Raw genomic sequence first — 72089 nt, 5'->3', positions numbered from 1 at the left:
CAAGCATGTCAAATGAATCTGTCGATAAGCCGGCACACCCTTTGTGTAATAGGGCAAAGTGTACACAACACTGGCACGACCTGACACAAAGAGGTGTATCCTCAAGGAGTGCAAAGCCCAAATTAGCCCAAGTACATGTATGCAGACCATGGCATATCAACCATGCAACATCCAAGTAAAGAAGATCCTAGTCTCAGAAGACTCAAAACTCAATAGCATAAACCACCTACTCGATGTCTGTCAAACATCCAACGATGCTCCCAATGGAACAAAAGCCCTATGGATCAAGCCAAGAAGCTCAAGAAAGGCATATGAGAGCACCAGTGACAAAAGATCCAAGACCAGATACAATAAGACATCATGAGCATATAAGCTCTGTAGCCTTCAATTAGAGCATCCATAGGCATCAACTGTATCCCAAATACAACTGTGGCAAGCCAAGAAATATCCCAAGTAAGTTCCGGGAAGCCAGATGCAAGCCAAGACAAGGCACTAGTAGCAATCGGCTCCAAACAATATAACTAGCATCATGTAGTAGCGGCATAGGCCAAGCATGTCAAGATAGCCAGACATAGGTAACATACATGCCATATGTACATCCAAGATGGAGCATCAAATGCATTCCAAAGCCGAGATCAAGCTTAAATGAAGATCCGAAACCAAAGACAAGCTCGATGTTCGTACCCCAAAGGTCAATACTTCATTGCATATCCCAAAGACATAGCCCGAAACCAATAGGCATAACCAAATTGGAGGTAGCATAAATCCCAACCAACAACAAAGTGTCCACATCCAAATCAAGGCTCAATAACTCTCAAATAGCATATCCGGGCATAAAAAATGATGATCAAGCATCAATACATCCAACAGGACACCTGAATGTCAACAAAGAGCATTATGCATAAGCCATCCCTGATAAAACCTTACTGCCCAAACAATGTACAACAGTAAATCCCTGCGTAAATTGAGCTATGGAAGCTCAAACCAAGTCTCAAAGCATCTCAAAACATTGGATAAACATCCCCAAAGCATCTGGGCATCAAATATCAAGCCTCGGGAGCATCACATAAGCTAAGAGCATGACATTTTCTTGTTGTAAATCAACTCAGATCTGTTGCAAAAAATATTGTATCAAACTTTGGTAGATCTGACATCGCCATCGCGTTCGGAGCATGCTAAAACCCCAAGTTAGACTCTTACCTTGCCTAATTCGGGTTCCAAATACCCGAGATATGAGAAAAAAAATGGGATTTTTTAGCCGGATTTCGAAACAAGCTTAAAAAAACGTGAGCTGCTACTGTGGGGCCTGCTAGTTATGCTAAGGATAAGGGGGCAAATGGGGGCATAGAAGGTGCCCAATGAAACCAAGGAACACTTGCAAAGAGCCTATGAGGGCTAGGGAGAGGCGAGAGATGAAATCTTACCTCGGAGAAAAGAAAGCCATAGCTGGCATTGAAGCTCCAAGCTCTAGGTCTTCAATTCGGGTTGAAGTAATGTCGGGCCAAGCTCCATGATCAAGCTCTGATCCAAAGCTCTGATACCAGTTGAAGGTGAGAAGAATCGAAGCTTGCTTGGAAGTGAGCTATGGCGGAGAGCAAGAGCAAGAAGAGAGAGAGAGATACAAATGGGAACTCCAACAGTCACAACGTGTGATCGAGTCTTCCTTTATTCAAACTATCACTAATAGAATAAAGAATAAAGTGATGGTGACGGGCGCCTGCCAACTTCCAGTGTGCAGTGATGAGTACTGTCAGTATAGTAATACACGGGCGGTTAGGCAAAGGCGACTTTACCCCCAACACTAACATTATTTCCTCTAACTATCAAAGCATGAGAGGTGTGGGAAGCATCGACATTATTTCTATTAACCTCTTCATTCAAGAGTGCATCCTCTACATCCTGTAACTTTATCCCATCTATAGGCATGTTAACACATATAGCAATACAAAATGTATTCCATGATTCAAGCAGTGTAACCAAGAGGAAGAAAGGGGAAAGATTATCCTTGAATTCAATCCCTTGCGAAGACAAGTGGCTGAGAATGAAATGAAACTCATTGAAGTGGGCTAACATAGAAGTTCTCTCCTTCATGCGAATATCCATGAGTTGCTTTAGCCCACCAATACATCTGAGAAGTAGAGCTTTGCTTGTCATAGACATTGCAAATCTTATCCCATAAGTCTCATGCGGAATGCCCATCATCAGAGACAACATTGTAGAATATCTAATTAGAGAGGAACAAAATGATCATGGACTTATATAGCTCATCCAATTCAAAATCCTTTGCATCTATATGTTCGGGCTTGACACCCTCATGTTTCAAATGCTTAACCCACATTTTTTGCATTAAAATTTGCCAAACTTGGGCCTTCCAATAGTGATAGTTGGTGCCATTTAACTTGTCATAGCACTATCATTGGAATCACCAACCATACTGAGACTAAGAAAATGTACAAAAAGGAAAAAACAAGCTATTGTAATAACTTGCAAATCAATCCCAAAACCTCTGCTAGATCAAGCTGAAAACAAGGGATACTAACCAAGTAATGAGCTGTCTACAAACTAATGCAAAGAACTATCAAATGGAGCTGACTTCTCACATAAATGGTGCAGTAAACTGCAATTACAACATGCTATAAAATGAAGTACACCTGTAAGAAATCAATGCCAAAGAGGGGCAATCATTGATACAAGACAAACTGCAACTGCCACAGAATAGTTGCTACTTGGCAGTGGGTGAATATGTGGCTAGCACCAAGAACTATCAAAGGATCAATGTGTTAGACTGAGATACATCCCATATGCATAACCATCATGCATAGAGTAGGTCCTATAGGTAGCATAAGAGACTAATCAAAGGCACAACGGACTAAGCAATGTAATAGAAGCTCAACTATATAATCAACCCACTAAGCATCAACTGCATATATAAAGCATGAGGAGAGCATGTACATGTCACCAAGTCCTACAATCTCACTATAAGACCCTCAAGCTCAATTGTGTAACCAAATGCTCAATGTGACATCCAAGTGCCAAGCAATGGCTCCCATTGGAACAAAAGTTGAATGCCAAATGAGATAACAAATCTCCAAAAATCATGTGGAAGGCATCCTGACATCCAAGATCAAAGTAGCATATATCCAGTAGCATAAACCTCAGTATATGTACTCTTCAAGCTCGTAATAGAAATGGAATCATAAAACCACGGTGCCAATGCATCCAATGTGGCTCAAAATGGAGCCTCAAGGGTCAGTATAGACATGTCTAAGCCCATGCTTATGTGCCAAGTATGTACTTTAACATTTGTTTGACCCAAGAAGCATATAAACTTTCAATAAATAAAGCTTTCAAGTAAAATACTTGTTGTCTACTGTATATTCAACAAAGAACCTTGCTTTAAACTGAGCAAAGAAAGCTCAAACCTATCTAAGAAGAATCTCATGACATGTACCAAGCATCTCAACATTAATGCATAGGTGTATGAGCATCGAAGAATCTCACGACATATACCAAGCATCTCAACATTAATGCATAGGTGTATGAGCATCAATAAAGCTCAAACAATGAAGTAATGGCTACCCTTGTTTATATTACAGTAAACTGTCTTGAATGTATAGACAATGGCTAAGGTATGCACTTGTAAAGGAGGCTCCAATGGGTCCCAAACAATGTTTGGAGAGGTGCTAAACCTTTGTCAAATGTTGTAGGAGCTATAGGAGGTGCCAATGTTTGCTGGAGTGCCAAGAATAGGAGCTAAAAATCAAACACAATTCACACTGTTGATGTTACTACTGGCCTTGCTACTCGCAATGATTAATATTGTGCACTTACTGGGGCTCGAGCAATGGTCTTGAAGCTCTAAAACAAACCTTAAGTGGAGAGAGCAACTGAGGAAGAAACGTGAGCAAGATTCATATCTCAAGAAGAAGAGGGTTGAGCTGCCATGGAACCTTCAAGTTGAAGCTTTTCTTGGGCTAAATTAAACTAAAGGGAAAGACCTCCTCAATACCGGTGCAATGTCTCTCTCTGATACTAGCTGAAGGGAATGAGCCCTAAAGTGGAAGCACGGAGTGGAAGTAAGAGCTATGGTGGAAGGAGAGGGAGAGAGAGAGAGAGAGAGAAGATGTGGGAACTGAAATAGTCACAATGTGTGACTAGCCTTCCCTTTATTCAAATGTAACTAAAAGAATAAAGAATAAAGTGATAGTGATGGGCAGTGCCCACCACCTGCAGTATATAGTTGTTGTGTGTGTGTGTGTGTGTGTGTGTGTGTGTGTGTGTGTGTGTGTGTGTGTGTGTGTGTGTGTGTGTGTGTGTGTGTGTGTGTGTGTGTGTGTGTGTGTGTGTGTGTGTGTGTGTGTGTGTGTGTGTGTGTGTGTGTGTGTGTGTGTGTGTAACTAATACATAATGTGGGTGCTATCAATGTAATTAATACATGGGTGGCGAGGCACAACACCTTTGCCCCAACAAAAAGGAGATTGTTAAAGGAAGGAAATTGTTAAACCTTAATGTTAAGGGTTAAGGGGGGTTAGTTTAGTTTTTAAAAAACCTTATCATTTGCTATGGGTGGTGTTAATTAGTCATGTTGATTGCAATAGCACAAGAGTATGTCGATGTCACGTTCAATCTAGCCTAAAATGTACCAATGCAATATTCAATAAGATTTGTGGACTTCAAGCTTAGCCACCGATCTCCTTTTCTTATTCTCTTCTCCAACTCTCTCAAACATAGACACAAACCCTATGGTTTGGGAACAAGCATGCCCTATGCTAAGTAGCCCGGGATCTTGAGCTTCTTTGCTTCTTTGCAAGCAAGCCAACAATACCCACCAATTAGACCTTCAGATCAATCTTTCAATGGCTACAAACCTCTCATTCTTGACAATGGAAGCTTTCTAATTCAATCAAAATGATAATAGCCAAATGAAGATGATATATCTTGATACCTTTCTTGAATGTAGCCTCTTCACTCCAAGCTTTGGCCTTCTTGGACAACAACACCTTTATATCTTAAGTACTTGATCTTAATATGCAACAATGGATGCTCCCACACCTCACAGCCTCAAAGATGATGCTCAAGTACCATGTTATAAAACATGCTTGAGCAAGAATATAAGAATGAGCTATGTAGGTAGAAAAGAAGAAAAATAGGTGAAGGATCATAATGGCATGAAAGAGACTTGATTGGTTTGATAGTTGAGCAAGTACATTCTTCTATAGGTTTCCAACTTAGACATGCTCCCTTCTCTTTGCTTATGGGATACATCCATACATTGCATGTGTCTCTAGGATCATACATTCTAACAATAATACCACTTTAGTTCTTACTAATAACTGGTTTTCTTACTGAGTTTGCAAGCAATTGGTACTCCCTCTAATTCTCTCATATTTGTCTTGTTCTAGTTCTTCATGTGATGATTCTTATTGTATTACAGATTTGCACTAGGACATTGTAACACTAAGGTTGAGAAGTATTACACATTTGATTGTTTCCTCACAGGATAATTGTTCAATTTTATTTAAAATATCATGAAGCATGTAATTCTTTCTTATTTGTCTCCCATAACAAAATCATGAAAGTATGGAAGGAAGCAAAAGCTCAAAATTTTACACACATAAGAATGAGAGATTCTATTAATTTTTAATATTATATGCATAGGTTTTTCCATACATATAGCATCAACCCTTGGCCTCTCTCAAGTTCACTTGTCTCTCTTTTACATTGCTATAGCTCACTAGGTTTTGACTTAATGGATGGACTTCCCTTGTAGATCTACATGGCTTCTGGGTCTTTTCCATTCATGAATAGAAGTTAAAAATACATCTCTATGACCTTCAAAGATATTATAATTTGCATGAGAGTGAACCTGATTCTAACCTTTTTAAGGAAATACATTGATGCATCTGGGTTTGCCTCTTTCAAGTTGGTAGATCCTTCAATTGGCTCTTTTGGTATATCCTTCAAGAAAGGCCATGGGGATCATCACAATTAGATCTCATCTTTTGAGCTTTGTACAGTGGTTGATTAAGAAATCTCTAGGTCACTATCAATGTTATCTTTTGACTCTCATGATGACTTTGAAGAGTCGCTCATTATTTCCTCGGTCATCTAAAAGTTGTTGGCATTGATAGCATGGTGTTGTTCAGAACTAAATCCTAAGCATTCCATAATCATATCTAGGTGGCATCAAACCTTAATAGGCATAACCCTCCCAGCTAAAAGCTTGCTATCCAAATAGTGTGCATCTATCCAAGTCCAAGCATCAATGCTAAATATCAATACATTCAAGTGATATACCCAAATGGGATCAAACATTAATAGGCGTAACCCTCCTAGCTAAAAGCTTGCTATCCAAATAGTGTACATCAGTAAAACTTGCACAAACTGAGCTATTTGAGCTCAAATGAAGCCATTGAACCCATCAATACATTACCATAACATTCGAGCATCAATGCCAAACTCTAGATGTATCACAAGAGTAATGAGAAGCTCAATACATGCTATCTTGGAGTATTTACAATAGGCCTACACTATTCCAGAGTCAATGATTGAGATATTTCACTTCAATGAAGGCCCCAAATGTAACCAAGCAATGTCAGGAGGTGTCACAAGGTCAACCAAGTAGCCAAGATGCCCACAAGATGGAGGAGTGCTAGAGCAAAGCTGGAAAGTAGTGTTGGAAAATAGGTGCAAGAAGTGTGTTTGCTATTGCCCTTAATGTTGATGTCATTGTTTTCAATGTGGCACTTTGAGAGCTCCAAATAATCTCAATAAACCCTTGAAGTAGGCCTCAACAAACATGAACAAGTCAGAAAGAAGCGAGAGCACAATGTATACCTTCGAAAGAAGAGGGATGAACCTCCATGAAACCTTCAAGTTGAAACTTTTGTCATGGGCTGAAGGAATGCTCAATGAAGCTCCATGAATGATTGGCTTTGATACTAGTTCAAGGGTGAAGCCCGAGTGGAAACACGAGCAAGCAAAAGCAAGAGAGATGCAAGCTATGGTGGATGGAGAGAGAGAGAGAGAGAGAGAGAGAGAGAGAGAGAGAGAGAGAGAGAGAGAGAGAGAGAGAGAGAGAGAGAGAGAGAGAGAGAGAGAAGATGTGAGAAATCCAACAAAGACAATGTGTGACTGGCCTTCTTGTATTCAATAGTCATTAAAAGAATATATAATAAAGTGATAGTGATGGGCGCCTACCACCTACAATGAATAGGTGTGCAGTAACGATGTGTGTAGTAAATACATGGTGGCATAGGCATAGATTCTTTTACCCCCAACACAATGGAGGTGACTACAACTAATAAGACAATTGAAGATGAAGATAGAGACATGACAATAAGAGTGCAAAAGAACATATAAAAGGAAATTAAGACAAGGAAGAAGATAAACAAGGCATGACATATGCTATTTTCCTATAATTAATGAAGCTACATTGCAAAATAAGATTGAATTTAATGCACAACTAGGAGAGCTTCCTAATAATAGGTGGCATGAACAAACATAATAGATATTAGAGGATGAAGATCACAAAATATGTTTGGAGTCATGCACGCTAGAAACCAAACTAAGCCCAATATTAGAAAATCAAGGGTTCAACTAGGTGACAATATGGCCAATTATCAAACAAGGAAACAATCAAGAAACTCTGTAGTTTGGAGATGTACAACATAAATTGAAACACTAAAGCAATCAAATTATAATAAGGGAACCAAATTTTCGATCTTAGATAAGCTCACATCATCACAACTCAAAGCACGACTAGATGGTATTTCCACAATGAAGGTAGCTAGAAAAGAGGGCAAACGAGTTGTGTATAGAGGTGAGAAAGCCATCATACAAAAGTTCAAAATAGACTAAACATTAGCTACTTTAGGATCATTACCTTATATAGTAACCCTCATAGCCTCAATAGTTCATGTTTATTCATGCCAATGGCATCTCCAAGTGGATTATATATGAAGCATGAGTAAATCATTTTGTCCCATGTGCCTTTGCCACGTTATATAGAGCTTACACACACATGCACCTCTCTCTCTCTCTCTCTCTCTCTCTCTCTCTCTCTCTCTCTCTCTCTCTCTCTCTCTCTCTCTCTCTCTCTCAACTCCTCAATCTTCGAAATTAGCATCGTTTCTAGTCACTCTTCAAGTAGTCCTACAATTCGAGTCACTCTTCAAGTAGTCATACAGCTCGAGTCACTCTTCAAATATCCAGCATTTTCAATATCTCTCCAAGGAATCAAGTGCACACATTTTGCATTTTTTGCAACCCCCACCTATCGTCTTCTTTTTCATTCAAACATCCGCCACCCCTTCTACAATGGGATTTGTTTACAAGAATGGTCTCAGTGATTTCTAATCTCTCCCATCACCACCCCTTGGGGTGCAATAGCAACACCTAAGGGTGAGGGTTAGATATAAGCTCTTTCCCTAACAATGAGATGTATCCAAATACTTTCTCGATAGGCTTGGCATCATCACCAAAGCCAAATTGGGTGTGAAGCCCATGGGAGAAATAATTGCATCAATAAGTTCACGATGTAGAGGCAAAGAATGTGGTTTTGAATTATGCACTTGCCAAAGTGCTTATACTCTTGGTAGAACTAAAGGGAAAGGTCGAAAAAGAGGTGGCTATAATAAATAAGAAGATTGAATATGAAATCAAGGAAATAATGACCAAAATGCAAGAGGAACTATAGAAGGAAATCAAAACAAGGAAGAAGTTGAATCAACATTACCTCTAATAGTAGTTAATAAAGTACCATTACCAAAGAAAATTTCTCTCCATGCATGTTTAGAGGGCTTCCCTAGGGCTTGGCATGAAGAAACACAAGAGGAACTATGTGATGAAGAGTGCAAATGATGTTTAGAGACATGCATGCTAGATACAATTGAAAATATAAAAAAAAGGTGAAACAATTGACATGCTAGATACAATTGAAAATATAAAAAAAAGGTGAAACAATTGAAAATCATCAAGGAAAGAATCAAGCAACTTTGGAGTTTGAAAATATGGAAGATAAAGTCAAAGTATTAAAGCAATCAAAATGTTTCCAGGGAACACCAATGTGGATCATAGATGAGCTTACACCATATCTCAAGCACGATGATGTGAAATTGCACAAATGAAAGCAACTAGAAAGGAGGGAAAACGGACAATATTTATTGAGGTGGCAAAGTCATCATAGAGGAGTTATGAAAGCCTAAGCACTAAGTCACTTTTGAGGCATGATGTATTACCAAGATGAAGGCAACTAGAAAGGAGTCAAAGTATTAAAGAAATCAAAATGTTTCAAGGGAATCAAATTATGAATCACCATTGAACTTACAATAGCATAGCTCAAAGCATAATCAAGTGAAATTGCCAAGGTAAAGCAACTAGAAAGGATGGCAAATGGGCAATTTATTGAGGCAGCAAAACATATTAACTTTGGGTCATTATATATTTAGTAACTTTAAAGTTTTAGTAGTTGGTTTTCTTATTATACCAATGGTGCCATGAAGTGGGTTTCTTATTGTGCCAATGGCACCTGAAGTGGTTTGTAACTAAAACATTGATGTATGTCGCTTTGTCCTATATGCCTTTCAGGCGTCTAAAAGGACATTAATAAATCTCTCTCTCTCTCTAGCAAGCCTTTTATTATCAAAATTAGATTTAATTTCTTTTTTTATTCTTTATTTTCTAAAAAGTTCTATCAATTTAACAAAAAAATGTAACTTATGGTCTCACTTCAAAGAAGTAGTGGAATCAATCAATTCCTACTAAGTCCAAAAACATTAGATAGGGAATATGAAGTTTTTACTTTGTTTTCATCCACCTTTTCCACCTCATCCCTCCTCTCAATCATATTTATATGGAATAGATACTGTTTGCTTACACTATTCTATTATAAGAAAAAATATGGGAAGCTTGAACTCCAAATGGAGTTAATGATGCCATGAATGATTACTACATACATTTTTGCAAGTCATTTTTAGCAAACGTTAATAAATCATTTCATACATGCATGCACGCACATGATCCCTAGATTGCACATCCAAAACTTAATTCGTTGTTTACTGCCACACACGCGAAAGTCACTCATCGTAACAACCTATAAAGAAATGACCGCACATAAAATAGTAGGGTTCAAACCCAAGTGCCTTCCGAAACATAGAAAAAAGTAGCCTTGCTTTTACTATGCACAATTAGTCCTACAACGAGTAAATAGCTATTATGCTATAGTTCCCAACAACAATTTTCAATTCCTATGGGCCAAAGAGTCCATTTAGACAACAATTTTGTGTGTGTGTGTGTGTGTGTGTGTGTGTGTGTGTGTGTGTGTGTGTGTGAAATGGAACCAAAGAATGTGGCCTTATAGGACTCACTTGTTGAAGTGCCTACATGCTTCCCAAAGCTAGAAATGAAGTTGGTAGCAAGCGTGGCTACAACAAATAAAATTTTGAAGATAAGATCAAGGAAATGACAATCAAAGTGCAAGAGGAGATATATTAGGAAATAAAAACAAGGACGTAGATAAGCAAGGTACGATAGACATTATCTTTTTAATAGTTTATGAAGTTGCACTGTAAAAGAAAGATTACATTTCATACATGTCTAAGAGGCCTCCCTAATGAGTAGAATGAAGAAATAAAAGATAAATGTGATGATGAAGACTAGTAAGCATGTCTAGAGTCATACATGCTTGAGACCAAAGAAAGGCCAATATTAAAAGAACAAGGGTCCAATTGGGTGTTACCAAGGACGAAAATAATTAGCAAGTTTGGAGTTTTGAAATATAGCATAGAAAGTAAGCATTAAAGCAATAAAAATGTTATAGGGTAACTTTTAGTAACTTTACAACTTTAGCTGTAGGTGCAATTTTGTACCAATGGACCTCAAAGTGGATAACAAATAAAACATGAATACATCTCTTTGTCCTTATGCCTTTAAGGTGTTGTAAAAGATGTTAATGTTATCTTAGAAAATGTTAATACAACTTTATTTCTTTCTTTTTCTTTGGAGTCCAACAAGTCACCTTAACTCTCTCCTCTTACTTCTTTTCAAAGTTTGTAGTGCAATCTAGAGAGAGAGAGAGAGAGAGAGAGAGGTGGTTGATGTAGGTCTTCCTATGAGACCATACTTGGCCTACATGGAAGCACCTCAAAGAGACATCACTAGACCTCAACCAACACACCAAGTAGGATGGGTTCACGTGTCTTATGAAGTGGCCTTTCAGGTAAACATTAGTGATGCTAGCTTAACATCCTACACTCCCACTGGTTTGAAGCTATATGATTTAATAACTAAATCATGCTTCAAGAACAATGGGAAGGTTTCAAGCCAATTAAATCTATTCAAATATCCATATTTTAAGTAATGGATAATTAATGTGCAATTGAAGTGGTTTGCACACAGAGAGAGAGTGTGTGTGTGTGTGTGCGCGCGCGCGCGCGCACATGCATGATATTTCTTAAACCTATATGAAAGAAGAAAAAGTCTTACTGATGTTATTGCATCATTGTGGCAGTTCCAAACTCCTCTATTGTATGCACCCTATTGTGGTGTGAAGAAGTATTATTTAATCACTAACTCATGCTTCCAAATGCAGGTGGAAAGGTTTCAAGTTGATTTGACCTATTTAATTACCCCTATGTAAGTGGTGGACCACTAATTTGGAATTGATTTGGTCTACACAAAGAGAGAATAAACAAACAAGAAGAAAGTATACTCATATATGTGTACAAGATCTCCTACCTCTCCTTGAATCTGAGATTCCAACATAGGGCTACTATGGAGGGATCTTCAAGTGAGGCTCTCTAAGAATGTCCAAGAATGGTGAAAAATGATTTGCATATCCTTAGATGATCTTGTGGGTGATGCCTAGTGCCATGACAAGATCCTTGGGATCTACACCATAATAGTGGGGCTTTTTGTCAAGGTACACCCAAATAGTCCTCTACTCAAGTGGGGTACAAAGCCTCTAATGATGGTATGAGATCCTAGCGAAGAATTCTATTAGTGTTTGTTCTCTACTACCCTATGTACTTGATGCCTTGATGTCTGCATAGCCCTTGTAGATAAAGTACCATGCATCTCGAGTTAGGGAAGGCCGTGATCCAATGAAGGGAGCCGAAATTCCCATGAAAAACGTATCTCATAGTAAAACATCTATCTACACATGATGCTCATTTGTCTCTACCACCAACTAGCCTCTCTAACATATCGCATCCTCCCATGTCTCTTTGGAGTATCTACCTATCTCAACACAAAAGCCGATGTGTGGAGGTTAGCATCTAGCTCTAGATACATCTCATATACGAGCTCTAACATGTCAAACTTTATAAGGGGGCTTGCTAGTTGGCAATGTGTGCATTAAAGTCTCCAATAATTAGTATGGCCATGCTAAGGAACTCCATGATGCCTACATAGACTAGGGGTATGCTAACTTATCTCTTGTTGTAGCTAGAGAGTATTGGAGCAAAGTAGTAAACTCTGTGTGTGTGTGCGCGCGCGCGCGCGTCCCCTTAGGCTCTTTGATCCACATGCATCTGGCCTCCTTGTCTCGTCTAAGAATCCATATCATCTCCTACAACACCCTGAATCATAGGCCCCCTGGCTGTTCATACTTGTGGTCGGTATACTATCTCTGAAGTCCCATTAATATCCAAATACCAAAAGACTGCTCGCATGGCGATGATAGGTCCAGCGTATAGTACAAGGTCACAACTAGTAAATGTGTCCACAAATAAGCCCACACTTATCCTCATGGAACCATTACAATTCCAAATTGTGACCTCTAGAGTTCTCTCATAAGTTGTACACCCCTATTCAAGTCAAGTAGGGGCCCCCATAGTGATAGGTGTACTTCCCCATCTCTACACTACCCACTTTCCCACCTCTTATGCCTGTTGAATCTTCAACAAATAGGAATTCATCTCCTGAATGTATCTTCTTCCCTTTCAAAGCTTCTCTCTTGCTTAAGAACGCTTTGGAACTAGTGCAATAAGGAATTCCAAGATCAATGGTCTCTCTCTACTATAATGTTTGTGCGCTCGCCGTGTGACTAGGAAGGGCTTATTGGTTACTAAACGGATAGAGCACATGGATGTGGTATCATTGAGCATTGTTCCCCCTCCTCTAATATCCTGTAACCCGCACATCTAGTGTCCTCACTCTCCTCCCCTTTTTCTCCTCCATTGCCTTGTGTATGATCAGCTCTCTTAAGTCCTTGAGTTTGCCTTTCATCATCCATTGAACTACCTCTGCCCATTTTTTCTGTCTTCTCTTCAAGCTCCTACAGAACTTTCATAATCTCATTGAGATTAGCTCACATGTCTTGTGGAATTTTCCCCTTCTTCCATGCTGCTGCTTCTTGCCTGCAGTCTCACAGTCTCTTGTCCCTGTAGTTGGATTAAAGATTCTAGATCCTTAATATATTAGTTTTGTTCAATTTCTGATTCCCCATCAACAAGGTTTTCCTGTAAAGCTTGTAAATTTTGGTCAAATCCTTGTGAGACCCTGCTGAGTCCTGCACCAGTCTGTTTCTTTTCTATTGTGAAATTTCCCCTCTTGCACAGCCCCTCTACAAGCTTTCACTGCACCTTTATGTCCACGTGTTCTTTACTCCGTTTTACAGAGTTGTATAACAGCAGTGCAGGTCGCAGGGTTGATTAACAAGCTTTCCTGTCCAAAGATGCACACGCACACACTCATGGAGAGAGGCCACTTCTAGTTTCTGGAAAATAGCCTTCTGGGTCTCCAATCCAAAGCCTCAAGTACACTACACCATCTGCTTTTTTTGTAACACTTACCTTGAAAACCCATATTTCTAACACACACTCTGACCTGAAAGAGAGCCAAAGATTTATAGGAGTTAATATCAACAGTTTCCCTGAATCCAAAGGTATGTATACCCCATTTTATCGAAAGCTTGAAATCAATGTCGTGGCTATACAATTCATCAAATGTAATATATGGATCATGTTCCCATAGCAAGGGTGAATGATTTGCCTCAAACTGAGTGAAGGTAAACACCGTTGTGCAAGGTCCTCCTAGTTCTCCTGACTTTGATATCTAATCTGATCCTTGCCATTTAAGAGCGGTAATTACACACCAACATGCAACATAATTTTCACCAAAAATTTTCAAGCCAATGAAAGACTACAACTTAACAATAACAGTATTATGAATTCAAAAGCAACAGCATGAGATGCATACACATACATATACTAACATGCATTTCTATACTAATATAGATACATTCTGAATATCTATCATATTTATGTACAATACATATCATGCGTATGGTACATACCTAGATACACATGCTCTGCAACCATGACATATCCACATTACATTAATGAATACGTACATGTAGAGAAAGAAGTACGAGAGAGAGAGAGAGAGAGAGAGAGAGAGAGAGTCCAAAGACAAGAGCCGCAAGACAACCTCAAGAACCCTTCCATGTATATACTGTACACCAACCATTGGTAAATTTAGAATGCAAAGCTATCCAGATCCAGAAACACTGAGAGCACTTTCCATGTGCAGCATGATAATCTGTTGCAAAATTGGAAGGATTTGCAAATCAGAAATATGATATCCTCCATTCTCGACTATTGTACAAGGTTCGGAGACTTTACATGACTAATAACCTCTGTAAAAGGATTCCAAAAACCAAAATTCTCCCAAAGTCCAATTGCCTGTGGTTATACTGGAAATAAAATACAAACCAGTACCTAGACACAACGAAGTGGTGCTCAGATGTAAGGGCATGGCCTTAAACTTCATATACACAGAAGAATTTGATCTTGCATATAACATCTTATTTGTAAGTGACTTTTAAAAGCCTTCCACCAGTGGCTAATAAAGAATCATTCCCAGCACGTCCAAAAAAATAGTAGACCTTCGCCAAATAGGAAATAAATTGGTGCACTGACTGCCAAATTCACCCCCTGTACAGTTCAGCAACTGGCTGTCTTTGCAACCTACTGCATATAAGCCTGGGCCCTGAAGCAATCCATGGCACACATTTTCACCTTAGACATCTCAGAAATATCTGAGCTTGCAAGGTCCATCAACATATTTTCATCAGAACAAGTGAATCATTTGCTAACTCCCCAAGCACCCTGCTCACACAACAGTTCCACTGTACTAAAAGAAGAACCAGTCAACTAGTTTTCTTTTCCGCTTTGAAATTGATTCCAAACCATTTTTTTTTGTTTGCTCTATCCTTAGATTCAGTTGAAGAATCATCCCCAGAAGTCCCAGCCTTATCCAGCCCTGTATCATCTGGCACACCCAAGTTGCTGCTGCTTGAATGCCTTTTAACTTGAGGTATTGTCGAAAAAGAAGCCTGAATACTCTCACGTGATTTAAGAAGTTCATCAACCTGAAACAGCTAAGTTCAATTAGTCCCTCCATTCTGCAGTGTCATCTGACGATTTTAATACAATCTTCATACAACTTTCAGAAACATAAAAACCGGAATAAACCTGGTCCACACACTTTTGTCTCAACTTACCACAAACACTGGAAAAAACTTTCATTTTCTAAGTGTTGCATTAGATGGTCCTTGTGTGCACCTACAACATGCATAACCACCTAAACAAGGGTGCACAAGGGTATGCTCAAGCATTGCCCTCTATGTGCACGTGCGTGCGTGTGTGTTCTCATGGGCTTATGACATGAGTGACGAGACTTCAAGGACTGATACCTTTGACAACCACCTTTTTTGGGGGCAGCTAGGCTTTAGTCTGAGGTTCTCCATTGTTGTTCACATGGTTTTACATAGGCTTTCGTCTTGGCCTAGAGACCTTATGTGAAATTCAATTCTTTCAATACAACAAAAATTTTGGCTGGGCAGAAAGGGGATGAAAAGGAAAAAGAGGACAGTTTGTCAAAACGCATCTAAAAAGAGGAAAACCAAGAAAAAAGAACTCAGAAATATCTATTAGAAAAGGTCATATCACAAGTTCACGGGCAGCCTCTATTGGGCTGAAAATGCATTACAAACTAATAAGCTCTTTAAACAGCCCCAAAACTCAAATATTACCAAGCTTTCATTAAAAGGAAATGTGTTCCGAGAGAGTTTGTCTCCCATAAGCAAAACCCTAATTTGGGAGGATCCATCCACATCTATAAATAGATAGGCTGCTCACAATTCAGCCTATCTCATTTTGCAAGTCACATCAGTTCACACTCTCTCTCATGCGGTTAGCACCCAGTTTTCAGCCTGCAGCTCGCATTCATCAGTTGCCCAGCCTCCATTGACTGCAAGCCTCACTTGGTCACTGTTTTGTCAGCCCCTGTTTTCAAGCTGAGCTGGCCGCCTTGCATCAGCTCACCCTCATTCGGCTGATGCCTGACTGTTCTCAGCCTCAAAGGATCAAATTCCAGGACATTCAGGTGGTATACTGCTGCATTCAGCCCCACACAGTCTCAAAACTTCTACGTTTTGGTCATCAGCCTGCTGCCCTTCTCTTCTCATCATTATTTCAGCTCCGACTGGTGGTTACAATACTTGGGACCCGTCTCCGGTGGACATCACACTCTGACTACTCCCTCATCCTGCTCCCACAAGAGCCACTAGCTGTTGGACAACTTTGGTTGAGAATCTTGTAAATTCTTTCCTTTGTTTACAACATTCATTCATTCACTTCAGAGTTCTCTTTCTTCTATGTTTATGTTTGTGTTTTTGTGTTTTCCATTATTTGTTTTATTGTCTAATTATAGTGTTTTAGTCGTGTTCATACATTCTGTGCTCTCTTTGTGCAAACACTAGCATATCTTCACAGCCTCTTTATTGTTTATTTGATTATTGGCCAACCAATAGTGGTAGGACAAACTCCTTTATTTTTTTCTATAGGAGAAGGGAGTGTAGCTACGATCATTCCTTTAGGTACTTGCAAATTCTTGGTGTGAAGAGAGGAAGCTTATAGAGTGTGTGAGTTGGCGCTCAGCCATTGTACCCTTGATTATTGTAGTGGATTCCTGTTCCCAGCCACATCTTTTGCATCGTTTCTTTCGTTGATCTTGTAGCCTTTCATTATTTGGATGTTTGTTTTGCTCTTCTAACATGGTATCAAATATTAAGGTTCTTTGAAGGAGTCATGCTCATGTTGGCATTTTGTTGTGCATAATGGTAGATTGACTCTCCATGATCTAAGCTTTCATGATCCATTGAAAACTTCATAGTGTTGGACTAGGAAAAAACTGTGCGCTTTGTGTTGCATTGTGGTCATTTCACATTTGATTGCTTGTTAGTTTGTCACCTTGCAAAGTTTCAATTGTTTACTTGCACTTGTGTCTGTTTTTTTACATGTTGATACTTGTGACCAGTGACAATTTCATGTTAACATTGATTATGTTGTGTGTGTGAATGACGTTGTTGTACACATTTTAGTGTCGCCTTTTTGTGTGTGCTTGCTTGTGGCAATGACAAGACGTGTTCATTGGCTTGGTTGTGACAGGCAGTGACTTGTCAAGTTGCTTGGATAATCCACAAAGTTGATTTGTCGTTGATTTCATGTTTCCAAAGCACCTACTTGTTGCATTTTTTATGTGTCTAGCTTGATGCCCATCGCATTATAGCCATGTTTGACATGTACAATGAAACCAACCTTCCTTCTTCAAAAGGGTGGTAATTGTCAAAAGTGGTGCAGCAATGGAAGCATAGACAAGTGCTGAAATAAATTGTTGAGCACAAGATAGAAGATAAAGAAAATAGAAGTACACTGCACAGGAAGAAAACTCAGAGATGCGCTCGTGAAATGGAATCCATATACCAAACACGAGATAGCCACATACACAAGTGAGTCACTGGCTGCATGGGTGCTAGCACTGGCTCCTCTCTCCAACTAAAGTCCACCTAGTGAATGACGATGACTGAAGAGGAGGAGGAGCCTCACAATAAATAGGCACAAAATAGACCATAAATGCTCGCCGACCAGCATAAAAATGATAATGTGCCCAACAAAGACAAACATACACAAACTCACACATGAGCTAACAATCCTCCTAACACCCTCTCTTAGATCATGGGTGATCTAATACAATACAATGATACAGTGATCAAGCCATCACTAGCTCCTGAAAATAGAGAACCATAGCATGTCTCTGTGTCCATCATCAATGTCTCACAGTAGTATACAAGACCATTGAGTCAAACATGCCTCGGAACATATATGCCATGGATGCCTTTGGCTAGACCACCAAAGTGCCCCCTCATGTGAGCACAAGACTAAGAGCCAAGCCCGCTCTCTGTCAAATAACAAGCTCATCATGAACTTAGATATCAACCCCCGCTCCAAGGTTTGAACCTACTAGACTTCGATCGATGTGTCAAGGACGTTCCTCTCTGGAACTTGTACACCTGTATACCTGTATAGATAAAATTCACCGATCCCATCTCGCCACCCTTTCACACTCCCTCTCTAACACTGAAGAGTCGTGATGGATGATCACATCACCTAGACTAGAAAGGAACAGAGGAAGGGGCAGCTCAGCCCTTCCCTCCATCTAAACAAGTAGATTCCATCCGCACCTTGGACTTCTCCTTGGCCGAAGGATCGGAATTGGGGTCTGAGTAAGAGGATGACTCATCAGAGGTGTCTACATCCCACTTCTTCTTTTTCTCTTCCTTCCATGAGGCTACTAACTCCTTGCAATCCTTCCACAGGTGGCCCTTCTTACCATAGTGATAACATTGGGCCTTTGACTTCTTCTTGTCACCCCTCTCTAAAGCGATAAAGGCCTCATTGGAACCTCCATAATGAGACAGAAGCCTCCCCTGTAAACGTAAAGATGCCTCATGCTCAAGTAGCATCGAGAATATATGTTTGAAGCTCACAAGTGTAGATAGTGTCTATGCTCACGGGTCGCAAGGCATTTGCGACTCCATTAAACTCCTGGGAAAGCTTGTAGAGTAGAGAACAAGATGTGCCTCAGGAAGGATAGACTGCATGTATCAAAGCTAATCCTATATATGTGTAACACGGAGCAAAAATAATTGAATGTTGTCCTTAGGCTCAAATGTCATCTATTGAAGCAGGCCATAAAGAATCATTGCACGCATAGTGGAAAATGCCTCCTACAGCATCTGAAGCTTCAACCATACTTCACGAGATGCCCTACAAGAAGAAACCACCTGTTAGATAGTGTCATTTCCTGGACAGTCAGCTAGTCGGACAGCAGAGCAATACGGCCAGAGTGCAGGCACAAAGGATGCCACGTCAGCTGGTCGGACAGGGTGCCACAAGGCACAGTTTCTGCAATCGGCCAGTTTTTCTATAGTCGGCTGCATTAAATGCAACCGACCTGGTACTTGGAATTTTCTATTTTCCGGCTATTTATAGCCGATCTTGTGGCACACTCTAGCATTCATTATTCCAGATTCTGATCTTGAGATCTTTTGGCTGAGGCAAACTGTGCTCGGGCTCACGGAGATCGAGGTCATCAAGTCGGAGACATATGCAAATATTTCCTCTGCCCCCTTGTGTATTTCTACACTCTTATACGGCATACTACACCGCAAATTTTCTGTGTTTACACTATCTCCTTTTCTCTCTCTCTCTTCTCTTTGTGTTCACTCTCTCTCAGTCTTTGTCCTACACTTCCGCATCGCTGCACTCTGACATGGTATCAGAGCGGTAAAGATAGACTAACTGAGGGCTGAACCTATCTGAAGAGGAGATTTCAGCGCGACACAAGGCTGCGTTTCCAAGATTCGAGGGCGAGAGGGAGGGCTGCGCATCGGATCAAGGCTGAAGTGAGCGTGGGCGTGCGGGAAAGGAGTCTAATTGGTGAATTTTCTACAGGTTATTGATGTTTGAAGGGGAGGAAGGCTGTGTTTGAGGCCTTTCATTGCAGATTTTACATTTTCATCGCCTTTGGTGCGTGAAGAAGGTTTAGGCAGCGGAGGAACCAACCCTAAAAGGCTGCATTTTCACAATCAGAGGGGGCTGATTTTGCATTTGTACTGGTACTGCAGGTTAACATGTCTATAGAGACTGATTTGGAGTTCCACGCGATCATGGTCAGGAAGGTGCCTGTCCTACCAGCTCTTCCATCAATCAAAAGCTTGATTGTGACAATTACCGCATCTCGCGGGTGATGATGTTGGCCATTTTTGGAGTCTTATGATTTGGCGGAACTGGTGATGGAGGAGATTAACAAGCCCTCGGTGAGGGATGAGTCCAAACTCTCTTCCAATGCTCGTACGGAGTTGACCAAGGCCCAGTCTCATTGGGAAAAACTCAATGCCAGGATTCAATCATTTATGTTTCTTTCTTACACCACAGCCATGATAGCTCACATCGAGCACTTCACGGTGGCTCGTGAGATATGGCTGGAGCTCGACCAGATGTACAACCGGACGACCCTGATGAAGAGGGTTTCTTTGGAGGTGCAAATGCGGACTTTGTCCGTGAATAAGTCTTCTTCGCTTCGGGAACACATCAACAAGCTTCGGTAGCTTCAAATGCAAGTTCAAAATGCGGGGAAGCCCATTTCCTCCGAAGACATGGCGATCACTTAACTGTCCCAATTGCCACCACGATTCGGTACTTTTTATTCCGCTCTTATTGCATCAGGGCGGAAGTCGACTCTTCGGTGGGAAGAGTTGGTTCCTATGATCTTGGACCAAGAGAAACAATTGAAGGAACAAAATGCTTCCAAATCGGAGGCATTGGTTGGTTAAGAGTCTTAGAAGAAGGGGAAGGACCAAAAGAAGAAGAAGGAGGACAACAAATCCAAGAAGAACAAGGAGAAGGAATCGACTTGCCATATTTGTGGAAAGAATGGTCACTGGAAGAAGGATTACCCCGACAAAGACAAGAAGGATACCAAGAAGAAGGACACGAAGAATTTTGGAGCAGTGGCTGCACCCTCATCAGCTGCTTTTCTACACTTAACAGTCATTGAGGACTCTACACCGAAGACTTCTAATACTGCGATGACAACTCCCCAGGCTCGAGAGTGAATCGTGGACGGTGGTGCCTCCCGGCACATGACTCCTTCCGTTGGTGTTGCCCATTTGCAACCTTCGCGTAGGCAGGTTCTCATTGGAGACAGCTCTTCTATGTCTATTGCTGCGCGGGGTGAGATCCAGCTTATTCCACATGGACGTGGTGGTACCCACACCTCTGAGATGTTGCATGTGCCAGGTTTGGGATATCATTTACTTTCAGTCCATAAGATTTATGCTCTTGGCCTCTTGGTGGAGTTTGACAGTGATATTGTTCGAGTCCTTGATCGTGGATCGAGGAAGGTTCTCTCTATACGGTATGAGAAGAATGGCGTCTACAAATTGAAGTTTTCTTCAACTCTTACTTCTCTTCTTCTTACTTTTCAGACACAATCCAAGCTATGGCATGCTCGGTTCGGCCACCTCAACTATGAGTACCTTCGGAAGGCGCCGCGAGGGTTGTTTGTTCGAGGATTGCCGGACATAGTGGTGAGCCATCAGCCATATGTCTCTTGCATTCGTGGGAAATTGCATCGGGATACGATTCCCAACAAAGCTTCTAGGCGTTCTACTTCACCCATGGAGCTTGTATCTACGGATCTTTGTGGCCCGATGAGGACCGAGTCCCTGAAGGGGAGCTTATACTTCATGTTGATCGTAGATGACTACAGCAAGATGACTTGGGTCTATTTCTTGACTTTGAAGTCGGAGGCTTTCTCTCACTTCAAGGATTGGCTTCTCTTTTAGGAGAACCATTCTAGCCGGCGACTGAAGACCTTGCGTTCAAACAAGGAAGGTGAATTTATGTCTAATGAGTTTGCTCGTTTTTGTACAGATAGAGGCATTCACCAAGAGTTTGCTAACACCAACACTCCCCAAGAGAATGGCATTCTAGAGCGAAAGAACCGAAGTGTGATCGAGATGGCACGCACCATGATGGAGCACCAACAGACACCTCAGTTTTTGTGGGCCGAGGCAGTGGCTACCGCAGTTCACATCCTCAATCGATCTCCCACTTCGGTCGTTGACAGGATGACACCTTTTGAGGCTTACTTTGGGACTAAGCCTGATGTCTCTTATTTCAAGATCTTTGGGTGTGACACTTATGTGCACATTCCAAAGACACAATGTGATAAGTTCGAGACAGCTTCCCAACAATAGGTTTTTATTTGCTATAGCTCCTAGTCCCAAGGTTATCGTTTGTTTGATCCTGTTAAGCGGGATGTCTACACGAATCGAGATATGCGGTTCATGGAAGTTCCGGCCACAGAGAGGGGTGAGGAGCACCCCGTCCTTGGAGATCTAGGGGAGAGTTGGGCTCTCAAGACAGCTCCTTTGGAGCCAGAGCCTCTTAATGGAGATTCTTCTTCTGATTCAAGGTCTTCTCTTCCACCGACAACCCCCGAGGAGCTTTCGCCGGTGGATGTTCCGGAGTCTTCAGCAGATGGAGAGTGATGGGGAGAGGTTCGTCCTCCTTCTTATTGGGCCCGTAACACACTCCGAGAGTCGGGGATCGAGGGAATCCATGAGGAGTGAGAAACGCAGGATGGACAACGGAGGTCACAAAGAAACCAGGCACGTTCTTCGAAGCTTGTTTACTCCAACTATTGTTTGCTAAACCGTGTTATACAGGATCGAGAGCCCACTTCAGTGAAGGAGGCTTTGCAGTCTGATCATTGACGGAAGGCCATGAAAGTCGAGTTGGAGGCTATTGAGAGGAATGGCACTTCGTCTCTTATGCCTCGTCCCTCTCACAAGAAGGTGATTGGTGTGAAGTGCGTCTTCAAGACCAAGTACCTTAGCAATGGTTCTTTGGACAAGCACAAGGCTCGCCTTGTTGCTAAAGGTTTTGCTCAGCGCCCAGGCATTGATTTTCATGATACTTTTGCCCCCACTGCTCGTATGGCCACTATTCGTGCTGTTCTTGCCTTGGTTGGCCATAGAGATGGCATGTTTATTAGTTAGATGTGAAGTTACCCTTTCTTAATGGTGACTTGCAGGAGGATATCTATGTTGAGTAGCCTCCTGGCTTTGGCTCCTCAAATGGGAAAGTTTACAAGTTGAAGAAGGCCTTGTATGGCCTCAAGCAGGCTCCACGTGCATGGAACGAGAAGATTGACTTGTTTCTTCAGTCGAAGTTGGGATATCAACGCTCTACGGCCGATCCGCAGCTTTATATCCACACTTCCGAGGTTGGTTGTGTGTTGTTTGTGTTATATGTTGATGATTTGATTTTGACAGGGAATCATGCACAAAAGGTCCGAGAGACCAAGACAGCTTTACATCAAGCATTCGAGATGACGGATTTGGGGCTTCTTCATTTCTTCTTGGGTCACGAGATCTATCAGTCTCAGAGGGGGATTTTCATCTCTCAGCAGAGGTACATTCAGGAGCTCTTGGTGACCTTTGCGATGGAGACTTGTCGGCCCATTACTACTCCTATGGATCCAAATTGCAACGCCACTTCACACTCTGATTCTCCCGTGATGGATACTTCACGCTACCGTCAATTGATTGGATCCTTGATTTGGCTTCTCAACACTCGTGTTGATCTTTGTTTTGCTGTGGGTCTTTTAGCAAGGTTCATGACTGAACCCAAACATGTGCATTGGCAGGCTGCCCTGCAGATTCTTTGGTATTTGAGGGGGACCTCTGATTTAGGGATTTCTTATCCCGCAGGTACAAGTGCTTCAAATCTAGTTCTTGCAGGTTGAAGTAACTTGGATTGACCTAGCGATGTGGACCACCGACGGTCTACTACAGGCTATTGTTTTACCTTGGATACAGGTGTTATCTCTTGGAGTAGTAAGAAACAGCCCACGGTCGCTCTTTATTCTATCGAGGCGGAGTATCGGACTGCATCTTCCACCACATGTAAGGTTGTGTGGCTTCGGAGATTGTTGGAGGAGCTTGGTTGCCCTGAAACTCGTCCTACTCTTCTGTGGTGCAACAATGAGAGTTGCATTGCCTTGGTATGGAATCCTGTATTCCATGCCCTGACGAAGCACGTTGAGATCTATCACTTCATTCAGGAGAAGCTTCTGGATGAAACCATTGATGTGGAGTATTGCAAGACGGAGAATAATCTTGCAGATTTGTTCACGAAGGCGCTTCCCAAGGCTCTTCTTCAGTAGCATTCCAGATCCCTCAATCTTTTGACCCGTCCAGGATCTAAGAGGGGGTGTTAGACAGTATCATTTCCTGGACAGTCGGCTAGTCGAACAGCAGAGCAGTACGGCCAAAGTGCAAGCATAGAGGATGCCACGTCAGCTAGTCGGGCAGGGTGCCACGTGGCACAGTTTCTGTAGTCAGCCAGTTTTTCTGCAATTGGCTGCATTAAATGCAGCCAACCTGGTGCTGGGAATTTCCTATTTTTCGGCTACTTATAGCCGATCCTGTGGCACACTCTACATTCATTATTCCAGATTCTGATCTTGAGATCTGTTGGTTGAGACAGACTGTGCTCGGACTCACGGAGATTGCGGTCATCAAGTCGGAGACATACGCAGATATTTCCTCTATCTCCTTGTGTATTTTTGCACTCTTATACAACATACTACACTGCAGATTTTCTGCGTTTACACTGTCTCCTTTTCTCTCTCTCTCTTCTCTCTGTGTTCACTCTCTCTCAGTCTTTGTCCTACGCTTTCGCATCGCTGCACTCCGACACCACCAACACTACTTTAGATACAGCAAAGAAGAGTATAATAGGCATAGGCATCATATAAATCCTATGCAAGCATAGCTTTCTCATGGTTGTCCTCATCAAAATCTTCAAGAAGTGTAAAAAGACGTTGAGGACAAGGAATAGCTCCACAAACAATGTACCAAATCTGCTTTTGCACAAACCAAGCTTTCATCACAGCACTCCATGTAAGATATCCGAGTCCATGTAGCTTATCATCTATAGAAGTGCAAGGAGTAGCCATATGGAGAGGATAAGAAGAGAAGATAGAAGGTAGACAAAGAGAGAAGACAGCAAACTAAACAACAAAGACTACACAAAAATAGAATTCATAAGCATGTATTCACAAGCTGATCACAAAAACACAATACAATCAAGACCAAAATTTGCAAGAAAACAGTCACAGGATGTCGCCCAGCAATGGAGAAGTGTCAAAGGCTGAAAACACAAAAAATCCGGGTTAAACACAGCAAGCAACAACACTACAAGAGCCACCAGATGCTGCCAAAGGGTTGCAACCTGAAAATGCAGATCACGGGGAAGCTTGACATCAACTAACGCTGCATTAAATGCGGCCAACACAAAAGGGCAAGCAGCAAACAGGTCGTCTCCTAATCAGCAAAGAAGAGGAAGGTCTAAAGTTAGCAGATAAATCACAGTAGGAACCTAGATCTTGCAATCTGATACCATGTCAAAAGTGCTGCAACAATGGAGGCATAGACAAGTGCTGAAATAAACTATTGAACTCAAGACAAAAGAGAAAGAAAACAAAAAAAACACTGCAAAGGAAGAGAACTCAAAGATGTGCTTGGGAAATGAAACCCGTATACCAAACACAAGACAGTCACATACAACAGTGAGCCACTGATTGCGTGGGCACCGATACCGGCTCCTCTCTCCAACAAGAAGTCCACTTGGTGTATGATGATGACTAAAGAGGAGGAGCAGCCTCACAATAAATAGGCACAAAATATGCCATAAATAGCAGCTAGTCAGCCAGCATTGAATGTTGGCTGACTCTCATAAAATGCCACAAATAAATCACTACAATGAATGACTAGAATAATGATAATGTGCCCAACCCTGACAGGTATGCACAAACTCACACATGAGCTGACAATCCTACTAACAATAATGGCCTGATTAACACTTAAATCACAAGAAAAAAAGTAAATCCACATAAAATGAAAGACACACTAACACTTAATCTTCGACAACCGACACCCGATTGGCCCCTAAACTTCGGGATCCTTGCGGAATTTCTTTAACTTATAGTGAGAATGGATGGAGTACAACTGAGATTATTCAACCTCCTCCACTAATCCAAGTGCCTCTTACTGTCATAAATGACGAACAAACCTTCAAATCATTTTGCTCCCTGATTTGCCAACGAATTGACCTTCACCTGTGCTCCTTGGGAAATAAATTAGCCCCAAATTCAATATTGGCTGGCTGCTCTCTTGAATCCTCCTGAAATACACTAATTTCAGCTCTAAAAATTCAAATCCGACCTTTTAAATCTGGGCACGCTTCCCAAGGTGACTGTCAAACCCTAATTTCTGCTATAAATTAGGGATTACAAGAAAGATTCACCAAATCTCCACCTCCAATCACTTGATTGCTGTAAAACTTGGAGCAAAGCTAGGAAATGGCTAGAGAAAGAGAGAGAATGCTGTAGAGAGAGAGAATTCAAATATTTGTCACAAGAATTTGGTGAAATGGAGCTGTTGACCTAGTTTTCCAGCCCCAAATGGATTCATCAACAGCAAAGGGAGTATCAAAGGACGTAATCTTCAAGAGAACATGCATCAGCCACACTTTCCCATGGTCAAGAATATGCAGTTGCCTTCACCAAAATGGTCTCCAATGGCTGGGAAATGGCCCCAAAAGCAAGCAATGGCAATGTAAAACCTCTTCCCAATATCTCCAAAATGCAAAAACGACATTTCCTTCTCCCTTCAACCCCAATTCAGCTTTCCCAAACTTGCATGGGCAAGTTTTGCCAAGTGGCAACCTTCTAAACTAAATTTCCAGCAATCCAACCCATTAAATTAATTTTCAAAAAATAATTCTAAAAATTAATTTAATGATTATTTCTCTACCATAAAATTAATCGACCAAACAGCGGTTAAATTGGCTAGGCCAATTTTTCCCCAAGTATCTCAAAAGCACTTATTAGCCTTAGACTGACATTAATTAGTTAATTGATGCCAAATCTCTAATTTCACCACGAACACTTATGGCTAAGTAAAGTGTTCTAGGCCAAATATCTAACACCAAAAACCACCCAGAACCTAGCAAACATAGCTTGTTAAAACTTTCACCTTTCGCACTAGCTTATTTTTTGGGGTCCTTTGCCCACTACTGTGAAATGACTTGCTTGCACATCACATATGCATCTCACATTTACACATTTGATTATTAAATTAATCAAACGCTAAGCAAAGCATTCGAATTTCATGTCCCTGTGATATATAGCATTGACTTTGCGATATGGAATCCTTCACCTTTCACTTGATGGTGTTCATGTGCATTCTTTAATAGTTGTTCATATGCATGTTTGCAAGCTGTAACTTGCTCCATTTGTTGCATGTTTTGAGAATTTTTCCAAGCTAATCACACTCATTTTGTTACTTCCTCCTAATCAAGGTAACAACCAAGTAATCTTCGTTCTCATTTCACTTCACTATGATCACATAGGTACCCTTGTGATTGAGAAGTTCAATATTCTAACATATCTTATGGAGCTATGGTAGTGTTACTATGCTTTACCAATGCTTTTTTGAGAGGGTATTGGATTGATTGCTCAATTAATTTGAGTTCCATCTCTTCATCCATGGCAATGCCATCATTACTTTAAATGCACATGGAGTGGCTCATGAAGAATGGGTAACATGAGGAGTTGTGATCCATCTAGCTCGTGAGTCGCCACCTATGGGAGCCATCTGGCTCGTGACTAGTTTGTGGAGAAAATGAAGTGCTCCATCGGTGGGAGTTGGGGCCATTGTCTAGACTCTATTGCCTGCTCACCTGAGGTCATGCTGTGACACCATCGTGGTTGGCCCCCTATCACAAGACATCCATCATCCAAACTCCATTCACTAGTAGTGCTCAAATTTAGAGGTTACATCACCCTTCCAAAGGGAGCTAGGCCTTCTCAAACATGGCTATCCAAAAATTGGCTATGGTAGTGTTACTATGCTTTACCAATGCTTTTTTGAGAGGGTATTGGATTGCTCAATTAATTTGACGAGTCTCTGCTTCCAAGATGATGAGGTGACATAGCAGTCATGCATGTGAAGTTGAAGAGTGGTGTAGCATAGTGTCATATTTGAAGAGAAGGAAGATGCAAAGACATGTCATTGCTCCATGTGGCTTGAAAATCATGGTTGTGCTTGGCCAAGCACAAAATTGTCTACATGTCTACATCATCTTGGTTCATTTAGGGCCTGCCAATAGCTCCAATGAACAGTTTCTCTTGGCTTGAGTGATGTTGCATGCCCTCACATGCTCCTAGCTGAAAGAGGCAAGTGCAAGAGTGGAGAGAGGGCATGGGCATCTTGATGCTCTTTTCTTCTTGGTGGATTTGATGTGTCATGTAGTTCACATGTTCTAGTAACTTCAATCCTTGGACCGGTGTGTCCCACACAAGTTCATGATGGAACGTGCCTAATGATGTGTTCTTGTGATCTTGCATGAGGGAAACCAAAGGGTATACATATGCTGTATGGAGGATTCTTGGTGTCACCACAACCTATCCATGGAGCTTGTGTGGTTACAAAAGGTTGCAAGGTGGCTCGCTTAACTACTAACTTTTAGAGAGGGATTGTGGAATTAACTACTTACTTTTAGAGAGGGATTGTGGCATTTGGACATCTTATTCAAGGTGCTTTCTTACCAAGGCACATCCAACAAAGTGCATACTATTGGAGTATCCATGGTACATCATGGATATTCTTATTCTTTACTTGTTCACCTATGCTTTGAGAGTGTGTATTAGAAAAGGTCATATCACACGTTCATGGGCAGCCTCTTTATTGTTTATTTAATTATTGGCCAACCTATTGTTAAAAGTAGGTGCAGAGATGGAAGCGTAGAAAACTCTTGTAATGGACTGCATAACACAAGAAAGAAGAGAAAAGCAAAACATTGCAAAACAAAAACATTGCACAAAGAACTCAACAAAAAAGAGATGCTCAGTAAATGAAATCCGTATACCAAAACATGAGACACTATAGAAACAACAATGAGTCACTAGCTATGTACGCACTGGCATCGGCTCCCTCTCTCCACCAAAACCTACAAGTAAAGTATATGTTGAATGATATAGTCTTAAAAAATAACAAGAGAAAGAGGCCTATAAATAGGCCCTCAATATGATCAAGTTGGCCAAAAATCTAGGATTTTTAAGAAAAATAAAGTTGGCCAGGCTATAATGTACCAGTCAACATACAACATGTGTCTTAAATCTAAGGACCACATCAACACTGAAAAGAAATGTGCCAAGCCCATTGGGACATGCACAAACTCATACATGAATGGACAAACCCACTAAAACCTATTATATGATAGGACAACTCCTTTACTTTTGTCTATAAAAGGAGGGAGAGTGGCCATTGAAACCAACCTTCCTTCCATGGATAGGTGGTAAATCCCTGATTACAACTTAATTACAACAGCAAACAATAAATGCAAATCTGAAAATACAAATTTACCTACTGATCTTTGATAATGCACACCCATTTGACCCCAAAATTGGCACCACTTTTGGTATTTCTTTAGCTTTATTGAAGAAAAAGTTGATTTACAAAGGGATTCTCTCGATCCCCTTCACAATCCAAACTCCCCTTGCTGTCCAAAGTGACCAGCAAGTCTTCAATGTGATTTGCCCCTTGATTCTGGCACTTAATTGGCCTTCACCCACCCCATAGACGATGGAAACGCCCCAAATTCATTGGTTGGCTAGTCCTCCACCTGAATATATCTGATATTTGCCTTCAGCCCTTAAAAATCCAAGTCTTGGAGCTTCCAAATTTTGGCACGCTTCTCGAGGCTACTTCTAAACCCTAATTTTTGCTGTAAATTAGGATTTACAGCATAGAAATTTGCAATTTCTCAACTTCCAAGGGTCCAAATGATGAGATCTTTGGAGCAAGGCTGTAAAATGGCTAGGAGATGAGAGAGAAAGCTGGATGCAATCGCCCAGCTGTGGAGGGTCCGAATCTGCAATCTCCTCCTCAAAACTCACTCGTGGCTAGCTACAATGGCTGAAAATAGACTCGCCATGGCTGCTCACAACTCTCCCACATTCGCTACAATAAGAATGATCTCGTTTTTTCTCTTCTTCAACCTTTTATCAGCATGTATGGGCAAGTTTACTAAGTGGTAGCCTTCCCAAATGGTTTTTCCAACATTATCCATCATTAAATATTAATTTTCAATCTTTAATTACTGAAAATTAATCTAATAATTATTTCGATGCCTAGAAAAATAATCTGGCTGGCCAATAATTGAATTGGCTAGGCATCTTCCACTCCTAAGTCTCTCTGTGCCATCTTTGACCATTAGAACGACGTTAGGTACCATTAAACGCCACGTCTCTAGTGTCACCAACTGACACTTATGGCCCAATGAATGACCTAGGCCAACAATTGATACCAGGTTTTCTCTCTTTTGCCTCGGAAACCACTAAGTACATGTGCAACATAACTTATACCAACTTTTGCCTTTGGCATCCCGTGATTTCCTCAGGTCCTAGGCTCATAAATTTACTCTAACCCTGGTTGCATCTCACATGTGCAACATTTACTTAATCGTGTGATTAAAAATTAATCCACATGTTAAGTGGTTTCAAAAATACATATCCCCATGACAACCCTCCCTCTTGAAATTCTTGCAATCGTCCTCAATTGCACTGCCAAATGTATCAAAAGCAAAGTACTATACTAGAATTTCCATAGGGCATCATAGTCAACACAACATTGCACACTCCTATTCAACCATTCCATATGCCCAACATATGTTGAAAATTACCAGCCAACATAACATAACATAAGACTCACAAAGAATCTCAAAAACATTATCAAATTATCATGTGACATGTCCATTTCTCATGAGCTCAACTCATCTAGCAAAATCAAACCATAGTATAGCGAAAACCAAGCATAAACCATGGCTGAAACATCAATGGCATCATAAGACATGTTGCTATCCACAAAACCAGTTGAATACCACTGAATATTAATGATCATACGCTGAAAACCAACATTCGATAATCATTAGTTGATGCTACACCAAGTATTACCAATGCCATACCAAGTATAACTGATTACACACTAAGCATATTAGATGCAAATGTACAGTTTTAGAGCTGCAATGAAAACCACCTCCGGCTGAATTTCAGCAAATGCATCCTCTGGCACATCTCCATGAAAAGGTCTAAGCAAGCTCACATGAAAGGCATTGTGTATCCACCAGTGTGGAGGTAATTTCAGCTTATAGCATGCATCACCGATCCTCTCCAACACTTGAAATAACCCATAGTATCTCATAGACCGCTTTGGATACAATCGCTCTTTGCCCTTCATCTTTTTCAATCGTGCCTTTTCAAATCGCAACAATATATAATCGCCCTTTGCAAAGTGCAAAGCACGCCTATGATAATCAGCTGCTCTCTTTTGCTTATCATATGATCTTTAAAGCACATATTTAGCCTTCTGATAAGTTGCATCCATGCTTTTCACATAGCGATCAGTCTCAAAAATCTTATCTTTTGTGTGCAAAATAGGGATACTTTCTTACCACCCTCTACAACCTCAAATGAAGCCTTAGCAATGGAAATATGCACTGTGTTGTTGTATGCAAACTCAACCAATGGCAAATACAATTCCCACTGTGCTTTGTGGTCTGATACATAGCACTTCAAAAGATCTAACACTATGAATTTGCTTCCTCATACTGACCATCAGTTTGTGGATGGAAGGATGAAGAGAATTTCAGTGTTGTGCCCATGTTCTCAAACAATCATTTCCAAAACAAATTTGTCATCCGTGAGTCACAATCAATAATGATGGACTCTGGCATACCATGATACTTAAACACGTGCTACATAAAAAGCTGTGCCATATCATCAGCCTTTATCTTTTTCCTCATTGGAATAAAGTGGCCCTGCTTACTGAACCTGCATATGATAGTCCATATCCCATCATTCCCTGTAGGTGTGCGTAGAAGCTCAAAGATAAAATCCATAGCAATGCTCTACCAAGGCGTATCGGGAATAGCCAAGGGCTGCAATAAACCCAGCATCTTTTGTCTATCATAAAACTCTATAGCATACTATGCATGTCCCGACAAATTGTTTGACATCATGCATTAAAGTTGGCCAATAAACGAAGTGCTCAACTGCCTTTTAATTGTGGCATCAATACCCCTATGACCCGCATAAGGAGGAGCATAACTCTCAGTCATCACCTTGGCTCAACTGCTTTGTGACACATAGTCCTCCATGCATCATCTGAAAGCCCTCTCGAAGTACAAAATGATCATGCCTCTGGCCATTGCAAAGCTGATCATAGACATTTCCAAAGTCAGAATCAATAGCATATTGATCCTTCATGGCATCCAACTCAGTGTGATAAACCATACTAACAACCAACAACTGAGGTTTACATGACACTGCATCAACCACTACATTCTTTTTGCCATCTATGTAGACAATTTGAAAGTGAAACATAGACAGAAAGTTTCCCCACCGCATGTGCTTCTCAGATAACTTCGTCTGAGTCAAAAAGTAGCACAAAGTCTAGTGGTCTGTCTGCACTATGAAATCAGCCCCTAAGAGAGAGTGTTTCCATGTGAAAAGTGTATGAATTACAGCCAAGAGCTCTTTCTCATAGACCTGCAAATTCCTCTCTGCACCATGGAGAACACAACTCTCATGAGCAACCACACTGCCATCTTGCATTAAAACAGCCCCATTGCTATCTCCACATGCATCACACTACACAACAAATGACTTCCTGAGATCGGGCAATACAAGCATAGGATCCGAAGTCATCTTTTCTTTTAATGCATCAAATGCTGAAATTTCCACTGCTGTCCATCTAAATGGCACATTCTTCTTCTGCAATGCATGCAATGGAGAAGCAATTTCAGCAAAGTCCCGTACATACTTCATGTAGTACGAACATAGACCCGTAAAGCTACAGATCTCACAAACATTTCAAAGATGTGGCCATGAGCAAATTGCCTCAACTTTAGCAAGATCCATACGTATGCCATCAATCGATACAAAGTGGCCCAAAAAGTGAATTTCATGCAAAAAGTATTCACTTTTCTTGCCATTAATCAACAACTCATGCCTACACATCTCATTGAATACTATGGCCAAATGCTTGCAATGCTTAGCCTCATTCTTCGAAAAGACAATCATGTCATCAAAGAAAGTGCCCACAAATTTCTATGCTACCGAAAGATGCGATGATGCGATCCATCATTCTGTTAAACATGGTAGAAGCATTTATAAGTCCAAATGGCATGACAAGAAACTCATACAAACCAAAAGATGTTCGGAAGGTTGTCTTATATACATCCTCAGGCCTAATCCGAATCTGATGGTAACCACTTTTCAAATCTATACGGCTGAAAATGGTTGCCCCTTGCAATCTATCCAAAATATCATCCATCCTAGGGATTGAAAATCTATTCTTTATCGTGATTTTGTTCAAAGCACAATAGTCAATGCCAATACGTCATGACCCATCCTTCTTTTGCACTAGAAGCATTGGAGAGCAAAATGGAGATGAACTGGACTGAATCAGCCCTTTCTCTAACAGCTCATTTACTTGACTCATAATTTCCTCCTGCTGGGATGCACTAACCCTATAAGGTGGCTTATTAGGTGGGCTATTGCCAAGGATCAAATCTATGTTATGATCCTCAAGCCTTTTAGGTGGCAAGTGTCCTGGAAGTGACTAAGAAAGGCAATCAACATACATTTGCAAAAATGACATGCGATCTTTATCCAAAGTAGTCACATTCCCAACATTTTCATTATCACTTAAAACTAAGTAAGCTAAAATATGATTTTTCATTCCTTTGAAAATAGCAGAAGTAGATACAACAAGGACAAATTCCCCTTTCAATTTTACATCCAAAGTATGAACTTTGCCTCTATGGAAAAGGGTCACAATCTTATCATGAGTATCAATCACTTCATGCACACAATGACACCAAGGCATACCAAACAAGACATCACATCCTTCCAATGGAGCAATAAAGAACTATTCGCTATCCACATAAGTTTGAATGTGCAAACGAAGCTTTCCAATGATAGGAGTGACCAGCTCTACATGTCCCTTGCATGCCATATCAATCTCACCCATGGGCTCCATCTCATCCTCTCGGATGCCTAAACAGGCTACCATATCAAGCGATATGAAATTTGACCGTGCCCCTGGATCAAGAAAAATCAATACATCCTGATCTCTAATTTTGCCTCATGTCCTGCAAAGTTCAATACTATCTTGATTAGGCTAATCTACCACTACATCAAGCACTAAACCAGCAGTGGTTTTGCCTTTCTTTCTTATCATCCTTTTCATCTTATTGTTTATTAGGACAGTTGCGTGCCATATGCCCTTCCTGTTCACAAATATAGCATTTATTTACAGTCATCAGCTCCTTACGTCATGCATCACTTTTCCCACTCTTTCTCTACGATCTATTCCTCTTTCCAGCCCTATTTTCAGATCTGTCCTGATTTTCAGCTTTATTTTCAGATTTACCCCTTTATTTTTAGATTTACCCTTTTTCTCAGTCTTTGCCTCTTTGACATGTGACTTGGCATCATCATCGTGGAATCCTACATCCTTTCCACGCAGCAATGTGTCGACTGTAGTAGCAGTTTCTATAAGCTGAGACATGTTGGAAACAGTGGATTTAATGCAAAAATCTAGAATACCCTTTGGCAAACCACAAATATACTTCTCCACCTGCTCATGTAGGGATACTATGCGATAAGAAGTAACTAGCAGCAATGCATCCCAAAACTACTTATTATACTGATCCAAGTTCTTACAGTCTTTGGAATTCAACTAATTCTAAGTTGACATAATGTCTACTTCAAAAGTACTTGTCAAACAATTTGAAGCAAATATTTGCTTGAACTAGACCCAAGTGATAGGTGACTTCCCTTGAATAAGAAGTGTAGTCCACCGCTACAATGCATTTCCCTTCAAAAATGTGGCTGCCTTGCATATCTTAGATGCCTTTGTGAAGTTGCCTCAAGAATAGGCTGTATCAAACTGCTGAATAAAAATGAGTGCTTTCAGCCTATCCTGTGTACCACTAAAAAGCTCAAACTTCACACTTTTACCACCTTCATCATAGTCCTTCGACGGACCCATGGGAGTCAAGTTATCGTAAATGGGCTGTTGTAAAAAGGGTGCATTGGCTGTATTTGCATAAAAACCAGGACTATCTAAAGCACTTACATGACCAGTACCAAATCCTTGTGCTCCAACAATCCCTAGGGGTGCCGATACATATCCATATGGCCCGCTTCGTGCCCCAGGCACTATACCTATTCTGCCATAAATGGGATTAGGCATTCCACTTTCATTATCCGGATACATTGGGTGTTGTGAGCCATGCATTGGCTGCTGCATACCATAGGGATTTTTGCCATACATTCCCATATGCAGTGCCTGTCTAATCATAGCATGAAAAATGGTACCACCACCAAAGTATCCTTGCTGTCCCATGCTTACATGTGCATAAAAGCCTTGCTACCCATGTTCCCATGGATTGGCACTACCAAGTTGGCCGCGCATTTGCACTTGCTGCCCCACGAATACCAATTGTTTGTGCCCATCAGGCATTTTGGGCTCTTCTAAAGAAGGCTTAGGCATTTCCTTCGATTCTTGTGGCTGTCCCGAAGCTGTAGAAGGTGTCTTCTTCTCTTTGCCTTTGGTGTCCTTCTTTGGGGCATTCAAGAATCGAGTAAACTAGAATCCTTTGCCAATTCAGCAAAAAGATTTGCTATTGTACCCATTTGATCCTTGAAGCTATCATCAAATTCTTCAGCCCCTTGCTGGTTATCATCCTCTTTATGCATTGAAGTGCCAACATTTGGGTCATTTCCCACATTTTCAACATGCTGTCCATGCTAAGAACCATGCCCAACATCAGTCATTGCATTTCCCTCTTCACCACATGATTGACCAAGGTGATGCATCCTCTCCACTTGATCCCGTATCACCATGTGAAGACATGCTTGCTGTAATTCACTATTAAGAATAATTTCAGAAATAATGCAATAGTCCCAAGTTGCAATCTAGTACCACGGGCCCACCAATTCAAAGGATTTGATGGTATCCCAGCAATGAAACCATGAAACCAACCTTCCTTCCGTGGATGGGTGGTAAATCCCTGATTACAACTTAATAACAGCAGCAAACAATAAATGCAAATATGAAAATACAAATTTACCTACTGATCTTGGACGATGCACACCACAACCGATTGGCCCCAAAATTGGTGCCCCTTTCGGTATTTCTTTAGCTTTATTGAAGAAGAAATTGATTTACAATGGGATTCTCCCAATCCCCTTCACAATCCAAACTCCCCCCTTGCTGTCCAAAGTGACCAACAAGTCTTCAATTTCATTTGCCCCTTGATTTGGGCACTTAATTTGCCTTCACCCACTTCATAGACGATGGAATGCCCCAAATTCATTGGCTGGCTAGTCCTCCACTTAAATTAAGCTAATATTCACCTTCAAGCTGCAAGTGAGTTTTGAGGAGTCGATTGTAGTTTTGGACCCTCCACAACTGGGCAATTGCATCCAACTTTCTCTCTCATCTCCCAACCATTTCACAACCTTGCTCCGAAGATCTCAGTATTTGGACCCGTGGAGGATGAGAAATTGCAAATTTCTTTGCTATAAACCCTAATTTACAGCAGAAATTACAGTTTAGGAACAGCCTCGGGAAGCGTGTTAGAAATTGGAACCTCCAAGACTTGGATTTTTCAATGTTGAAGGTGAATATCAGCTAAATTCAGGTGGAGGACTAGCCAGCCAATGAATTTGGGGCATTTCCATCGTCTATGAAGTAGGTGAAGGCCAATTAAGTGCCCAAATCAAGACACAAATCAAATTGAAGACTTGTTGGTCACTTTGGACAGCAAGGGGAGTTTGGATTGCGAAGGGGATCACGAGAATCCCATAGTAAATCAACTTCTTCTTCAATAAAGGTAAAGAAATATCGAAAGGGGCCCCAATTTTGGGACCAATCGGGTGTGCATTGTCCAAGATCAATAGGTAAATTTGTATTTTCAGATTTGCATTTATTGTTTGCTGCTGTAATTAAGTAATAATCAGGGATTTACCACCCATCCATGAAAGGAAGGCTAGTTTCAATGGCTGAAAATAAGCTGGCCATGGCTGCTCACAACTCTCCCACATTTGCTACAATAAGAATGATCTCGTTTTATCTCTTCTTCAACCTTTTACCAACAAGTATGGGCAAGTTTGCCAAGTGACAGCCTTCCCGAATGGTTTTTCCAACATTATCCATCATTAAAGATTAATTTTCAATCTTTAATTATTGAAAATTAATCTAATAATTATTTCGGTGCCCAAAAAAATCATCTAACTGGCCAATAATTGAATTGGCTAGGCATCTTCCCCTCCCAAGTCTCTCTGTGCCATCTTTGACCATTAGATCAATGTTAGGTACACCATTAAACGCCACATCTCTAGTGTCACCAACTGACACTTATGGCCAAATGAATGGCCTAGGCCAACAATTGACACTAAATACCACCAAATACCTGTGCAACATAACTTATAGCAACTTTTGCCTTTAACATCTTGTGATTTTCTCGGGTCCTTGGCTCCTAAATTTACTCTAACCCTAGTTGCACCTCACATGTGCAACATTTACTTAATCATGTGATTAAAAATTAATCCACATGTTAAGTGAGGTTTCAAAAATACATGTCCCCATGACTACCACAATCATTCATTCACTGCACATGTACTTGCAATTTTTTGGTGTGGAGTATGTAAGCTGACACTCAACCATTGTACTCTTGATTATCATAGTGGATTCCTATTTTCAACGGTTTGGCAATGCGTATGATGCTTCTAGCATTTTTTTATACACGAGGGACTGAGACTAGTCAGCAAAATGCACAACAATGTTTAATGTTGGTCAAGCTAGAATTACAACAAATGCATCATTTTTACAGTAGTTTGAAAGTTTGGAGAATCCACAAGATCCTAAGAGTAAGAGGCCTAGAGCCTAGTGTAGGTTCTAGGGCAAGTAAAGTTAGAGCTAAACTTTCCACACGAATGGATGCATGAGGGTGATCTGGCAAATCATCCTCAGTGTTGTGACTATGATGGACATTCCCCTCACTACCCCCAATCACATACCTCCTTTGACCTCTCAAATGCATGGATTTCCTTCCTCTACTTATAGTGCATCATCACACTTTCCATGGGTCACTCCTACGCAAGAATTCCCATCTACGTGTCCCTATCTCTCCACCATGAGCTCCTCATATAGTTACCATGCCCATACCTAGTCAGCCCATGCCCATCTTCAAATCCACTCTATGTGAAGAAAACTGCTAGGGTTTGCACTAAGGACACACAGAGTGTACGGCCACAACAGAAAAACAAAGAGACAGACATATACACAGAGGGCAAAACTCAAACCCTAAACGCAAAACTCAAAACTCAAACACATAAACATAAATACAAACAGAAGGGAGAGAGAGAACACAACTCTGAAGTGAATAAATGTTGTAAATGAATGTAAGAGTGTACAGTGTGCTAAAGGGCAGAGCAATGTCGGAGTGTGACGTCCACTGGAGACAGATCCCAAGTCTATGATCACTAGTTGAAGTGTGAAGAGAGAGGAAATTGCAAAATGCTGAAACCAGGGGCTGCCAGAGACAGAGGCGACAGCTACAGAGTGGCGAGATGATGCTAAGCGGCTCCAAAAGGATACAAACGCAAGCTATAGAATATCACCTGATGTTAGAGATATTGGCAAAGGCAGCTGGAGGCCAAACGCAGCCTGGGAGATGGCGCTCAGTGGGCAACAGTTGGAAGAAGGCGCTAGGGCACTGCGAGGCTAGAGGGAGAGGTGGCAGCAGTCGTGAGGGTTGGACAACCATGTGGAGGTGGACTAATGGCCGAAATCTGCACTGGAGAGTGTGAAACCTGCACAAACGGAATGAATGTTGAATGGGGGCAGCCTGTCTATTTATAGATATGGAAGGACGCCCCAAAAATTAGGGTTTCTACTAAACTCTCTTGAACCGCTTCTCGTTTTAGGGTTTCCACTAAACTCTCTCAAACAGCTTCCCGTTTTAGGGTTTTTACTCTACAAGAGCATCTTTTAGTGTGTTTTGGGGCTGTTTAAGAAGCTAATCAGCAAGTAATGCATATTTTAGCTCAACACCCCCTCTCAAGCCCAAAACTGAGCCAAAAGGTTAGGGCAACCACTATGATGTTTATTTACCCCAAGGCGTCTCAAAGCAAGCAGCCAAGGCATCAGACAAAGGGTACACGTCAGTTGCCCAGTGGCCTACCAAGACTGCAGAGGCGATAGTTATCTTACCAAGGGAATCCAAGTAGTCATCCTAGAGAGGACAGGGCATTGGACAAAGGGTGCACGTCGATTGCCCAGTGGCCTACCAAGCCCTACAAAGACGGATGAAACTACATGGAACTTTTTTTTTTTGAATAAGTGAGGTAAATTTTATGGGATGTGGCCAATTGAGTAATAGTGACCCATAAGATGGGAGTAGGGAGGGTACACCCAACACATCACAAAACAATACAAGCTAACCCATCCACTCAGGGTGTTGATGATGAGGAAAAATAGGTGATGAGGTATCCCTATGATGAAGGATGGTGGTGTGGTAACAACAGCTGCCGATGGAAATAGCTTAGGATCCGCTCAAGTGGTGCTCTACACAATGAGAGGCAAAGTATGCTACATGCTAAAAAATGCTCATGCAGCAGGTGCCACATAGACAATGTCTCTCATGGAAAAATTGTTCCCTTGCCCAAGCGCCCTAGTACAAAGATGATAAAATCATACAATGCAAAGGGTAAGGTACAATAGGGGGGAGAAGCCAATGTCAAAGACAAAGTGCTGAAGCCTATAGAATACCAAGAAGGGGAGGAACCCCCTCTCAACCTGGATGTGGATGCTGAAGAAGGAAGAGGAGCCTAATATCGGTCTTCGTATGGTGCCGAGAACCATAAGAAATGAAAGAAGATGAACTGGAGGAAGTGGATGAAGCAACCCGCTAGAATAGCAAGATAGAAGTCACCGCCATGATAGCATCAAGAGAGATGCAACACAATCAGTCTCAAGAGGAGAAACCGCCATCCTGGAAGAAAAGCAAGCACTCCTTGGATAATACCATGAAAGGAACTGTGCGCATCCCCATGTCTCTAGCCCAGGTAGGACCAAAGCAATCTGCAAGTTAGCCCAACACTGAAAGACAAAACCCAGCAAAAGAGATAAAAATCTGCAAACACAGAGGTTAGTCGTAAAATACTCCAAAGCAAAACAGAACAAAAAGAAAATCTAATGCAAAATAAATGCAATGAATGTGTATGTGTATGTGTATAAGTAAATGTAACGGAAGTCAAAAGAATGAAAAAACTAAGGACAATGAATCCTATGGACCCGACTCTAAGAGTGCGAAAAATGAATGCTAGACTAATCGAGGGTATCTGAAAGGACCTAGAGACATGTTAGTCTAAGAAGGTAGCCACCATTGCATACGTCCAATAGCACGGCTCTGCCAAGGGAACGCCTGACGAGGTGGGAAGAAAGGTGAGATGGATGCATGACAAAGAGAAGGGCTGTTGAGGCTATACTGGAGCCACATGTCCAATAACAACAAGTGCTGAAGGAGCACATGAAGCAGGAGCGGAAGGCATAGCCCCACTGGACTGTGCAATCGTAGTGGTCTGCCGAGGCTTTTTAGGTGGAAAACCTTGGGCCTTGGAGCGACACTCCTCGTCCACATGGCCTGCTCTCTGGCAGTGTGTGCAAAACCAGTTTTTCTTAGGGAGTTGCTACCAAATAGGTCTAGATTCTTTGGTTCCATCTGAGGAAGAGGAGTCACCCTTGGTTTGGCTTACCTTCGCATCTTGCGAGTTCTTGCCACTGGTGATTTTTCCTCCCGAAGAAGAGGCAACCAACCCCCTCTGCTCTAGATAAGGCTGTGATAAGTGTTTCTTGTGGACTTGATTATGCATCCTTTCGTAATGCAAGAACTGGCACTCAAACTCATAGAAGGTTGGAAATCAAGGTTAGGAGATGATATATTGAATGAAATTGAAGTATTTTTCGAGCAACTTATTCAAAAAGAATATAACCTGATCGTCATTTGACTTTGGAGAGCCAGTAGTGGCGAACCCAGCAAGTAACCACCTATATTCAACCAGCTTGACTTTCAGATCCTCCCCTTCCTTAATAGAGAATTCTTGAAGCTCAAAGTCAAGATTGATGCGCCAAGTACAATCACAAGCCGCATAGCGGTCGAGAAGGTGACTCCAACGCTCAAACGCGAGCGGGAAGTGCTACAACTAAGACTGAAACTCAAGAAGCAATCCCTGCATTAGCTCAACATTGACTGTGGCATTGTAGGCTCTCCATTGACGGATATAATCTGGATGAGCTAGTCGAGGGTCCAACATAGGCTCTAGACCAATGAAAAGGTCCCAAAGACCCTGAGACTCAACCACTTATTGCATGAAATTAGACCAAGTGGTAAAATTTGACCCGTTAAAACGTGTCTTATCCGTGAAGGCATTCTTGGCCGTTGCAACAGGAGTGTTAGTGCTTAGAGATGGATAGTGTGAAAAAGTGTAGTGTGGGTAGGATGGGGGAGTGGAGTACACTTGGAAATGGGCCCCAAAGTACCCACCAGACATGCGGGTAGTGTGCAAGGTGGATCCATAGGTAGGGATGGGCTAACTAGGCATGGGCATGGTAGCCACATGAGGAACCCAAGGAGGTGGGACGGGAACACGGGAAGCAGAAGATGCAAATCCTTGCGTAGGTATAATCCAAGGAGAGTGTGAAGATGCATCAAAGCTAAGGATAGAAACCCCTGCGTTTGAGTGATCATGTGAGATATGAAGCCAGGGATAGAGAGGGGGATACCCATCACAGTCGACCCACGAGTTACCGGTGCGCTCATTTGCTGAAAGATGAGAGGCACTGTGTGAAAGGGTAGCATTCCCCCTAACGAAGTACCATGGTGCAAAGAGGTAGAGAATGGGGTCGAGAAGGAAAGGGTGCTAGAAGCGGAGATGGAAGATCCAACCCCTAGAGGGTGATGTAGATGTGGAGTGTAATCCAAGGTTTTGGAAAGATGATGAGAGATGATCCAGGTGGGATATAGAAGAGGATGGGATGGGAGGGAAGTGAGAAGTGTGTGTGGCATGCTCAAATGAAACAGAAGCTATAGATGTACTTGAATTTCGTCTGCTTCGTGAGCCCCCTTTATTGAAGTTCACATACGCAAAGCCATCTGGATCCTGTACCTCAAAAGAAGAAACAGGCGAGGATTTTGACTCATGCAACACAAAAGAATTGCACAAACCTGACATTGGACCTGGCTGAGATTATGAAGATGGATCGCCACACGTTCCAAATGTCGTATGTCTTTTATGATCGAAGATGTGGCTAGCCTCATCAACCGGTCCGAATGTGGTAGCAAAACTAGTAGGAGAGGTGTAAACATCACCATACTTGTTGCGATAGTACTCCTTAAAGTCCTCTGTCGTGTTAGTGAAATCTGGTGAAAGTGGAGTGTCGTCCTCCTCACAGAGTCCATAATGCCATCTTAGGGCCTCCAATGAAGCCTGATAAGACATCATAGGAACTCGAGAATAAGGTGTCTGGGACATTGTGATTCCGTTAAGAGTCATATTGTGTGCACTTGCACAATATCCGCAGGTTACTCTTTACAAGAGCACCAGCTCTAATACCATGTGAAAAAAACTACTAGGGTTTGCACTGAGGATACACAATGTACGACCGTGACAAAAACACAAAGAGACAAACATAGACACAGAGGGCAAAACTCAAACCCAAAACGCAAAACTCAAAACTCAAACACAGAAACTCAAACACAAACAGAAGAAGGGAGAGAGAGAACACAACTCTGAAGTGAATGAATGTAAGAGTATACAGTGTGCTTAAGAGCAGAGCAATGTCGAAGTGTGACGTCCACTGGAGACGGATCCCAAGTTTGTGACCACCAGTCGGAGTGTGAAGAGAGAGGAAACTGCACAACGCTGACACCAAGGGCTGCCAGAGACAGAGGCGACCACTGCAGAGTGGTGAGATGACACTAGGCCGCTCCACAAGGATACAAACGCAAGTTGTAGGATATCACTTGATGTTGGAGATGCTGGCGATGGCAGCTGGAGGCCAAACGCAGCCTTGGAGATGGCGCTTGACAATGGGCAACAGCTAGAAGAAGGCGCCAAGGCACTACAAGGCTAGAGGGAGAGGTGGCAATAGTTGCGAGGACTGGACAGCCACGTGGAGGTAGACTGATGGCTGCAATCTGCACTGGAGAGTGTGAAACTTGCACAAATGGAATGAATGTTGAATGGGGACAGCCTGTCTATTTATAGATGTGGAAGGGCGCCCCAAAAATTAGGGTTTCCACTAAACTCTCTCGAACCGCTCCCCATTTTAGGGTTTTTACTCTAAAAGAGCATTTTTTAGTGTGTTTTGGGACTGTTTAAGAGACTGATCAACAAGTAATGCATATTTTAGCTCAACACTCTACACACTTATTGCATGCATGGTGGGCATTCTAGGACCCAATCCCAAGTAAACTCCATTTCCCTACCCTACCCACCTTGTCCATCTTATCCGACCACTACCACTCCTATTGCAATGGCCAAGAATGCCTTTACAGATAAGACTCATTTTAACGGGTCGAATTTCACCACTTAGTCAAACTTCATGCAACAAGTGCTTGAATCTCAAGGACTTTGGAACCTTGTTGTTGGTCTAGAACCTATGCCGAACCCTCAATTAGCTCACCCTAACCATATTTATCAATGGAGAGCCCGCAATGCCTTGTTAAGAGTTCGTATACAATCAATCCTCTCTTGAAAGCCAAACCACCTTTTAAAGTAAAACCTTCCATGAACACATCAAATGCATTAATAGAATAGGAGATGGTATTGTAACTCGTCGAACAATATTAATCACATGCCACCAAGAGCCTTGGATTTTAGTATTCCTATCCATAACACTCTAGTTCTCAAGAAAATAGTGGGCGATAGAGACCCAAGGCTGATGACCAACACAAATAGCTTGAAACGACAACCAACGAAGGACAACCATGTAAGTCACATCCAAAATAGCAAATTATTTTTATATGACCTTGCTTTCAGTGCTCATTGGAGCTTGATTGCCATAGAATGTATTGCCACAACCAATGTTTAGTTAATACAGGGTTGCTTCTTGAGTTCCACTCTCAGTTACAACATTTTTCCCTCGCATCTGAGCATTGGAGACATGTCATTGACTGCTATGCGGTGCGAGATCACACTCAACATATCAATCACAATTTTAAGCTTCAAGAGTTTTCCATTGAGGAAGGGGATGATTTGAAAGTCAAGTTGGCTGAATATCAACAGTTACTCGTGGAGTTTGCCACTCCTAGCTCCCCAAGGTCAAATGACAATCAAGTCACGTTCTTCTTGAACAAATTGCCCCATAAATACTTCCATTTTATCCAACATATTATCTCAATCTCTAGATTGCTAACCTTCTACAAGTTTGACTACTAGATCTTGTGTTACGAAAGGCTACACGATCAAGTCCACAAGAAATCCTTCACACAGTCTTACTCAAGAGTAGAGAGGGTTGGTTGCCTCTTCTTCGGGAGGGAGAACCAACAATGACAAGAGCTCACAAGATGTGAAGGCAAGCCAAACCAAGGGTGACTTCCCTTCTTCAAACGGAACCAAAGAAACAAAGCCCATCTAGCAAGAACTCCCTTTAGAAAATAGGTTTTACACACACTACCAAAGATCGGGCCATGTGGATGAGGAGTGTCATACCAAGGCCCAAGGTCTTCCTCCTAAGAAACCTTAGGAAACCGCTGCAATTGCCTTTACTCCTACTGGATAGTCCAATGGGGCTATGCCTCCCGCTGCTACTCCATGTGCTCCTTCAGCCCCAATAGTAGTTGTTGGACATATGGCACGTGGACAACTTCAATAGACAGTCTTTCACTACTCCTGAGGGACTAGTTGATTGGTCTGTGAGTACCAATCCCATTGCCCTTTACACATTCACTTCACATTCATCTCCATCTAGGACTATCTCACCTCCTCCTGAAGTGTTTCATTGGCAAAGCCCTGTTAGTGAGCATACACAATGGTGGCCGCATCCTTAACTTATCTCCATCTTCACACTCTTAGGTCTTTAGGCTACTGAGTCCGGCCCATAGGATTTTGTCCTTAGATTTTCATTCTTAAGTCTTATGTTGCATTTACTCACACACTAGAGCATCTCACTACTGACCTATGTGCTTGCAAATATTCATCTCTTTTGCAAGGTTTTGTTTTCAATGTAGGGTTACCATGCAAGTTTGCACTGGCCCTACCTAGTCTGGAGACTTGGGATGTGTAAGCGGATACCTTAGCCTATATATTCAAGCCCTATCACTTGTACTTTTATCCCACATATCTCACTATCAATCTATCTTTCAGTTTGTGTGTACTTACAAGAGTTCTCTCTCTCTCTCTCTCTCTCTCTCTCTCTCTCTCTCTCTCTCTCTCTCTCATGGAGTTCCATCCACCATAGCCTGTTAGTCAAACAGGCAAGCTCCATACCCACCAATGGTATCATAGCGGGTTTGACTTCAGCTTCACCCATGGCTGCCCAATCTTTTGATTGTTCTCTTCACGTATCCATCTTGTGCATTCTTTATGTTTGCCCATCACTTCAGAATAAGAAGAGCAATAACAAAGGAAGAAGGAGAAGGAGAAGGAGAAGTCTATGTGTTGTGCCAGGCAGGTCATTGTTCACGAGGCCTCTGCTGCCAGACCTGCATGCTGCTCCATAGCACTGCACTAGCCTACCCAGTCCATTTCACTGCCCCTGTCTATCTGTCCATGTGGCTCGCCTTCGCCTTGGATCTGTCGTGTCCAACTTAACACATTACCGGCTGTCCACGACTCTTCTGCCTATCCTGGTCAATTCTTATGCTCATCTCTCTGCAGATGTCACCCAGCTTCAGCATTGCCCTGCCACAATTCCTGTCTGCTGTGCTTCCTCAGTCCCCTGTTGTGCGCCATGTGGCTCCTCCTAGGCACCAACTTGCAAAAAATCTGTCACGTGTCTCTCCTTTGAACTCAGCCGAATCAGACGGCCCACCCTCAACAAAATTGAAAAGTGGGAATTGTAAGATAAGAAGTGCTGACATCTCTTCCTAAAAGCCTATGGTGCACATCCTTCTTCGTCTGTTGCTACATTGAACTCTCATATTTCTACTTAAAATAATTTTGCACTTGTTTTCTGTTCCTCTTCTGCTACATGTACGTTGACAAGCACAAACAGGTTCTTATCTTGGGGCTTTCTGAATTTATCTTAACCTTTACACCAGTGATGCATTAGATACAAAACAGCAAGACATAATGAATCTTTTCAATAAGACTATCAAGCAGGTTAAGAAACTCACAGCATTTTTTTCTTCCTTGAATTTGTTGCTAACAGCTGTAAATCGTGCTAAGACCTGAAGACACCATGGCCACTCTCATAAGCCCCAAAAAAGAAGTTCCTTGATTTAAACACCAAGACTTTGTACGGGAACAGGAAATAAAAGAAGAGAAAGACACGAGAAAACATCCATCCACATAGATACAAATGAGTCTTTGGGCAACTAACCTCTTTGTACTCAACCTCAAACTGTCTCAACTCATTCCGCTTGGTCAATAATTGGGCCTCAATACTTTTAAGCTTTTCTGCAGAATCTTTGGACATTTCTGCTGAGATAGCTTCGATAGTGTAAGTTGCACTCTTGAAAAAGTTGTCTCCTGTGAGTATTGTATAGAAGTGAGAAAACTTGCAGGAATAGACAATGGAAAGTAATATAAGGTGCAGCCAAGCATCCAGTTCAAATGATTGCCTGCATATAATCTCACCATATACAGCAAATATGTGTGTTCCAGCTTTCAATTCTGATACTTCACATGGCTGTAAACCCTCTAACTTCTTAAAAAATGCAGCTTCCGGGTCCTTGGCCACGGCCAGCTATTGAAGAAACAAGAGAGGAACATGTAAAACAGGGACACAGGAACTTTGAAAAGACAGGGTAACATCAAATAGTGCAAATCAAATTCGTAAAATTTGGCAATTAGTATTCAACATCTTAAAATGGCTCACTGCTGATGGGACATGCTCACCGCATTCATAGTCATATCCAACCGATAAACTTGAAAATGAAGAAAATACATCCCTGCTGCTGTGGCTTTTCCTGCCTTCGTACTATCCTCCTGAAAAATATCAAATGATGAAATGTTAAGATCTTGCATTCATTAAATCCTCACTCTAGATACTCAAAGATGACCCACTCTAAAAGTTAAGAGAGAACTGCAAGCTAAAATGAGGACAGATGATAAACTAAACAAGCACGAGGTTCTGACCATAAGCAGTGAGTAGCACCACATATTAAGCCCCAAGATCAGCCATGCTTAGTAGTAATTTTAGCTTGGCTAGACTGCTTATATATGGAACATAATCCCCCCCCCCTTTTTAATTAAAATTTTTTTATTATTTCCCCCCCAACTCATGCCGCCAACTGGCGGACGGCGCAAGGGGGGCTGCCGTGACAACGACGAGGGGGGGGGCTGCCACGTGCTGTGGGAGGAGGAGGGAGGGCCTCCATTACTAATCCCCCCCCCCCAAGGCCCTATAAAAAGCGCTTAAGTGGGAGGGAGGACCCTTCATGCTAGAGAGAGAACAAAAGAAAACTGAGAGAGAGAGAGAGAGGAAGGAAGAGTAAGAGGAAAGAGGGAGAGTAACACAAGAGAGAGAGAGAGGGAGAGAGAGAAGGAAACGGTTTTTTTTCCTTCCTCCTTGAAGAACTTTGAGCTTCTCGGAGCTTGCCGTCTTCTTTCTCCCCCCTCTTGGAGAAGGTCCTCGCAGACGAGTCCCTTCCGCGACGAGCCGTCTCTCTCGTAATCTAGGTGCCTCCCAAACGAAGTAAGGTCCAATCGAACACGAATCCCACCTCAACCGATGGAGCTGCGGGCCAAGGAACTGCGTCACTTGGTAATCACGTGCCTTCCATACACCCTACCTTGATGGGAGGTCTTAAGGACATAGACCGACTTCATTGGGAAGGGAAAGTTATTCGGCAAAAGTCTATCATAACTAACCACCATTTAGTTTACATCATTTTATCATATTGGAAATTGTGCTTACTTGCACTTTGGCATGTTTTTGAACAAGTAAATTGCATGGAAGATTTTGCATTCATGCACGCAAAAAAAAAGAAACGCAAGGACCTTATTGATTATGCTCATAATACTTTAGATTATGCACTAACATTAGCATGCTTGAAGGTACTGAAAAATGGGTTGTTAAAACACTTATACATATTCGTCAATTAAGCGAAAATCGTACTTTTTTTTCTTTGCATCACAAAATTTGTGAAATTGGAAAGGTAAAGTGACGGTTTGAATCAAGTACATAAAATTCCTGAATTGCTACGATGACGTTTAAGTATATCTAGGCCATTGCAATACTAAAACAGCTATTAGGCCCCTATAAACCTTCAAAGGGAAGTGGTTTGCTTTTGCCTTAGGCTTGATAACTTCACGTCCTCCACCCAAAAGAAAAAAAGTACAAGTCTCTATTTGTGTTTTGCATAAGCGCATCGAAATGAATTCCCAAAAGCAAAGGCCTGCATTGCAACATTGTCTTAGGAAAGATATGCCTCTAAATTGCATGGCATCATGATCAGTTTCAGTTGCGCTGCTAGGGATTCATCTTGAAGATAACTGTAAACCGCACATATGAAATACCAATAATTGCTCGAGAGTTGTTCAATAAAAATGAACCCTATATACGCAAGGATAGGGCTTAACTCAACTTATTTAGGGTTCTAAAGAAATTAAGCCAATCTATTATTACTTCATAGGGGGACGGAATTAAGGAATTCCCTATCCTTTGAAGGATATTGGAAATTACCGCTAAGGCAATAAGGACAAACGTTAGGGTCAAGAGAGGGACCCCACCTTAGCAGATGTCTCGAGCACTCACCTGCACCTTTGTTTGTGCTTGTAAATTTAGGAACATTGCTTCAACTAAAAAGAAAAAAAAAAGGGAAAAGAGAGATTGTGTAACCCCAAACTCATAAATGAGCGTAGTGAATCAGGTTGAACTTTTGGAGGGCGCGCCAAACCACCCCCAGCTGGCTGCCAACCCTAGCCAAGGGGGTTCTAAATAGCCGTGATGGGAACGTGGACCCAACCCACCACGAGAGGTCTCTCCGCAGATTGGTTTGAACGTAGAAGGACGCTTGGATGCCAAGAGGGGCTCTGGTCATAAATTCCCTGCCTCCGGGTCCTACTCAAACGATCGGCATGACTCGGAATAGATTTTCGAGAGGCCCTTGTTACTAGTGCAAGGCGGAAACTTCGTAAGAAAAAAAAGTGCATCCTTAAGGATTGCAGATATTGTCCCTTTTGAACAAGAAAGAGGTGGTTAAAATTTTACCAGCAAAGAGAATTAAAGTAATGGGGTGAAATGAATGCCATGGCTATCAAAAACACGGATTTCCTGACCTTCCCATGACTTATCACTTCTTGAGAATCCATTCCCCCAATCCATACTACTATTCTGTCCCTATATCTCATTCCAATAGGGAATTATTAACCTGGCGTTAATGTAACTCCTGAGAGGAAAAAATCATTTCAGCCAAACCCTATCCATTCCCGAATAATTGTACTTCAGACTTACATTTCCCTATTGTTAAATAAGAATTTTATGTTCATTTAAATGGTTGCATAGTTGCAATGGAAAAATACGTGCGCATTGATTTAAGTTGTATAGGGCTGTGTAAATGCAAACCTAACCCGGGAAAGTTTAACATGGTAATCAGATACATCCCCAAGCGCAAATCCAGAACCATGTTACCACACTGAGCCCAACAAAGGTACAAGAGAAAAAGTTTCTTCTCAAACAAATTAAACCACCAGAATTTGATGAAAAGGGGAAGACTATTGAAGCTGATGCTGAAATATGGATTGAATCCATGGAAGACTATTTTAGTGCAGCCGAAACAACACCTGTGAACCAAGCCATGATTGCTAAGCTCAAGCTCACCGGCGAGGCTAGACTGTGGTGGAAGCAATGGTGTAAAGACCAAGCAGTCACTGAAAGCACAATAACTTGGAAAAAGCTAAAGGAAGCAGTGCAGGGAAGGTATATACCACCTGCGTATAGAACTCAAAAGATGAATGAGTTCTTTAAGTTGAGGCAGTTGGGCCTGTCTCTAGAATCATACTACTCGAAATTTATTTCCTTGCTAAAATACGCCCCAACAATGAGCATCCCCCAACAAGTCTCGAAGTTTTGTGATGGGCTGAATCCGCCAATAAACACTCAGTTGGAATCAATGAGTCCTTCAAATTTACAAGATGCATTGATAAGAGCACGACCTATTGCCCCATAAGCCCAGCCAAAATCCAGAACTTGGGCTTTCAGAGACCAAAATACGGGGATGTCAAGAGCTCAAATTAAAACGACGCAAGGACAAGATCAAGGCCAACGGAAGAAGCCAAGAGCAAATGCAATCAATGACTTTGCCCCCACTCAAAGAAGTGATCAAAGCCTGCGTTGTTTCCACTACAATGAACCCAGGCACTTCAAAAGATAATGTCCCAAGCTTGGCAGGAACCGCCATCAAGGGAAATTTGGAGGCCAAGCCAGGGCTACCCGTGGCCACAGTCGTGCAGCATTGGGAAGGCCAAAAACTTCCAATATTACCTTTAAAGGATTATATGAAGAAGAAGATCCGTGCATGGAAGCCGAGATCGAGAGGGCAACCGTTTATGCCACCCTCCATAAGAAGGGCCCGAACTGCCAATGCTCGGTGATTCAAACACCATCGGACTACCAAGGTAAGGAATTCAAAACCCTGATTGACTGTGGGAGCACTCATTCTTTCATTTCACCGACCTTTGCAAGAAGGTTAGGGATAGCCACTATAGCTGCACCCACCTTACTTGTCAAACTAGCAAATGGGCGAGAAATCACTTGCACCAAACAAACTACTAAGGTGGAATTCCTACTCAGAAACGAGCCCACAACTGTTAAGTTCACAGTAATGAAACTAGGAGTCCATGAATGTCTACTCGCGATGGATTGGCTAATCCCCAATGATGCTCACATTCATTGTGGAAAGGGCCAAGTCTCCTTTCGGAATCCTAAGGGTGAGCTAGTTATAACACAAGGTGAAGCAGGTAAACCAAAGATCCAGTTAGCTAAGGCAACTCGAATAGTTCAAGGAATGAGGAAGAGATTACATGTCCGATGACTCAGAAGAAACAGTCAGAATGGGTGAGCACGAGTGATTCCTTTCACCTCCCAACCTTGCCTAGTATATTCCTGGCCAGACCATCGTGATCCAATTGCCAGCCGTCAAACCTTGGTGAGTCCTACTATTCTTGGACTCTTTTTAGTACTAGGCTCCCCTTAACCCCGTTCGGGCGCCTAAGAGCCCGGACGGTCATCCTCGTGCGTGTTCCCCATGATTTACCTTAATGTCACTTTAATGTCACATTCAATATTTGTGACCTTAATGTCACATTAAATATCACTTTAATGTTACATTAATGTCACATTTCCTTCCCCTTAAGAATCGGTTTCATCCTCGAAAACGATACTTGGAAGGTCTAATTGTAAATCGGGAAACCTTTTCTTTAAAGTACTTACTCGCTCCCATGTTGAGCTTTCTTCTGAACAATCTTTCCACTTAACCAAACATTCTTGATAAATAGTATTCCTCGTTCGTCTATTATGAACATCTAATATTCTTTCTGGTTCATGTGGATTAGATTGGTCATTGAATAGCTCCTCAATGGCATCATTTAAGATTAGATTATCCAAAACACCCAACTTCTTCCTTAATTTACTTACATGAAAAACTGGATGTGTTTTACTACCAACAGGTAGTTGGAGCTTGTAAGCCAATTCTGCCACCTTTTTAAGTATTATGAAAGGACCACAATACCTTGGTGAAAGCTTTGGACATTGTCCCTTTTTCATAGTTTTAGTTTGTTCAAGCACCTTAAGATAGACTAATTCTCCTTTTTCAAAGGAGATGTCTCTTCGGTGAGGATCTGCATATGCTCTAGCTCGGTTTTGAGCCTTTTTAATATTTTCTTGAGCAAATTTTAACATACTATTCATATCCTCCAAAAAGTCTTTAGCTTCCTGAACCTTTTCCTTATGCAGTCCTACTGCAAAAGGAGCTCTGGGCTGAAACCCATACATTAACATAAATGGACTATATCCAGTGGAAGAGTGCTTGGCACTGTTATATGCAAACTCTGCTATCGGTAAATACTCTTCCCAATTAGTTTGCCTTTTACTTACATATGCCCTAAGCATATCTTCAAGGATTTGGTTAACCCTTTCAGTTTGCCCATCTGTTTGCGGATGATCCGCCGTACTCATGCTAAGTTTAGTATCCAATTTCCTAAATACCACACGACAAAATTGGCTATCAAATTTTCTGTCCCGATCAGAAACTATATTTGCCGGAAGGCCATACAATCGGTATATGTTCTCTACGAACAATCTAGCCAATTCTGGTGTTTTAACATCAGTTGAAGTTGGAATGAACCTAGCCATTTTGATTAACCTATCCACAATCACCCACACAAAGTCGTGCCCTCTCTGTGTTCTGGGTAAAGCAACAATAAAGTCCATGGAGATACTCTCCCATTTTCCCGAAGGAATCTCTAGTGGATGGAGAAGTCCTCCCATTTTCAATCTTTCAGCTTTATTAACCTGGCATTTATTACATTTGACTACATAGTCAAGGACGTCCTTATTCATTCCAAGCCAATAGAACTGCCTTTTAATAAGACTATAAGTCTTATTCACTCCTGGATGTCCCGCGCTAGGGGTATCATGACACTCAAAGAGTATCTAGCGCCTTATTTCTGTATCTTTCGGGACACATACCCTACCTTTGTAGAGTAAATAACCATTATCAATGGTAAAATTCTTCCACTTGAATCGAGTTTGAGAAACCCCTAATGCTCCATTTCCTTGTTGAACATCCTCAGATATTCCTTCCTCAGTAGAAGCACTTTCATTTAGATTCCCATTTTTTACTACTTCCCATATGTTGGAATATGCCGGATCAACCTCGCATTTCCCTTTTAAAGATTCAAGCAAGTTGGAAGTGAACTGAGTAAAACTCAATTCATTAATGATGGGCATTCTGCTGAGTGCAACAGCTACTATATTATACTTTCCTTTTCTATATCTTATCTCATAGTCGAACTCTTGAAGGAGTTCGGCCCATCTGGCTTTACGCCCGTGTAAATCCAGTTGATCATTAAGCCACTTAATGCTTTCATGATCCGATAAAATCAAAAGTTTGGCACAGTACAAATAGTGCCTCCATTTCTTCATTGCATGTACTATTGCATACAGCTCCCTCTTATAAACAGAATAATTCTGTTTTGCACGATCTAATTTCTTGCTTTCAAAAGCAACCGGTCGACCTTCTTGTAATAAGGCCGCGCCTCGTTTTAAGGATGGTTCCAATCCCCATAGCCACTCCCTCCCTAGAGCAATATCGGCTCTTTCCATGTTCATAATTTGGAAATCAAGTTTATCTTTATATCCTTGAATCTCAATTTCCAAATTGGATACCGTTATATCCCATATTTTATTGTCTTGGCCTTGCATCATACGAACAACATATTGATACCCACTCTTTTGTTGGGGAAGTTTCAATTTTTTGATAAGTGCATAATTTATAAAATTATGTGTGGCAGAGTCATCAATCATGACTCTAACCCTCTTTCCAGATATCAATCCATGCACTCTAAGTAATTCATGTGGCCCAAAAGTAGACTGCCACATAGAAGTTGACATGCAACACTTATGTTGTACATCCATATGCAAGACCTCTAAAGATTTGTACTTTTCATGCCCCTTTAATTCTAAGGTCTGCACTACATGGATTTGTTTTTCTTTTCCCTTGCCCTTGTCCTTATCCTTTCCTTTGTCTTCCCCCTTTTTCTTTTGAGGGCAATTCCAAGCAGCATGGTTAGGGGATAGGCAATTGAAACACAACTTTTCTTTTTTGGCCTTATCAAAGTCATCAGGACTTAACTTTGACCTCACATATGGTTTCTTTTCAAAAGGTTGTTTTTTACCCTTAAAGAATGGCATTTTCCTTTTAAATTTGCCCACAAATTTTGAGGTTTCCAATTCCTTAGACTTGGACTCCGTATCAGTGAGACTAGTGAGTGTACCTGGACGCGTACTATCTTCATGAATTAATGCAAATTTAATTGCCTCTTCCAGCGTCTTAGGTGAACTCCTTTTTACTTCCTTTTTACAGGCTTTGTCTAGTCCCCTAATGAATCCTCTTGTCTTTTGAAATTCATCTATTCCTTCCAATTTGAGGATTATCTCACGATATTCCTCCAGATATGTCAGCAGGGGTCTTCCCTTTTGTCTGACATAATCCCAATCTTCCCAATTTCTTTCCATTTCATTTTCAGGAAGGAATTCTTTCAAAAAGACGGATTCAAATTGAGCCCAAGTTTCAGGGTTTATTTGCCTCCTTTAAAGTTCGCCACCACTTATATGCTTTGGGCCCCAAAGTTAAACTAGCCTCCAGTGCTTGGAGATGTGGTGGGGTATTCTTAAGTTTATGTAAATCTTCCCATTTTTGGAGGAAATTAAAGATTGTATCTTTATTTCTGTCTTTTTCCTCCCCGTGAAACTGAGGGGGTTTCATATCCTTTAGAACTGGATTATCCCTCAATTTATGGTGGGGTTCCTTAGGATCTCACATAGTCACATCTAAATCTATCGATGAAGATAGGACATCCGAGATTTCTATCTTATTTTTATTTCTTTCTAATAATAAAGTTAATTGAGATTTTATTTCAGTGAGTGTTTGGGTTAAAAATTCCATTTGAACCCCCTGAGCTTGCACACGAGCAGTAAGATCATCAAATTGCTCTCGTGTAGCAAAAAATTCTTCCCACTGTTCTTCTTGCATTTCTGGTTCATGGGGATCTACCATAGGGTGGTCCCCAGAACTAGAACCTTCCATTACTCTCTCTTTCCCTTTTTCTGCCATTAATACACTGGAATTGGAAAGCAAAGATAAGAAATTTGCATACAAAGTAAAGTACTTCCCTGATTTTAATGGCAGGCAGTTGTTGCTGGTTTGTAAATAAACCCGAAGAGTAAGGAACAAATTTTATCGCCCGAACAAAGTCGGTCACGCAGGAAATGGAGCTTCTTTGCAGAAACGACTAGTATTCAGCCCCCTTCTTTAATAATCACGCAGGCCATCAATGCCCCTTTCTTGAACTTGCTCTCTGCTGAGCTTGTACTTGTGATGCAAGTGCAGTCGAGGCTGATAGGAAAAATTCCAAACGCGCAGTCGACTGATCAAACACACATCAGAAAATAGCTTCAGCTTCAGCCTGCGAAAAGGGAAAAGAATGTGTGATCCGTTGGTGCGTTCACGGATGGGTGTGGACCAAGATTCGGCGGCGCATGATCCAGCCTACGGCGTTCCGTGTAAAAGGTAGCTTCCCCGCCATAAAATTTCGTAGATAATCGTCACATCAAGTTTTACGTGACGTGTCACCAAGCGTTTTTAACCAGCGGCTTCACGGGTCCTTAATGGGTCGACGAGACAAAACCCATCGACTGGAATGGATAGCGGAACGACTGAAAATCCGTCAACTGACCCGTCGACTAAAACGAATAGCAGAACGACTGAAACCCGTCGACTGCCTTTTCGTTGAAGGACTCCACAAATCCACACGACTAAACCTGTCAGCTCTGATACCAATGTCCGATGACTCAGAAGAAACAGTCAGAATGGGTGAGCACGAGTGATTCCTTTCACCTCCCAACCTTGCCTAGTATATTGCTGGCCAGACCATCGTGATCCAATTGCCAGCCGTCAAACCTTGGTGAGTCCTACTATTCTTGGACTCTTTTTAGAACTAGGCTCCCCTTAACCCCGTTCGGGCGCCTAAGAGCCCGGACGGTCATCCTCGTGCGTGTTCTCCATGATTTACCTTAATGTCACATTAAATGTCACTTTAATGTCACATTCAATATTTGTGACCTTAATGTCACATTAAATATCACTTTAATGTTACATTAATGTCACATTACCCGTCCACCTGATCAAGCTAAACAAACCCAATCACGCAAAGGACACTAATGAAGAACCATCATGGCTAAAGGAATATGTGGATGTATTCCCAGAGAAATTGATTGAATTAACACTGCCTAGGGAAGTGGATCATGAGATTAAGCTAATCCCCGGAGCTGCTCCAGTTACAAAAATGCCCTACAAGATGTCCATTCCTGAGGCCATTGAATTAAAGGAAAAACTCAAACAACTACTGGACCAAGGGCACATACGCTCTAGCAGTTCTCCTTCGGGAGCTCCAGTCTTGTTTCAAAAGAAAAAGGATGGTACACTTCGTCTCTGCATTGATTATAGAGGCCTGAACCAAGTAACCACCAAGAATAGATACCCCATTCCAAGGATACATGAGTTACTCGATCGACTGCAGGGAGCAAAAATCTTCTTCAAGATTGATTTAAGGTCAGGGTATTATCAGATTCGCGTCAAGGATGAGGATATTCCAAAGACGGCATTCAATACCAGATATGGTCATTTTGAATTCATAGTAATGTCTTTTGGATTGACTAATGCCCCCACCACCTTTAACAAGCTAATGCAGGACATTTTTAGACCACACCTCGATGATTTCGTACTCGTCTTCTTTGATGACACCTTGGTTTATTCCAAGAAGAAGGCAGATCATGAGTCCCAAGTTCGCATTGTCCTTGAGACCATGAGGACTCATAAGCTCTATGCTAAGAAGAAAAAGTGTGCCTTCTTAAAAAGGCAGATTGAATATCTCGGATTTATTGTGTCAAATGAAGGGATCTCTGTAGACCCTACCAAGGTTAAGGACGTTCAAGAGTGGTCTCCCCCAACTACTATTAAATAAGTGCATAGCTTTCTTGGATTACAAGTTAATACAAGATCTTCATTAAGGACTATGCTTTAATCGCAGCACCCCTCACAAATTTGCTGAAAAAACAAGTTGCCATAGTGTGGACACCCTCTGAACAAGCAAGTTTTGATCAACTCAAGCATAGCTTGGTGACAGCACCAATTCTGAAGCTCTCTAACTTAAGAAAGGAGTTTGAAGTTCTCACGGATGCTAGCACACTTGCACTGGGATGTGTACTAATGCAAGAAGGTCTTCCTGTAGCTTATTCCTCGCGGAAGCTAAAAACCCATGAGAGGAATTAGGCCACCCATGACTTGGAACTGCTAGCAATAATCCACGCCCTCAAACTTTGGCGACATTACTTACTTGGTAACAAGTTTTCTTTGATCACGGACCATAAGAGCCTTAAATGGATCTTCACCCAGACCGACCTCAACATGAGGCAACATCGTTGGATAAAAGTTCTACAAGAGTATGATTTTGAGATCAGGTATCAACCCGGCAAGGAGAATGTGGTCGCTAACGCTCTAAGTCGCAAGGCGTTCCTCAACTCACTTATCATGCAAGAACCCTCATTGGCCGAATCTTTGGCAACTATGGTGTCAATGCCCAGCAACCCTATCCTTGAACTAGCCAAGGAAGAAGCTAGCCATGATCCGGAATATCTAGTGATGATAAAGGAAATTTTGGAAAAGGACCAAAACCCGAAACTTAAGGTCAAATATCAAGAATTCTCCACCAATGAGGGACTTGTCTATTTTAGGACAAGATTATGCATACCCTCCAGCAAGAAACTCAAACAGAGAATACTTTGGAAAGCATATGACTCCCCCTTGGAATGTTTGTCTTGCCAGCGCATCAAGGCGGAACATATCAAGATGCCTGGGAAGCTGCAACCTCTCGACATCCCCCAAATGAAGTAGGAATTTATCAGCATCGATTTTGTTGTTGGGTTACTCTCAGTGTAAGGGGCCTACAACTCAATTATGGTTATAGTAAATATGCTCACCAAGGTTGCACACCTCATTCTAGTCAAGACAAATTATAAAGCTTCAGATATTGCTAGACTGTTCATCAAGGAGATATTCAAGCTCCATGGGTTGCCTAGAAGGATCGTTAGTGACCTCAACTCCCTTTTCACGTCTCACTTCTGGAGAGGGATATTTGGGGCCATTGGGACTCAACTCTGTTTCAGCACAGCCTATCACCCTCAAACTGACGGCCAAACAGAGAGGGTCAATCAAGTCATTGAAGATATCCTTAGAGCTTATTGCTGTCGCAAACCCAAGAAATGGATTCAATATCTACCATTAGTAGAGTTCGCCTATAATGCTTCCTATCAACAAAGCATCCAAATGACACCTTTTCAAGCATTGTATGGGCATGATTGGCATTTCCCATTGAACTTTTCAGACCCTACTTTAAGAGTAGAGGCTTCTAAGGAAATGCTCGAGGAAATGAATGAGTAGGTTAAGATCATTAGACAAGACATTAGAGCCGCCAAGGATAGGCAAAAAGCCTATGCAAATCTAAATAGACAAGAGCGACTCTTCAATGAGGGAGACATGGTTTTTATTCGTGTAAGGCCCAAGAGGAGTTCCCTATCATTGGGGGAATTTAAAAAACTGAGTCCAAGGTATTGAGGACCCTACAGGATCCTCAAATGCCTAGGGCCCAATGCCTACAAACTCCAACTCCCTGAGAACGTAAAGGTTCACAATGTATTTCATGTTAGCCTACTAAAGAAATACGTATCAAATCCTAGCCATATACTCGATGATCGACAAGTTGTAATGCCAAGCCAAGGAGTCCTTGAGCTTTGGCCAACTAGAATCCTGGACATTCGAGAAAAGAGATTGAGGAGTAGAATCCTCAAGGAGTACCTCATCCAATGGAAGGACTTTCCAAAAGAAGATACCACATGGATTGACGAGAGTACTCTTGACCAACAATACCCCCACTTCCTTTCAAGATAAGGACATCTCGATTCCTTAAGGGGAAAAGAATGTAACATAATTCTCCCCCCCCCCTTTTTAATTTAAAAAATAATCATTATTTCCCCCCCAACTCATGCCACCAATTGGCAGACGGCGCAAGGGGGGGCTGCCGTGACAACAACAAGAGGGGGGGACTGGTGCCGCGTGCCCTGGAGATGGCAGGGGGAGGCTACCGTGTGCCGTGGGAGGAGAAGGAAGGGCCTCCATTACTAATCCCCCCCCCCCCCCCAAAGACCCTATAAAAAGGGCTTAAGCGTGGGAGGGAGGACCCTTCACGCTAGAGAGAAAACAAAAGAAAACTGAGAGAGAGAGAGAGAGGAAGGAAGAGTAAGAGGAAAGAGGGAGAGTAACAGAAGAGAGAGAGAGAGGGAGAGAGAAGGAAATAGTTTTTTTTCTTCCTCCTTGAAGAACTTTGAGCTTCTTGGAGCTTGCCGTCTTCTTTCTCCCCCCTCTTGGAGAAGGTCCTCGCAGACGAGTCCCTTCCGCGAGAAGCCGCCTCTCCCATAATCTGGGTGCGTAGCCGCAAAGCAAAAGCCAAATCATACGATGCCTCCCAAACGAAGTAAGGTCCAATCAAACACGAATCCCGCCTCAACCGATGGAGCTACGGGTCAAGAAACCGCATCACTTGGTAATCAGGTGCGTTCTATACACCCTGCCCTGATGGGAGGTCTTAAGGACATAGACCGACTTCATTGGGAGGGAAAGCTATTCTGCAAAAGTCTATCATAACTAACCACCATTTAGTTTACATCATTTTATCATATTGGAAATTGTGCTTACTTGCACTTTGGCATGTTTTTGAACGAGTAAATTGCACGGAAAATTTTGCATTCATGCACGCAAAAAAAAAAAAAGCAAGGACCTTATTGATTATACTCGTAATACTTTAGATTATGCACTAACATTAGCATGCTTGAAGGTACTGAAAAATGGATTGTTAAAACACTTATGCATATTCGTCAATTAAGCGAAAATCGTACTTTTTTTTCTTTACATCACAAAATTTGTGAAATTGGAAAGGTAGAAGTGATGGTTTGAATCAAGTACATGAAATTCCTGAATTGCTACGATGACGTTTAAGTATATCTAGGCCATTGCAATACTAAAACAGGTATTAGGCCCCTATAAACCTTCAGAGGGGAGTGGTTCGCTTTTGCCTTAGGCCTGATAACTTCACGTCCTTCACCCAAAAGAAAAAAAATACAAGTCTCTATTTGTGTTTTGCATAAGCGCATCGAAATGAATTCCCAAAAGTAAAGGCCTGCATTGTAGCATTGTCTTAGGAAAGATACGCCTCTAAATTGCGTGGCATCATGATCAGTTTCAGTTGCGCTGCTAGAGATTCATCTTGAAGATAACTGTAAACCACACATACGAAATACCAATAATTGCTCGAGATTCGTTCAATAAAAATGAACCCTATATATGCAAGGATAGGGCTCAACTCAACTTATTTAGGGTTTTAAAAAAATTAAGCCAATCTATTATTACTTCATAGGGGGACGGAATGAAGAAATTCCCTATCCTTCGGAGGATATTGGAAATTACTGCTAAGGCAATAAGGACAAACGTTAGGGTCAAGAGAGGGACCCACCTTAGCAGATGTCTCGAGCACTCACCTGCACCTTTGTTTGTGCTTGTAAATTTAGGAACATTGCTTCAACTAAAAAGAAAAAAAAAAGGGAAAAGAGAGATCGTGTAACCCCAAACTCATAAATGAGCGTTGTGAATCACGTTGAACTTTGGACAAACGCTAGGGTCAAGAGAGGGACCCCACCTTAGCAGATATCTCAAGCACTCACCTGCACCTTTGTTTGTGCTTGTAAATTTAGAAACACTGCTTCAACTAAAAAGAAAAAAAAAAAGGGAAAAGAGAGATTGCGTAACCCCAAACTCATAAATGAGCATAGTGAATCAGGTTGAACTTTTGGAGGGCACGCCAAACCACCCCCAGCTGGCCGCCAACCCTAGCTAAGGGAGTTCTAAATAGCCAGGGGGGGCTCTGGCCGTAAATTCCCTGCCTCCGGGTGCTACTCCAACGATCAGCGTGACTCGAAATGGATTTTCGAGAGACCTTTGTTACTAGTGAAAGGCAGAAACTTGGTAAGAAAAAAAAGTGCATCCTTAAGGATTGTGGATATTGTCCCTTTTGAACAAGATTTGTATCTCTGATAAATTGCCAATATTAGGTACTTCCACGGATCCTGTTTGAATTTGTTTTCGTGTCAATGTCATAAGATTACATGAACGAACCCTGTCCTTTTAAAAGGCTAATTAAGGAAGTTGTTTTTACATGTCACACCTAAAAGTGATAGGGCTAAGTAGACAACTAAAATACGCGAAGTGAGGGAAGCGGGAGGACAGAACCCCCGACGGGTCTGTCTTACGCCAGGGTGGTCCCAGAGAACTGGGAGGCTTCTCACAAGGTTAGGGTTTACTGGCAAACGATGCTTAGAAATCATTAGGTTAGAACCCTGATTCATGCCGTTTTAGGGGACCAGAATGGGGTTATGCCCTATGGGCAGAGAGGTGGAGCGTCGCATCCCTCTCGTTTCCCATTCTCTTTGAACCAAGTGCGGCAAGGGTCTGCTTCAGCTTGGGTATCTCTGCATAAAGTAGGATGTCCAAAACGTGGCACTAGAATGCTGTCAGGAAACCTTAACCACTAGAAACTCAAGTTTTAGGTCGATCCTAGTGGGTTCGGCCGCAAACATTCCGTTGCGAGGTGGACTCGAAAACCCCTAAGCAACAAACCCCGTAACATTCCACAAGAGTGCCGGGCGGTGTCGCTTAGACTCGTCTCTCGATGGACCGCTAAAAACGTGCCTGGACAGCCAATAGGCGGTCACGTTACATCCTGGATGGTCGCAAAAATGTCCATGTCCTCACCAGGTCTCTATACTGACTAAATCTGCCAAATGTGTTAACCTAAGAGCAGCTTGTTTAGTGATGTGTGAACACTTGAATCTGCAACTCCATATTATTAAACTTTCAATATATACAATCAATAACATCCCTCTCTCCCAAACGATCCAGTTTTTTGACTCTATATGTAATGTGACCATTGTCACTTCAGCCTCAGCAATGAAAATTTGAAAAAGAAGGCATATGGGGCTTTAGCCCAAGGAATGGAAGAAAAAAATCCTAAAGCTAAAATTAGAACATTCTCAGGTAGCCCTAAGCCAGGTCTCACAGTACTATGTTCATCTTGAGCTCAAAAGGAACCTACTGCAATGAGTTGTAAACCAAAAATCACAACATGTATCTATCAGTAACAAGTACCAAAAATGTATCCCAAGGCATGATAAGCATTCAAAGTATGCCTTTACCTGCAAAGCCAAACCCAGCCCACCATTCTCCTCTTGCTCAAAGTAAAGAAGCTGAAACATAGCAGTTCACAAAAACATCATGTACTGCCTACTATTTGACAACAGTAAGATACTATATAATTCTTTCATTCCGTCATTGATATATGGAGTACGTCAGGTCTGTGAAGCAAACCAGAAGCAGCTGCGAACAGTATGAACCTGCAACCCACCTTAAATTTGCTTTGAGCAGTGGATGTTACCCGCACCACTATTCCAGCAACAGCTTGTTCCTCTGAAATTGTTACTCCATAAAAATGAGCACTTTGTTTTTCAACCTGTATAATTCCTCAAAAAAGCAGAGTACAAATCAGTGGATTTAACTCCTTGGGTAAAAGAGCATGTTTCAACCCACAGCTATTAAGCCAGAAACCTACCCTGTCATTGACAGGTCTACCAAGAGGAAGTGGCCTAACTGTCACTGTCCCATTAAGAGCATCCTCAAGCACATAAGCAGATATTGATGTCTTGATTGGAACACCAAGCTTGCTGAAGTGAACAATCACAAATCAAAATTTTGAATCAAAAGAAACAAAAATGCCAAACCTCATGAATTACTGAGAGAATCAACAACCTGAACAAGGCCGCAAACATAGTGTTCACAGTACCGAGGTTTGAAAGATCAAGCTCCATATCAAGGCCATCAATATCTACAGCCTGATTGATGAAGAAGTTAAATCTGAATACATAGAGCTACAATCTAAAAATAGATTACGTAAGCCCATTACCTCAAAACCAGCCATATCATACTGTCGCCTCTTCTCTGGATCTGATAAGATACCATACGAATATGCTATTTCTTTGAATTTTTCTGCAGCCTCTGGATTGTCCACATTCTTGTCAGGGTGGAACCTATTACAACAACCATAACATCAGCAACAGGAATATTGAGTCTTTGAACTTCTTCAATCAGAAGTATGTTTGACTGTTATGTCGCTATCCATGCCCTACCAAAGCCAAAGTCCAGAGGCACACTTGAAATAAAGTTAGAACACGTCCTTTAAGACTCAGGAAAAAAGATGTCACCCCCAGACCCCTTGTTTTTAATGCCATTGAGAATAAACACCACCTTTACAAGTCCCCTGCTATGTTGCTCAGTGTACACATGAAACACATCAGCTTAGCCCTAAGGCATATCAACGTTTCTTTCATTTATTTGAAAGTTCACGAGTTGGCATGCACTTTGACCACTATGCCTCTAATAGTACGTGAGCCTAAAGAGGAAGAACACAGCTGATCAAGCTCGTCCAATTTTGGTCATAATACGTACTAGGAATGCCAGTCAGAGTTGGACTGTAAGACCATTGCAACAGAACATTCACTTCAATATCCACTATGTACACCCCCCCCCCCCCCCCAAAAAAACACACACACACACACACCAATGGTGACATGGGATCCCCCTTCCTCCCGTCCCCCCAAAACACACACACCTGTGCAGCAACATAGTATCCCTCACCCCACCCAACCACGCCATGGCATCTCCGCCCCCACCCCACTATGGCTGCATAGCATGCCACAGCATGGAAGAAGTCCGAAAAATCCCCACTCCACTCTTCAAATCCCCCCCCCCCCCCCTCAGAACACCTTTTGGGATTCTCATGTACAGTCCTTGGAACAGCAATGTCAGACCTAAGTGGGCTCATCACACTCTTATACCTAGGGTAATATGAGGACTTACTTTACAGGGCTATCTAGGGTTATCAAACACCGTAGTCCCATGGGAAGAACGAAAAACAAAAGGAGATCAAAATTTCTCTGATCAGTTCCAATCTTCTCTTACCCACATCACAACTTATAAGCTTTTTGCTCAATAGGTGGCTTTAACTTTTCTTGAGGTTATTGTACTAGCTACTCCTATTGAGGATAAAGCCACGTTTCCTTCCCAATTTCAGAAGATAGCTCACCATGGAGATTGCAAAGCATTGTGCCTAACAGGACCCTATAAGCATGAAGAACATTACTACCATGCAGAAAAACTATTCTTGAGCACACCAAACAGCCATCCGCTTAAATAAAGAGAGGAGCCATTGTAGATAATAACCAAAAAACAGCCAGAACAGACTCAAGCAGCCATTCAGTGTTCACCCAGGCAGGTCTATCATTCACAGAAACATGGGTCTTATAACCAAATAAAATAGTTCCCCCATTCTTCCCCCAACTCTGTAAGCTCTTTCCTCCCCGAAAAGGCAAAACAGTGTTATCAAACGTTGATGTGTATGAAAATGAGCATACAAAAACTTTTAAAAACCAAGGAAACCATAAGGAGCATACTTCAGAGCCAATTTCTTATATGCCGCCTTGATTTGTTGCTCAGAAGCATCTCGAGGCACATCCAAAACTTCATATGGATCTCTTCTTGCAGGTGGAAGAGAATTTGCCAATACATCTCCCTTCCGCCGCGCTGTGGACATGATGTTGTCTCCTACAAAAATACCAGAACTGTAATGCCCCTGTGGAAAGGGAGGACGAGTCTTTCAATGCTCGAGCATAATGTGATTGCCTTAGAAACTGGGTTTTTTCCTCAGACTTATTTGAATGCCAGATTGATTTGCTGCTGCTAAGTGTCCTCCTGTAGCCTGTTCACTTGCTGATTCTCTCTTGACTTTGATATCCTTGCCTACAAAATTTGTCAGTCGTATTCCACTAAATCCTGTGGAGACGACAAGCTGTGATCGTCTGCCGCTAAATCTTGTCAACAAGCTATGCAGGACCGGGATATTTTTAGTCCAAGCGGCAATACCTCTTCTTGATTGCCAAAAGCAGAAGCAGCCGATGGCAGATATTCTTTGTCCGAAAAGCTATGCCTCTTCTGGAATGCCTAAAGCGGACGCAGCCAAAAGTGACGGCGGAATGGTGACCGATCAGACCGATCTGCAAGAAGGGGGAGATGTAAAAAAAAAAAAAAAAGATTGCCGGGGGGCCGGGAGGGGGGGGGGGGGGGGGGGGGGGGGGCGGGTGTGGGGGGTTTCTGCCCCGTAGCAGGCAAGAACGTTCCTAAGAAAAACGAGCAAAAACCTGGAAACGGAATATGGCGAGGGAGCTCTCACCTGCTACAGAAGGAAGCGGTGCTGCTGCGGATTACTGAAGACGGATCGTCCTATGAGCACGTCACGCCATAGCCACACCCAAATCTTCCTTCGCCCCGAGGCAAAAAGCGAAAGGGCAATGGCAGACATCAGGAAAAGCATCCCAACAATTACAATATTAATTACAACTGTCGGCTCTCTGCTCTTGGTGCACACACAGCAGGCTGATGAGCTGCCTACTACTAGGCTAGCCTACTATCTAAAGCAATTTGGACAAAGTCTCCTTTGCAAGACTTACACTCTAACCTAACGCAAGCACTGGAACTGACTCACATGTTCACGCTAAGGGACATGGCACGCGCAGACTCACTCACATGTTCACACTAAGGGACATGGCACACACAGATCTGTGCAAATCCAAAAATGTACACAAATGGCCACATGAGAGAGAGAGAGAGAGAGAGAGAGGTCTATGACCGAAAAACCCTGCATCATGTCACGCCTGACACTAATGTCTTACCTAGACTTTTAAAGTAAAGATAACTATACTTTTAGAGTAAGTACAAAGGGAGAACGATGTGTCACACCATATTTACTTTACTTGCCAAACTCCCACAAAGTCTAGTTTGAGCTAGGCATGGCACCACCCTAAGCCACACAACACATGCAAGTTTGTAAACCTCTACCAAATTATATACAAAATGAGCACATGCAAGTCTGTGGCAAGAGGACCTAGCAACATGTCAAGTGAGAAAAAGCTTGATAATGGAGATAGAAAAGGAAAAGCCTCAAGAGAAAGTGAAAGGCCTCCAATCTTTGTCCATCACGTCAACTAAACTCCTGCAAGTGAATGGGAGTACCCTCCACTTTTGCAAGTTGTGGATCCAAGCAAATTTGAAGTCTCATAGAGTAGAGACAACCCATCCAAACACCAATTAACTTGCTAATGTATACTTGCGCAAGTAATTCTTTCTTATATGTGTCATGGCTCTAAGTGTGCAAAGGCATGCAAGTTCTTAAACTTGTGTGTTTTGCTAGGTTGACTTTGAAGTTCCTTGTCCTACATTGCACTTGACTTGGTCATTCACAAGGCTAGAGGAGGAGAGAGAAGTGTGTGGCCAAAGTGTGAGAACAAAGACAATGATTAGCACACACAACCACGATCTCATCTAGGCCTCCTCAAAGGGGATTACAATAATCCATGTTAGCTTTGAAAAAATGAAGTTCAAGTCTTCTACAACTATCCATATGATGATTACTAGAATAAAGATGACTTGCATAAGCCAACCCATACTTCAACTCTCCCTTATCAAATCTCTTGATGAGGATGCATGCAAGTTATGCAATCAATAGGTAACTTGGAAACAACCTATATCTAGGGAAACAAGTGTTGTTGTTACCATATTGCTCCACCACTCTAGCCTTTTTTGAAAAAAAGTTTGGTGGGCATGTATCTATCATTTTACAACATAACAAATCAACAAAATTTTTGTTGATTCCTTCCCTAATATCCAACCATCATGTGCCTACAATGAACAATCGATTCTAACAGTGATTGTGGGAATTCTCTGGTTAGGAAGTTGCCTATCAACTCATGCGCGCACTCTTATTTTCTCTCTTTTCAATCTTATGGTTTAATTCTACCTTTTGAACTTTTGAAGCTGTTGAGATTGATGCATGAACAAGGCTGAAGCTTCATGTAGCATAACAGATCTATTTTGAACTAAGATTTGTAGTGGTTAACTCACGCTTCGTTGCTCAATATCAATGTTGCTTCTCAAGTCTTACCTTATATTGGAGACATGGACTTGTTGTACATCAATTTGTCTCAAGGCCAATTTGGCATCTAGTAGGCATTCATATGTCCTCCACATGGACATTTGTAAATACTTCTCCACCCCAAAACCCTCTCTCTCTCTCTCTCTCTCTCTCTCTCTCTCTCTCTCTCTCTCTCTCTCTCTCTCTCTCTCTCTCTCTCTCTCTCTCTCTCTCCAATAGATCAAATATAGATATGATCTCACAAGATCAATCACTTTTTTTATTCTAACATCTAATCCATTGTGCAAATGACTCATCACCACATGTTGTCCCAATTTAATAACATTGAAACATCCATCAAGCTAAACTAGAGATTATAGTTCACAATTTATGATTTAATATTCATTATTGTCTATTACGTTTTAAACTCAGTAGTATTACATACTAAAGTGTTGAACCAAGTCTTATACTCATGCAATAAGGAGTCTACATAGTCATGCAATAACAAATCTAAAACTAACTACTAAACTCCAACTTGGTATAAGATAATGTCTTGCAGTCAACCTTGGCATTTGAGCAAAGACAAACTGATGACTAAATTGAATCCTAAGGTTGAATCCAATATTTGTTCCTAAAATGCACTATGGAGTATAACATTATCTTAGACTCGTGTTGTAATGCACGCCTCACTTAAGGTAGGCACACTCTAAGTCCCATCCCTTGAGCACATTTTAGGCACTAGAGCCCACTACATTTACACACCCATCCTAGGCACATTTGCCTTAGTACATAGGATAGTGCATCCATAAGCAACACACTACTGTATTAGGCAAACACACCTAAGTAGTCACTTAGTTCAAGGTCTTGCTTAGATTGGGACTCAACACAAACACACCTCCATTGAGACCACCCTCTCATCCTATGTACCTTTCTAAGACTCAACCTTGGGGTCACAAAATCTCACACCTTGTGATTATAGGACTCTTCCTTCTAAAACCTAGGTATTGCACTCTCCTTGGGACATCTAAGTAAGTATAAGCACAAATGACATAGATTAAGGACCCATGTGCAAACATAAGATCATTTTCCACTAGAGTTAAGAATATACCTAGGACACATTATCACTTAGGCCACAATGGCACATAGGTAAATTAAGATCTAGTCCTTAGGCAGCACAAAACTACACAACTCCTTAGCATTTCTTGATAGGGCTGAGCACACCACCTTGCTATGTTCACAAAGCATTAGGTGTTTTCTGGTTGACAATAGATGTAATCTCTTTGCATTAAGACCCTAAACGAGTGTGCCGAGTGAATTCTCAAAGTAAGGCATTGAAATTTTTTTTTTGGCACAACACATCTTGGTTATAAAAAAAGAGAAAGTCTCTTTGAGCATAAGAGTGCAATTAGGGTTGAATTAACTTGTTGACTAAGTTTGCTAAAGGTCCTTGAACCACTAAGGACACGAGAAGATAACAAAACTAATCAAGAAGGAACTGAATGAGAACCTTCAATTTGAAACCATATCGAGAACAATAAAATTCTGATAAACAAGAGAACCTAAAAACATGTCACACTAGTAGACTAGGTCAATAAGGACCAAATGATGGCAAGTATATAAAATTGTCAATACATGAAAGCTACTCTAGTTGATAGCCTAGTTGACAGGTAGCCATCTACACCTTGTCACACTCTCAATAAAGTTGATATTAGCCAAACACCAATATTTCTCTCAATAGAGAAGGTTATTCAACTCGTAGAACAAGAAAGAGAGGGATACACAACACACAAAATGGAGAAAGAGCTACTTCTAAAAGATGTGCTTAGGAAATTGAGTGAATCCTTGGGTAGATTCCATACAATGGCTGGGTAGAACCCTAGCAAACTAATCACGTGGGGTCTATGACACCAATATCAAATGTTAGCTGACTAAAGCTATGGACTTGATTATATCTACTCAATAGAAGAGGGAAAAAATGCAAAAAAAAAAAAAAAAGCATTAGGACATTGCTACTCAATCATGGGCTTGTAGGATCTTTGAATTAATCGATTGCCAACATTATGCAAAGGAAGTTTCTTGACAACACATGACTTGCAAGTCGGGACCTATGTGGCTAACATGCTACTCATAGGGCTAGGAGCCACACTTGGGACCAAAGAACAAGTAAAAATTATGTTAATAGCCAAGCAATTAGAGAAATATAGAGCAGGAGATGCCCTTTACAACTTCATAGAGCAATTTGGACAAGTGTGTAGGCTAAAAACTTGACCTTGAATTCAAGGAAGGCATGAGGTTCTAAGCTATGCCTTGATGATAAGGGGAGAACACTCGGCTCAATGCAACTAAGAAATCCCAATCATATGTTCTTGAAGGCTTGTTTATCACGTGAATCACAAAAGTTAGATATAGGAATATCCTCATAACACGACTTGTGAATTTTGAGCAACAAGAGGGAGAGAATATGTGAGACTATGTCTCCAAGGTTTGAAGCCTGTATAAAAGAAATACTTGTTATAGAGAGACCAAATGCCAAGCTATTGCAAAGGCTTTTGTCAAGGGCATTCAAGATGAAATAATTAATGAGGCCATGGCTAGCAATTCCGCATTAGGTAGTTACAACATCAATGAGGTCCTTGATGAGATTGATGACTTGCATCAAGAGAGAAACAAAGACAAGAGAGGAATGATAGGGCATGAGTTACATCGACAAGAAGTAGATCCAAACTTAGTGCAACCCAAGACTTGCTTGAGGCTTTTAAGCAATAGAAGCTAGAGATGTCCATGCCTGTGGATGTCTTGAAGCAACCTTGGCTATACCATTAAAATATTCAATGTATAGACTATGGAGTTGACCATCTACCTTCTAAATGTTCAAGGCCCCCACTGTGCAAATTGTGGACACTATAGACATGAGGCATCTTATTGTAGATCCCCTAGAGATTCCTATGTAAATAATGTATGTCGATGACAAAATGGGGATCCTTACTATCAAAGGTCTTAGCAACTAGCTTTACTTGTTGAGAAAAATCCAATGGCACAAAGGACCAAGATTAATCCTTCATGTATACCAAGACTTCATGGCCCAATCGTCACTTACTTTCCAAGTGATGCACCCATGCATTGTATGGAAGAGCCAGTTGAGGAGTATATGAGTCCCTATGTCACATTCAACGAGGAAGGAAATGCTGTGCTTATGGGGATCGTTGAGCTATCCTTGACATATTATTACGGCATGGATGAGAAAGAGGCTCAATTTTCTTGCATAGCACACATGTACTTCGATTTTCCCAAAAGGAAAGCCAACATAAGTAAATTAATAGTCCCTTCAATATCCCTTAGTTTGTTTGGCATAGCAATGATGAACAACAAGGACATAATATCCATCCATGTGATGCCATCATGTAGACATAGAGCAAAAAAGTTGGCATAAGCATACTAGGACCATCCACTGCAAATGAATCTATTATAGTAGGAAATAAAAGTTATAAGGAGAAAAAAGCAAGCTGCAACCAACGTGACACTACAAAGTGAGGGGCTTACCCTAGTGTTGACAAAAAATGTTACAACAAGTACAAAAAATGCAACCACAATTCCTCACATAGAAAGGATTGTAATAACAAAAACATGAAGGTACCCAAATACTAAACGCCAATGGGAAATAATCAACAAGGTTAAGAAATGAGTAAAAGAAGCTCAAGCAAAAGAAAGTGATTAAGAAGCATTGTATGACATGAGTGTAATAGGGCTATCCAATACGACACCATTATCAAACCCATTAGAATAACATAACCTTGAGAGACTAGCTTGAGATCCAATAGAGCAAAAAAGAGCTAAATTTTAATAAAGCTAAGAAAAAGTCATGATGGAAGAAGTGATAGGCTCCAATACAACAAAGTGAAATTTGGTGTCATCACCATGTTGGCCTCAATCAATGTGGCAATGCCAATAGGAATACTCCTTAGGAATAGCTCAAACCTCTAGAATGCATTCAAACTTTGGATAGTGGGAAAGAAAAAACCTTTGAAGTGAAAATTTTATGCTTTGCAAATGAATAACACTATCTTTGAAGCATTGATGCCATCTCAAAGAGCACTCTAAGTCAACATGTTTTGGGAAGGAGCTGAGCATTGTCCTCCTAGTGGAGGCTTTAGGTGACTTTTTATAAAGGGCATTATAAATATAGGCACTAGAGTTAGCATTGTTAACGGGTCAAAATTAGAGGCATGAGGATACCCACCAACTAAAAGTGGTTGATAATTTAAGATCCAACAACTAGGAGTGTTGAAAGATTAGCCCCTTAAGATCATCAAGATTGACTAGTGAACTTTGTGGTCATGAAAGGAGTAGATTATGATCTATTTCTTGGTCGCCTGTAGATGTGAAACACAAGATTACTTGAAGACTCGAGCAATGGTTTAGTCTTCTTGGGTAATAGATGCAAAGTAGTCACAATAAAAATGGAAAAGACTACACCTGTTGACTTGGATGCTATTTCTAGCATGCTCCAAGGAGACACAAATGTGCACCTACAATAAGATCCTTTAACAAAAATACATCCCCTACTTGGAAGATGAGCATGACTGGATGCACATCTTTGCCACTCTGGATTTGCCATTCACAAAAAAGAAAGACTATAAAGAGGTATATGTGTGAATGAGCCGACAGAGTGGAGAAGCTTGTTGTGCACATGATTGAACCTAGCAATAGTGAATTTACAATGCCCATCCTCATGATGAGTTGTGAACCATCCCAACCTACTGCTAAGGGTTTTAATGTCCCTACCAATTACCTTAAGCTTCACAAAATACATATTCACTGGTGATGGTGTTTCAAGGACAACCCCAAAGCTAATTTGGTCATTTTTAAGAAACCACACCAACTTTGTGAGTGGAATTGGACAAAATTACTCCAAGTGTTATTTGATTACTACAAATTTGGCAACAATGGTACGAAGCGAAACACGT

General features: G+C 41.6%; 1 protein-coding gene across 1 annotated transcript; it reads right to left on the bottom strand.

Annotated features, from left to right (window-relative positions):
* Positions 1–14561: 14561 nt before the first annotated feature.
* Positions 14562–65644, bottom strand: LOC148018237 (chaperone protein dnaJ 15-like). The gene is made up of 12 exons (XM_087661606.1): positions 65389–65644; positions 64613–65212; positions 63067–63190; positions 62913–62995; positions 62716–62827; positions 62512–62616; positions 62303–62353; positions 47119–47208; positions 46858–46966; positions 46601–46749; positions 46395–46448; positions 14562–15373 (listed from the first exon to the last, which is right to left on the bottom strand). Exons 2-12 carry the CDS (start codon positions 64750–64752, stop codon positions 15152–15154), a joined length of 1239 nt encoding a protein of 412 aa, XP_087517732.1. The 5' UTR covers positions 64753–65212; positions 65389–65644; the 3' UTR covers positions 14562–15151.
* Positions 65645–72089: the final 6445 nt, after the last annotated feature.

This window comes from Lygodium microphyllum, chromosome 21 (assembly GCF_053477565.2).
Source record: "Lygodium microphyllum isolate KBCC chromosome 21, Lygodium_microphyllum_v1.1.10, whole genome shotgun sequence".
In the NCBI taxonomy this organism is placed as follows: Eukaryota; Viridiplantae; Streptophyta; class Polypodiopsida; order Schizaeales; family Lygodiaceae; genus Lygodium; species Lygodium microphyllum.
Note: the sequence above shows the minus strand (reverse complement) of the source record. Positions and strands in the feature narration are given on the sequence as shown.

What these genes read in the sequence shown, in the direction of transcription:
- LOC148018237 (XM_087661606.1), bottom strand. Translation starts at nt 64,752, where the DNA reads ATGTCCACAGCGCGGCGGAAGGGAGATGTATTGGCAAATTCTCTTCCA. An exon ending in GTAGACCTGTCAATGACAGG is followed by an intron (nt 62,617 to 62,715) that starts GTAGGTTTCTGG and finishes GGAATTATACAG; the next exon opens with GTTGAAAAACAAAGTGCTCA. An exon ending in CTGCTCAAAGCAAATTTAAG is followed by an intron (nt 62,354 to 62,511) that starts GTGGGTTGCAGG and finishes GCTATGTTTCAG; the next exon opens with CTTCTTTACTTTGAGCAAGA.